Genomic DNA, 72089 nt, shown 5'->3' with positions numbered 1-72089 from the left:
GCTGGATTCGTGGAGAGATAATGTGTGAATTTGGTTTTGTCGTGGAATACTTTGGTTTCTCCATCTATGTTAATTGAGAGTTTGGCTGGGTATAGTAGCCTGGGCTGGAATTTGTGTTCTTTTAGTGTCTGTATAACATCCGTCCAGGATCTTCTGGCTTTCATAGTCTCTGGTGAAAAATCTGGTGTAATTCTGATAGGCTTGCCTTTATATATTACTTGGCCTTTTTCTCTTACTGCTTTTAGTATTCTATCTTTATTTAGAGCATTTGTTGTTCTGATTATTATGTGTCGGGAGGTATTTCTTTTCTGGTCCAGTCTATTTGGAGTTCTGTAGGCTTCTTGTATGTTCATGGGCATCTCTTTCTTTAGATTTGGGACGTTTTCTTCTATAATTTTGTTGAAGATGTTTGCTGGTCCTTTGAGTTGAAAATCTTCATTCTCATCCACTCCTATTATCCGTAGGTTTGGTCTTCTCATTGTGTCCTGTATTTCTTGGATGTTTTGAGTTAGGATCTTTTTGCATTTTACATTTTCCTTGATTGTTGTGCCGATGTTCTCTATGGAATCTTCTGCACCTGAGATTCTCTCTTCCATCTCTTGTATTCTGTTGCTGATGCTCGTATCTATGGTTCCAGATTTCTTTCCTAGGGTTTCTATCTCCAGTGTTGCCTCATTTTGGGTTTTCTTTATTGTGTCTACTTCCCTTTTTAGGTCTAGTATGGTTTTGTTCATTTCCATCATCTGTTTGAATGTGTTTTCCTGTTTTTCTGTAAGGACTTCTACCTGTTTGATTATGTTATCCTGTTTTTCTTTAAGGATTTGTAACTCTTTAGCAGTGTTCTCCTGCAATTCTTTAAGGGATTTTTGTGCTTCCTCTTTAGTGTCTTCTGCCTGTTTAGCATTGTTCTCCTGTATTTCTTTAAGTGTGTTATTAAAGTCCTTCTTGAAGTCCTCTACCATCATCAGGAGATATGCTTTTAGATCCGTGTCTAGCTTTTCCGGTGTGTTGGGGTGCCCTGGACTGGGCGAAGTGGGGGTGCTGGGTTCTGATGATGGTGAGTGGTCTTGGTTTCTGTTAGTAAGATTATTACGTTTACCTTTCGCCATCTGGTAATCTCTGGGGTTAGTTGTTATCGTTGTCACTGTTTAAAGATTGGAGCAGAAGCTGTGTTCCACTCACCAGCAGTCCCAAAATCCTGCGGCGGGGGTCGTGGGTAGCTGGTGGTTGTCAGGCAACCCTGCGCTCCAGCTACCCCGGTGCTGATCCGGCCGGATGAGGCCTGTGGCCCTACTCAGGGCGGTTTCTGCTTCCCTAACTAATGCAGTCTCAGGTCCCGCGCGCAATTGGATTGGAGCAGAAGCTGTGTTCCACTCTCCAGAAGTCTTAAGATCCTGTGGCGGGTGTTGTGGGTAGCTGGCGAGTGTCAGCCGACCCTGCGCCCCAGCTGCCCCGGTGCTTTTCTGACCGGAAGAGGCTTGTGGCCCTATGTAGGCCAGATTTCTCTCTCCCCAACCAGAGCAGTCTCAGGTCCCGCGTGATTGGACTGGAGCAGAAGCTGTGTTCCACTCACCAGCAGTCCCAAAATCCTGCAGAGGGGGTCGTGGGTAGCTGGCGGGTGTCAGGCAACCCTGCGCTCCAGCTACCCCGGCGCTGATCCGGCAGGATGAGGCCTGTGGCCCTACTCAGGCCGGTTTCTGCTTCCCTAACTAATGCAATCTCAGGTCCCGCGCGCAATTGGATTGGAGCAGAAGCTGTGTTCCACTCACCAGAAGTCTTAAGATCCTGTGGCGGGTGTTGTGGGTAGCTGGCGAGTGTCAGCCGACCCTGCGCCCCAGCTGCCCCGGTGCTTTTCTGACAGGATGAGGCTTGTGGCCCTATGTAGGCCGGATTTCTCTCTCCCCAACCAGAGCAGTCTCAGGTCCCGCGTGATTGGACTGGAGCAGAAGCTGTGTTCCACTCACCAGCAGTCCCAAAATCCTGCAGAGGGGGTCGTGGGTAGCTGGCGGGTGTCAGGCAACCCTGCACTCCAGCTACCCCGGCGCTGATCCGGCCGGATGAGGCCTGTGGCCCTACTCAGGGCGGTTTCTGCTTCCCTAACTAATGCAGTCTCAGGTCCCGCGTGCAATTGGATTGGAGCAGAAGCTGTGCTCCACTCACCAGAAGTCTTAAGATCCTGTGGCGGGTGTTGTGGGTAGCTGGCGAGTGTCAGCAGACCCTGCGCCCCAGCTGCCCCGGTGCTTTTCTGACCGGAAGAGCCAGAAATGTATTTTTCAATATCCTTCTAGGTCATTGAAGTTCCTATTTTGAAAATTGCCAAAAATATTTTTTGTTAGTTGATATTAATTTTTCCCAATATATGGTCATTTGTAGAGGTGGTCTCTCTAACAATCTATTTGAAAAGAGGGAAATGAGATGTTTTTGCTTATGTGTCTATAAACATACATCTTCATATTCATTTTTTCCTTAAGCAAGTAGAACATTCTCCTCTTTAGCCCTGCAGTTAGGGGATGGGAGAGTTGGGAAGATATACAATACTATTTCTGAAGAAGGGAGCCAGTGGAAGATAAAAAGTATCACAACTAGATTTGTAACACACATATTAACACTGTTTCTTGAGTTGTGGGCGTGTTTTTTTTTTTTTAAAGAGTATCTTCTATTTGGTGTAGTTTTACAGAGAAGAAATCTTTGATGATCAGGTTGGAGAATCAAATGTATATTGTGAGATCACAGGATACTTTAGGATTAGAAGACAAAGCCCATTCAAGAGAGATGTAGGAGACAGTCAGAAAGTAGATGGATGTGTAACACTCAGAAATTATCTGTCGGAGAACCTAGGAAAAGCAATGTGATGCTGAAGAAGGAAGAGGACCAAACCAAGTAGACTTGTGAGCAAACGGAGAAGGTTGCCAAGTGAATGAATGGCAGAGGATGGAAGAATACTCCAATACATCGGCTTAATATATGGCTTTGGGAACTTTCTCAAAAGCAGAACAACCTACAATCAGTGTGGTTTATACAGAATGGTCCTAGGAAAATTCAATGAATATTTTATGCTTTATTGTTGCTAGCATTCTACAGTATCATCAGCATGCTTGGTAGGCTAATCCAGAAGGAGTAGGTTCCATTCTTAAACTTAGCAAACTGGGAAAGGTGGACATTTAAAGATAAATCCAGATTTAGTATATAATCTTCATATGTTGGGTCACCAGTAAATCTCTGAATGTTAATATAACATGAACTGTCTCAAACAACTGGGCCTTAGATACTGCCTATTAAGGAATAAAGACTTCAGTGTGCAGAAAGACTTAAATGGAATATATGAATGGAATCATTGATTACAAGATCTGTAAACTGCAGGTGAGCTACACAAAAAGATGTCAAAAACTACTTAAGATAATACAGTATTATCTGGAAGGATTTTGGATTTGCAGGTTTTGCTTTTTGTTTTGTTTTGTTTTGTTTTGTTTTGTTTTGTTTTGTTTTGTTTTGTTTTGCAGAGTAGAAATTGAACCCAGGATTTTGTCCAGGTTAGGCAAGTGTGCTATCTCTGAGATTCATTTTTTTTTTTTTTTTTGGTTTTTCGAGACAGGGTTTCTCTGTGTAGCCTTGGCTGTCCTGGAACTCACTTTGTAGACCAGGCTGGCCTCGAACTCAGAAATCCGCCTGCCTCTGCCTCCTGAGTGCTGGGATTAAAGGCGTGCACCACCACGCCCGGCTCTTTTTTTTTTTTTTTTTTTTTTAGTTTAATGTATTTTAATAGCAAACCTACAGGAACAGCACAGAAGACAGAAAAACATTAAAAACATTTACTTGTATGCAGGACAACTCAGAAAAGTACAGTGAAAGGAGGAAATATACTGTATGATAGAAATGCTACAAAACACCATTTAGTTGCCCTTAATAAGAACTGCAAATCAAAACACCCTGAGATTCCACCTCACACCAGTCAGAATGGCTAAGATCAAAAATTCAGGTGACAGCAGATGCTGGTGAGGATGTGGAGAAAGAGGAACACTCCTCCATTGCTGGTGGGATTGCAAGCTGGTACAACCACCCTGGAAGTGAGTCTGGCAGTCCTCAGAAAAGTGGACATAGTACTACCAAAAGATCCAGTAATACCTCTCCTGGGCATATATCCAGAAGATGTCCCAACTGGTAAGAAGGACACATGCTCCACTATGTTCATAGCAGCCTTATTTATAATAGCCAGAAGCTGGAAAGAACCCAGATGTCCCTCAACAGAGGAATGGATACAGAAAATGTGGTACATTTACACAATGGAGTACTAATCAGCTATTAAAAAATGAATTTATGAAATTCTTAGGCAAATGGATAGAACTAGAAAATACCATCCTGGGTAAGGTAACCCAGACACAAAAGAACACACATAGTATGTGCTCACTGATAAGTGGATATTAGCCTAAAAGTTCGGGATACCCAAGATTGAATTCTCAGACCACATGAAGCCCAAGAAGAAAGAAGACCAACGTGTGGGTGCTTCGGTGCATCTTACAAGCAGGAACAAAATAGTCATGGGAGGTAGAGGATGGGAGGATCTTGGAAGGAAGGGAGGGGGGGAAGGGGGCAGGATCAGGTATGGAGGAAATGGGGATGATATACAGAGGGTCAGGAATTTGAACAGAGGTGTGTATTAATGGGGGATAGGGAACTGGGGATAGCCACCAGCAAGTCCCAGATGTCAGGAAAGCAAGAGGCTCCCAGGCACAACAGGGACGAGATTAGCTGAAATGCCCAACAAAGGGGAGGGAGAACCTGTAGAGACCATATCCAGAGGTTAGGCAAGGCCCCTGGTTGGAAGATGGGGCTACCCACTCATCTCCACATTTTTAACCCATAATTGCTCCTGTCTAAAGAAAATACAGGAGAAAGTGTGGAGCAGAGACTGAAGAAAAGGTTATCCAGAGACTGCCCCACCTGGGGATACATTACATATACAGACACCAAACCCAGACACTATTGCTGATGCCAAGAAGTACTTGCTGACAGGAGCCTGATATAGCTGTCTCCTGAGAGGCTCTGCCATAGCCTGACAAATACAGACGTGGATGCTCACAGCCATCCATTGGACTGAGCATGGGGTCCCCAGTGGAAGAGTTAGAAAAAGGACTGAAGGAGCAAAAGGGGTTTGCAGCCCCATAGGAGGAACAACAATATGAACCAACCAGATCCCCCAGAGCTCCCAGGGACTAAGCCACTAACCGAAGAGTACACATGGAGGGACCCATATGTAGCAGATGGTGTCCTAGTTGGTCATCAATGGGAGGAGAGGCCCTTGGCCTTGTGAAGGCTCGATGACCCAGTGTAGGGGAATGCCAGGACAGGGAAGCAGGAGTGGATGGGTTGGTGAGTAGGGGGAGGGGGATGGGATAGGGGGGTTGGGGGGCTATAGGGAAAGGAGATAAGATTTGAAATGTAAATAAAGAAAATGTCCAATTAAAAAATCGAAATGTCCAGAAATCTTAACAGGTTTATTTATAATTGTTATAAATTTGAACTGTTGAAACGTGAAACAGTTTGCCTGCATGGATGCTTTATGTCTTACATTTATATTAATGTCTTGCATTTGTATTAAAAGCACACACAAATGAACGGGAAGAAGCTGCCAATACCTGATTGTAGGAACCACGGTATGGGCACCGCCTTCCTTACCCCTTTGTCCTTTGGCTGCAGCTCAGCAAATAAGAGGTGGCATTGGCCTCAGAGAACAATGGTAACATGGCGACAGCTGCAAACACCACTGAGACTCAATTCTAAGTACCTCGAGTGATGTCCCCACGATTTCTGTTCTTCCTCCCAGCCCCCCCCCCGCCACTCTTCACACCTCTGATCCCCACCCCTTCCTCTTCCCACCCCTCTCCCACCCAGTTCCCTCTGTTATTCCACCTCCAGTGTCTCTTTTGTTTCCCCTTCTGAATGAGGTTCATACATCCTTCCTTGGGCCCTCCTTCTTACTTAGCTTCTTCGGATCTGTGTTTTGCAGCATGCTTATCCTGTACTTTATTACTAATTTCTGCTTATACATGAACACATATACTATGTGTGTCTTTCTGGGTCTAGGTTATCTCACTCAGGAAAATATTTTCTACTTCCATCCATTTGCTTGCTTGCAAATTCCATGTTTTCATTTTTAATAGCCGAATAGTCTTCCATTGTGTAAATGTATCACATTTTCTTCATCTATTTACTTGAGGGACATCTAGCTTTTTTTCTGCAGTTTTTGGCTATTTTGAATAAAGCTGCTATGGGCATAGTTGAGCAAGCAAGTGTCCTTGTAGGATGGTGGAGCATCTTTTTGCTATATGCCCAGGAGTGGTAGAGGTGGGTCTTGAGGTAGAACGATTCCCAATTTTTTTGAGAAACTGACAAATCAATCTCCAAAGTGGTTGTACAAGTTTGCACTCCCACCAGCAATGGAGTTAGTTGTTCCCCTTGCTCAGTGCAGGGGTTGGGGAGGGCATCTCTGGGATGAACTGGAGGCCTGCGATGGCCTTCCAGGAGTCTATGGGGGTGACCCTAGCTGAGACTCCCAGAAGCTGTGGATATAGAGACTGTTATGGCCACCTCCTGTAGTCAGGCAGGACTTCCAATAGAAGGAGGGGGACATCAACTAACCCACAAACCAAAAATTATCTCACCTGAAAGATATGCAAGGATAAAGATGAAGCAGAGATTGAGGGAACGACCAACCAATGACTGCCCCAATTTGAGACTCATCCCATGGGAGAGAGCCAACCCCTGACACTGTTAATGATATTCTGTTATGCTTTCAGATAGGAGTCTGGCATAACTGTCTCCTGAGAGGCTTCATCCAGCAGCTGAAGGAAGGAGATGCAGAGACCCACAGCCAAACACTAGGCAGAGCTTAGGGAATCTTGTGGAAGAGTGTGTTTGTGTGTGTGTGTGTGTGTGTTCCCACACACTTGAGGAGATTGATGGAGCCAGAGGGGTCAAGGATACCACAAGACCTACATAGTCAACTAGCCTGAGTCCATGGGGACTCACAGAGACTGACCACCAACCAAAAAGCATGTAGGGGCTGGATCTAGGCCCCCTATACATTTGTAGCAGATGAGTAGCTTGGTCTTCATGTGGGTTCCCTAACAATTGTAGCAGGGGCTGTCTCTAAATCTGCCCTTGGATCTCTTCCCTCTAGCTGGTCTGCCTTGTCTGGCCTCAGTGGAATAGGATGAACTTAGATGTGCCACTAGTATCCATGGGGATCTTCTCTGAGGAGAAGGGAAGGGAATAATGGGGTAGGGGTTGTGAGGGTGGGACTGGGAGGAAAGGAGGAGGGAGGACTTCTATTGGGATGTAAAGTGAATAAATAAATAAATAAATGAAAAAAAAAAGAGTTTTGTTTTGGTTTTCTGAGACAGGGTTTCTCTGTGTAGCCTTGGCTGTCCCAGAACTCACTTTGTAGACCAGGCTGGCCTCGAACTCAGAAATCCGCCTGCCTCTGCCTCCCAAGTGCTGGGATTAAAGGCGTGCGCCACTACTGCCCAGTGAGTAGTAACGTTTTTAGGAAGTTTCATTGAGGTAAGTCCAGAACTCTTTACCTGTGCAGAAAAAAATTGGGGATGAGTCAGCATGAAGAAAGTTGGGGTGCACTGAATAAAGATGACTTAATACATACCCATCTAGGCTTCTTAGGAGAGACAGTTGGTCACGTCTAATTGTCTTGAACAATAGATATAGAGTGTTTTTGAGTTGGGGTGTTTGAAATTATCTTAATCAAAGGATGCAATTGAAACTAACCATGCTCAATGATAAAGCAAAACAAAACAAAACAACAAAAAACCCAAAATGCTTAAAAATTAGGCAATGTTTTAAAATTAAGTAAAAATTATTAGATCATTTATTTCTTCCATAAAAATGTTCTTTTGGGGCTGGAGAGATGGCTCAGTGGTTAAGAGCACTGACTCCTCTTCTGAAGGTCCTGAGTTCAAATCTCAACAACCACATCGTGGCTCACAACCACCCGTAATGAGATCTGATGCCCTTGTCTGGTGTGTCTGAAGACAGCTACAGTGTCCTTACATATAACAATAAATAAATCTTAAAAAAAACATCCTTTTATAGATGAAATCCCGAGTTAGATTAGGAGGTACCTGTACATTATTAAGATTTATAGATGAGAGAGGAATGCTGATAAGGTCAAAACTCAAAGGTCACATATATTTTGCTCTAGCACAGCTTATTGTATGTTTTGATACTCTTGTTTTCCATATCACTCAGAAGGAGTATTGTGTCTGCAGGCAATCTTCATGGCAGTCTTACTTTGGTCACTTGTGTTGAAACTCTTTTTTTTATTTTATTAGATATTTTCTTTATTTACATTTCAAATGTTATCCCCTTTTCTGGTTTCCCCTCTGAAAACTCGCTATCCCCTCCCCACTCCCCCTGCTCACCAACACACCTACTCCTGCTTTCTTGTCCTGGCATTCCCCTACACTGGGGCATTAAGCCTTCACAAGGCCAAGGGCCTCTCCTCCCATTAATGACCAACTAGGACATCCTCTGCTACATATGCAGCTGGAGCCATGGGTTCCTCCATGTGTACTCTTTGGTTGGTGTCCCTAGGAACTCTAGGGGTACTGATTGGTTCATATTGTTGTTCCTCCTATGGGGCTGCAAACTCCTTCAGCTCCTTGGGTCCTTAATCTAGCTCCTCCATTGGGGACCCTGTGCTCAATTCAATGGATGATTGTGAACATCTACTTCTGTATTTGTCAGGCTCTGGCAGAGCTTCTCAGGAGACGGCTATATCAGGATCCTGTCAGCAAACAGTTATTGGCATCCACAATAGTGTCTGGATTTGGTAACTGTATATGGGATGGATTCCGAAGTGTTAAGAGACAGTCTCTGGATGGTCTTTCCTTCAGTCTCTGTTCTACACTTTGTCTCCATATTTCCTCCAGTGGGTATTTTGTTCCCTGTTCTAAGGAGTGAAGCATCCACAATTTAGTCTTCCTTCCTCTTGAGCTTCACATGGTCTGTGAATTGTATCTTCGGTATTCCAAGGTGTTGGGCTAATATCCACTTATCAGTGAGTAATGTGTATTCTTTTGTAATCGGGTTACCTCACTCAAGATGATATTTTCTAGTTCCATCCATTTCTCTAAGAATTTCATAAATTCATTGTTTTTAATAGCTGTGTAAACGTATCCATTCCTCTGTTGAGGGACATCTGGGTTCTTTCCAGCTTCTGGCTATTATAAACAAGGCTGCTACGAACATAGTGGAGAATGTGTCCTTATTACATGTTGGAGCATCTTCTCTGTATATGCCCAGTGGTACAGTTTAGTCCTCAGATAGTACTATGTACAATTTTCTGAGGAACTGCCAAAGTGATTTCCAGAGTGGTTGTACCAGCTTGCAATCCCACCAGCAATAGAGGAGTGTTCCTCTTTCTCCACATCTTCGCCAGCATCTGCTGTCACCTGAGTTTTTGATCTTAGCCATTTTGATTGGTGTGAAGTGGAATCTCAGGGTTTTTATTTGGATATCCCTGATGACTCAGAATTAGTATAGTAAAAATGACCATCTTGCTGAAAGCAATCTACAGATTCAATGCAGTCTCCATCAAAATTCCAACTCAATTCTTCACAGAGTTAGAAAAGGAAATTTGCAAATTCATCTGGAATAATAAAAAACCTAGAATAGCAAAAACTATTCTCAACAATAAAAGAATCTCTGGTGGAATCATCATCCCTGCCCTCAAGCTGTACTACAGAGCAATCGTGTTAAAAACAGCATGGTATTGGCACAGTGACAGGCAGGTAGATCAATGGAATAGAATTGAAGACCCAGAAATGAACCCACACACCTATGGTCCCTTGATCTTTAAAACCATCCAGTGGAAAAAAGACAGCATTTTCAACAAATGGTGCTGGCACAACTGGTGGTTATCATGTAGAAGAATGTGAATTGATCCATCCCTATCTCCTTGTGTTGAAACTCTTAACTCTACATCAGCAAGAAATACATCCTAGATCCCAAAGCAGAGGGCTTCTGTCTCCTTGTGCCTACTTTTTCTTTTTCTTCTTGTTTTTCTTTCTCTTTTTATATTTTCAATAGTCTTTTGTAGTTAACTCTCCAATAGTGGACTTCATTAGTATACTCTCATATGTACTACTTTATCTTGATTATATTCACCTCATTATCATCTCTAGCCATGCTACTTCTACCCACTGACTGCCTTTGTTTCCTCAATTCTCTCCTTTTGTACAAAAGATAGGTTCCACATATTAGTGAAAATGTGATATTTATCTTTCTTCCCTACATTCTTTTTTTTTTTTTTGAGACAGGGTTTCTCTGTGTATCCCTGGCTGTCCTGGAACTCACTCTGTAGACCAGGCTGGCCTCGAACTCAGAAATCTGCCTGCCTCTGCCTCCCGAGTGCTGGGATTAAAGGCGTGCACCACCAACGCCTGGCTCTCTTCCCTACTGTCTTAGTGAGCAATATTGTTGTTGTGATGAAACACCATGACTAAAAGCAACTTGAGGATAGAAGGGCTTATTTTGCTCAGTTTCATATCACTGTTCATCATTAAAATCAGTGAGGGACGAAACCTAGAGCAGAAGCCATGGAGTATTGCTTACTGGCTTGCTTTCCATGATTTGCTCAGCCTACTCTCCTGTAGAATCCAGTGGTTGTTTCACCCACAGGCACTACCAAGGTAAGTAACAGCCTGGGATCCCTTACATCAACCACTAATTAAGAAAATGCCCCCACGGGCTTACCTACAGCCTGATTTTATGGCTGTATTTTCTCAGTTTAGGCTCTCTCCTCTCAGATGACTCTAGCTTGTGTCAAGTTGACATAAAACAGCCAGCATACTACACTCTCCTATTCACTCCTTTTAAACCTCTTTCCTCCTCATAGTTTTCTTGCTTTTAGGTCATATAAGTATGTGCATACATACATAAATATTAAATCTCGATCATCTTTGGCTATCCTGCCTCACATGCTCAATGTGTCAATGCCAGTGGCCCGAAGGGGGAAGTGATCTTACTTTACCTTACTTGTGGTTATTGAATACAGCTATACTAAATCTGTAACATTCGAAAGAAGCCACAGGATTTGTATTTATAGAATAACCGAATTTACAGAAAAACAGGTTATTTTGATGGCTTAATTTTGCTGAACTTTAGACCTTTAGATATTGCTGGCACTTACTTCCAGGAAGGTAGGTAGTATTCGCAATGAAGCACAATTTAGGGGTGGAGAGCCCACATGTCCATCAAATGGAGGAAAGTATTTTTAAGTGCTTTTCAATGCACCAATAGCATTTACTAATAAATGTATGAGTATAAGTGGAAAGGAAACAAAGGTGCCTAATCTGTAAAAATAGTTTGGGATGGGAAAGAAAATTGGTAAGCAAAAACCTGGAGAGTAGAAGGATGTTTGGAGACACCAAGGAACATAGGGTACCAGGGTACATATTAAAGAGATGACACAGGCATCCTCCCTTCCTGTCCTTCCTCAATCCTTCCTGGGTCTAAAGAAATCAAAACATAAGAAGGTAATGTCACTGCGGGGACTACAGGTTCCAGGGTTGTGTGGTACCCAAGGGAGGCTTCCCCTTCTCTGAATAGGGAAGGGGTAGATGGGGGGCGGGGAGGGATTTGCCAGGGTGGGACTTGGAGGAGAGGAGGGACAGAGACTGTGTTTAGGATGTAAAGTGAATAAAAAATAAATTATTAAAAAAGAAAAAAGGTAATGTTTCAGCTTCGGGGAGCCTGTGGGCTTTAGGGGCTTCTCTCCTTTTCCACAACTTTCATTTTATTACTGAGAACTTTGTCTTTTTTTTAATTAGTATTTTCCTTATTTACATTTCAAATGTTATCCTCTTTCCTAGTTTCCCCTCTGAAAATCCCCTATCCCCTCTCCCCTGCTCCCCAACCCACCCACTCCTGCTTCCTGACCCTGGCATTCCCCTGTACTGGGGCACAGAGCCTTCACAGGACCAAGGGCTTCTGAGAGAACTTTCTAGGGAATCATATTTGGCCCTGGGAAACTCAATGGAGCCAGGAAGGATCCCAGAGGAGAGGAAGCAGAAACTGACAGCTTTGGATTTCCTGGAACAACTACAACTAGGACTGGCTTTCTTTAAAGATGGCCCAATCCAGTTCTCTAGGGAGAAAGCTATGCAGCCATTCTGGGTGGAAGAATTGGCTTAGAAAGGGAGCTTTTGCCTTTGGCTTAAGTGTATTGTGTCTCCTTTGAATCATAGACTGTTCAGTTGGACACAGAACTGTGTGGTTCAACACAGACCACCATTCCCTCTGGGGCTTAATTGGCCAAGAATTCTGAGTTTTCTCTATTACTCCATAGATCTGTTAGAATAAAGAAGATCAGGTCCAAGTAGATGGAGGTTTCCCATAATTTTATTTTATTGGGTTTAAGACAGGATCCATGTTACCCAGGCAAGCCTTAAACTCATGATCACCATGCTTCAGGATTCCTGAGTAACTGACATTATAGTTGTGTGCCAATGTGCTCGGCCTTTTTTTTTTTTATATGCTGTTTTCTACTTCATTTTTCTTGTTTTGAGAGGGAGGGAGGTTCTCATTATATTGTCCAAACTGACCAACTCAAAATCATCCGTGTAGTTGTAATGACAGTGCACTTGGAGTATCAGTTTTTTCTCTTTATTGGGACTTGAACCCAAGGCCTTGCACATGCTAGGTAACCAATCCATCACTCAACTCATTTTTTTCATTCTTTCCTTCCTTCTTTCCTTTCTTTGCTCCTTATGTTTTTTTTTTTTAAAATGCCTCATGAGTCCACCTTCATCAGACTCCTGAGCCATACAGGTAGGTGCAAGTTGTCCTCAGAGAGCCTCCACCCAGCAGCTAAGACAGACACTGACACCTACAGTTAAACAATGGACTGAGCTTGGGGACTCTTATGGAAGAATAGAAGGAAGGATTCCAGACCATGAAGGGGATAGGAACTCCAAAGGAAGACCAACAGAGTCAACTAACCTGGACCCTTGGGGCTCTCAGAGACTGAACCACCAACCAAAGAGCATACATGGGCTGCACCTAGGCCTCCTTGCACATATGTAGCAGATGTGCAGCTTGGTCTTCGTGTGGCTCCCAAACAACTGGAGCAGGCGCTATTCCAAAAGCTGTTGCCTGTACCTGTGATATGTTCTTCTAGCTGGACTACCTTGCCTGGCTTCAATGGGAGAGGAAGTGCCTAGCCTCCCAGATTTGAAGTGCTAGGGTGGGAGGATAACCAGGGGGCCCACACTCTCAGGGGAGAAGGGATGGGGGAAGGGTTGTAGGAGGGGGTGACTGGGAGAGGTGTAGTGTGTGGGATGTAAAGTGAATAAGTAAAATCAAAATTAAATTAACAAAAAAGAAAGAAAAGAAAAAGTCTCATGAATCTCACACTGGTCTTGAGCTAGTTATGTAATGGGGATGACAGCAAGCACTGTAACTAACTGAGCTACATCCCCATCCTCAGTTTTTTTTTTTTTTCAAGACAGGGTTTCTCTGTGTAGCCCTGGCTGTCCTGGAACTCACTCTGTAGACCAGGCTGGCCTCGAACTCAGAAATCCTCCTGCCTCTGCCTCCCAAGTGCTGGGATTAAAGGCGTGTGCCACCACACCCGGCCTCTCAGTTCATTTCTTAATTGTCTCCTTCTTGTGTCCTTTCCTCAGTGGTAAACTAGAAAGTGCATAAATGCCATTAATTGCACAACACAAAAATCAGCACCACAGAAAAGATAGAACACGTTACTGAAGTTCTTTCGCTGGGGCAAGTTTGGTTAATATCACACATTGGCCCAGTGAGTTTATCAGTTTTCCTATCATGCAGTTCATGCTGAGCTAAAGCTGTAGCTCAGTGGTAGAGTGCTTGCTTGGGCTTGCGAGACCTTGGGGTCTATCCTCAGCACCATACAACTGGCTAGTGATTTGGATTTCACCTTTACGCTATTTTTAAAAGTTTTTCTTTATACTTATTTAATTAGCGTGTGTATGGATTCTAGGGGTTAGATTTAGGTCATCATGCTTCAACCCTTCAGACATCTCCTCAGTTCCCTTTAAGCTATATTCTTGATAAACTACTCAATGAAAGTTTAAAAAAAGCTTAAATTAAAAAGCTCACCAAAAATATTAGCTGTGAGAGGGCAAGATAAGAAACATTCAAAACTACAGTTGGGGTGATCTGCACACAATACAGCAATGTTTTAGTACAAAGAAATTAGAGGCAGATTATTGAAAAATGTCTCAACCCTTAGCTGAGGAGCTGCTATTGGTGGAGGGGGAATGCTTTCTCTTTGGAGGTGTGGCTCTGTTATGTTACCCATGCCACAGTGGATGGCCCCAATCCATATACATACACACACAGGCAGTACGAATTGCACTCAAAGGGTTAGAGAAAAAAAATGAGGTAAGGTTCATAGTTAGAAGGGAAATGCAGGGGAGGTCCAGGAGTTGGAGGAGGGATAGGGTATGGGGTTGGATACACTGGATTCACCAACGGTTTTATCAAAGAATTTTTAAAATGCTTCAAAAAGAAACCCCCAATAAATGCAGAAGTGGGATAGCCAGAAAAGAAAGAAAAATGCTTCAAAGATAAGTCATTAATATAAACAAAGTTTCCCAGTGTTTTTTGTTTGATTTTGAACATGCCATCTATAGACAGGGTTTCAGAACATATTAGTCACATTAATCCATTTACACCTGCCTCATTGTCATAAGTGTAAAGGCTTGCTGCTAGGGTGCAGACCTGGTTTCATAAAGAACTGTTTTCATGTGTATTGACTTATTTAATCTTAGTAATGTTGAGGGTTGAATTGAGGCCCTGGCTCTACCACTGCCCCACATGCCCAGTTCTTTGTCATCAAAATATGTTACAGCCAATGGAAGAACAGGATACACACTACCATAGCTTCCTTTCCAGCACTACTGAGACCAGTTTGCTAATTTTGATCTTTCTGTGATAGTAGGAATGGAAACCAGGGTCTTTTGTATGCTAGGCAAAGCGTTCTGCCTGAGCCGTATCTTCCCCTCAACTCTGTGTGTGTGTGTGTATTTGAAACAAGATCTTACTGCATGGTCCAGGCTGGCCTTGAACTCACTCTGACACTGATGCAGTCCATGGACTTGCAACCTTCCTGCTCCAGCTTCCAAAGCAGTGAGGATGGCAGGGCTGCACAATTAAGCCCACTTTTTAGTTTTTGGCAGACAGCGACTACATTGTCTGGGTTGGCAGTGAGCTTGTAATCCCTGTGCTTCAGTCTCCCAGTAGCTGGGACAGTAGTCCTATACCAACAGGTCCATCCCAGCCAATTAATTGTTTTTCCAAGATAGAATACACTTTAGTAGACACAGACAACAGGAAATTTCTGTTTAATGAACATTTTTTTTCACAGAGACCATCTATATCACATTGCGATTACAACGTAGATGAGCTGAAACTATTTTTGTGCAGATTTAGAAGAAGGGAACCCTTTTAAAGAAATCAGGCATAGAGAGGTAGTTGAATAGTGTTGGTGGGGAGGGAGCGTTATCTTAATTTCCCTTCAACTCATGACCATGGAAAAGTAAAATGGCTGCTTAACAAACAAATGGAAACCAAACAATATACACACTTGCCACCTTTTATGTGGCTTGCTATTTTAGTCCTGGCATTACAAAGCACAGCATACACCAATGAAACTAGTTTAACAACAGCCAATGGTGCCATGCTGAACTATTTACTATCTTTTTATCTCACTGGTTGTCATCATTGCTTGAACAATAGATGAATGTCCACAGACTTTACGATAATGCATAAGGTACAGTGTTGCTTTGTAAACTTCTGTTAATCACATTTGTGGCTGCAAACAGGTTTTAAATGCTAGAGTCATGAAGCAAAAAGCTTTAAAGTGACACCAGGAACAGTGGTTCCAGGCACTTCTCTCTGGAGGTTATTTTAACATGTTTGGAAACACCCACTTGTAAGTGAAAAGTTCTTCATTTCATCACTGGATGTGCACAATCCAGACTATTAAGTAGTGAAGCAGTAGACTGAGTGGGACCTATCGTTCTAAAAGGAATTGAATGTGTACACTGTGCATGGCTCTTTTGCATTCCTGCCCGCTGAACATTAGGAATGCCAGAAAGCCAAGCATATGCTTTTCAGAGCTGTCTTCTATCCAGAATCTAAACCTCATTCCCTAGACCCAAGAATGGGCGTGCAGCCTGCTCATTTCTACCTTGAGGAGTTGAAACGGACACACAGTCCACAAGCTGGGAACTCAGGGATGAATCTATGGCTAAAATTCACATGCTGAAAATGGAGTTGGCACAGGGAATGCAGGCTCCAGGGGGTCGCAGTCTATCAACAGGACACAACTTGTTGACAGGGGTGCAGTGACCCAGCCATGGGAGTTCTGAGGCTTCTGTGGCTACTCACAGGGGATTATCTGAACCCAGGGCAGCTCTACAGGCAGAGGTGGCAGCACCAAGTGCGCCATCACAACTCAATCCCGCTCCTGAGGCAGCACGGAAGTCGAAGCACGTGGCCTTCAGAAAAGGCATGCTATTTGGAATACTTCTCTGCTCCCCTAAGTGAGGAACAAGCATCTTTTTTCTTAAAATTAGCCACTGCAAAGTACTTTCTTCAGTTTTCACTTTCTACATTTTGCTGGTTTTTAGCTAGCAGCAATAGTACGGTACAAAGCAGAAAGGCATAAGGTCTGCTTGCTACCTAGGGTCTCTTTGTGTGTGTGTACACACGAACAGACAGACAGACAGACAGACACACACACACACAGAGAGAGAGAGAGAGAGAGAGAGAGAGAGAGAGAGAGAGAGAGAGACAGAGACAGAGACAGAGACAGAGACAGAGAGAGAATGAGAGAATGAGAATAATCTACAAGGTCTGGGTCAGTCATGAATTCAAGATAGAAAGAAAGACTAACCCAAAAAAGTGGCACTGTCTACAAGGAGGACTCTTATCCTTTCAACTCAGATATAGTTTTTATCTCTGTACGTCTCATGTCTGAGCTTAGAAACAGAACCTATCCACAGGTGTTAAAAATGGTCAAGTTCGATGGATTAGCCCACTTATGTACATCCCAAAGAAAGTCAAAGCCTAGTACCCTGCTGTTACTATTATTGCTGGAGAACAACCCAATCTAGATCCAGGCTCAGAGGAAAGTGCTATTTAGCCCAGCAAAGATTTCCATGTGTTCTTGGGTATCCTCTTATCAAAGGAATTGTATCAAGAAGCCAAAAATCCACCTTCCCCCTAGATTAGTAAGTAAGAGATGTGTTGGACGGCTTCATTTGACTTCACCTGGAACTTCTCATTTTGAGCTCTTAGGGGTTTTGTGATTTGTTTGCCATGTCTACTGAGTAAAACATATATAACACAAAATTTTCAAAGATCTGTCACATTGTGGGTACAGAAACAAGCTTGGCCACTCACTGAACATGTTACATAGGCATATTCTTTAAAATTGTTCACTCTTGTGAATAAGAAATTGTTTTCTTATCTATATATCTAATGATGCTGTCTAAAAGGTTATTTCATGTGTTCAGGTAAGTGAGATCAAGATCACTCACTCAGTTTAGTACCTGGTACATGGTAGGTTTTCAGTACATCATTGTAGAGCCTGTTATTTGGGGCAGCAGAAAGAAATACTATTGGCTGTGTGCAAACTCCATAGATGGTGAAATCTAATTGTTCTGAAATCCAATTGTTCTAGTTGAGATTCTCAATATATGAAAAAGAGGGAGAGATGGTTTTGGTTATTCTTACGGAACCAGAACTTAAGGCTCCCATTCTATCGAGAATTCTAGATCTCCTCCAATATAACACTAATTTTTAGCCCTAATTAAAATGGGGACAGCTTTCTTGGCATAGAAATTAGTTCCTACAACTAACCCTCATTTTCTCTCCAGTCTTTTAATTTTCCCTACGTTTCTTTTATTTTTACAATACTGGAGAGAGAATCAGCGCCCCATGCCATGTCAGCAACTGAGATGTATCCCCAGCTCTACTTTGCTGGTCTTAACTCCAATAGGAGTCACTTGCAATCTATCAAGTTGTGGTCCAAGAATCAGTGGTTTGGATTTACAGTAGGGTACAAATGAGAATTACAAGTAAAAGCAATGACTCATGCAACTGTAGACCACTGATGATATTCTGCAACATGGCTGATAATAGTTATAGTTTACCAAATAGCTCCCAACATCAAGGTACTGTGCTAAGTAATTTCTTACATGTCCCATGTAATGTTCCTAACAAGCCTATATACTATTAATATCACTACAATTTCATCTTTTAGTAAAATATATAGAACACTACCCAAATTTGCCTACAATCCTTGTGAAGGGGCCATGCTAATCTTCTCTGTTTCATTCTAATTTTGGTATATGTGCTGCTGATGTGAGCACAAGTACCATTTCATATATATAAGAAAACTGGGACTCAACGGAAGCTAAATTACTTGCCAAAGTAACATATGTAGTAAGTGGAGAAGCTTCTGCTCTTCTTCGTTGTGCTTGCACTATAGACTAGGAAGCAGTCATACTACGACTTCGATATAATCACATGGCTGGCTGGGCATCAGGTGCCAGGGAAAATCCTCTTAATGTCCTGTTCTCTGAGCCCTCTAGACTTAACTTGGATAGTATCTACTTCTTTATTTACATTCCCTACACTTGCATCATTCTTCACCAGCCCAGATTATTCCAAACAGACCTGGCAATGCTCTGACAACACCGCCTCCATCAAGCAAGTTGTCAGTGATAAGTTGGTTTCTGCTTCCATGAGTCTCTTTTAGAGACCATCTCTCTCTCACACACAAGCCCCACCTCTTCCATGTTTCTGGTGGTTATAGAAGAACCTAGACTGATCCTTGAAGCAATCTCTCTCTTTCCTCCCTCCCTCCCTTCCTCCGCCCCTCTCTCTCTTGTTAACAGAATGGAGAGCCTACATGTGAATAACACGCCATAGTTGTCCAAAATCACCTGGGAGTAGTTTGCATGAGAAACAAAATCTGACAATTCACTTTTTCTAACTCTCACTTTCTCCTCTGCCACTATAACAGTCCCACACTCTATTTTTCAGGTTTCTCTGACACCGAAGGACTCAGACTAGCACTAAGCTCAGAAACTTACTCCCATCTCTTCACTGTCTTTTCTCCCCCTGCATTGAAATCTTTGGCCCATCTTTACCAGGAGGGAAGGCAGTGTTTACATAAAACCATGGATTCATTCTCTGGATCTTTTATCATAATTTAAAAGGGGTTCTAACCTATCCAGTTTCTTCACACTTTAAGAATAGTCTCTCAAGTATTCCAGCACATACTGGTACAGGTTTTAAACTTCAGAACTCAGAAGATAGGGGAGAGGCATGCCAAATTGAAAGCCACCCCCTCTGAAAATACAGGTAAATATTAATCTCTTCCCTAACTGCACTGGGGAGAAATGAATACTTTTCTAATCAGATTGCCTGAAATAAATACCTATAGTAGATTGTAATAAAAAGACACCTGTAATTCATCTCTCTGATCTTGAATACGTCTTTCAACCTTATTCTGCACTACACATGGAAAATGGATTCTTTTACTTTACTTTGGTATACCCCACAATTTATGCCAAATCAATTAAGCATTTTTCTATTCCTTAATTTAAACTGAAAATGTGGAATCTGTGAAGATGAATTACTTTAGAATTCTTCTGAAGTTCTTTTAAACTTAGTCCACTAGAATAGACCTGAACTATATAAAAACAAAGCCCAAGAACTGGGATTAATTCAACAAAAACTGAGTAAAGAAAGAACATTGCACATGGTTAGTACTGTTATCCTCCCTACAGAGTAAGTCACATCAATAAATAAAGCAACGAACTTTTCAGTAATGTACACTTAAATAGTTACAAACATATATGTAGAAAAACGTCGCAGTAGTGCAAAAAATAAATTATTAAAACAGAAAGAAGTATGAACATTATTTTTTACAATGCTTTATAAAACCTGAACCATTTGAAATGAGACCTCAAGTCAGTGAAAGAATGCAGTAACATTAGTATCTCTTCTTGACATTTCAACCACACACTCATTTAGCTATGAACAACAACTCACTTTTTTAACTTCAGAAAAATTGATGCTAAACATCAACTCTTTTTGACTTCTTCACACTTCTGCTATTTGTGTGTTAGCACGGTGTGTCAAGAAGCATTTGAAGACAGTAAGTCAAACAGGTCACATCCTTTTGGTCTTTCTACCTCATTTCTGTGTGGTCAAAAAGAGTAACAACATCTATCTAGGGTACTCTCTTCTATTAAGGTGTTATTGCAATTAGATATGTTTACAAGAACATTGCCTCGGGGCAGTTGAGAGGGTAGAAATTCCTCTTCCACAATCCAGTCCCTTTAATTTTGGTTTCTCGATATAAAGGCCAGGATACGCCGAATACCATTCAGTCTATCCTTTAAGGACCTCATTGCTAGGAAGGGAAGCTGAGCTCTGCTTTCCAGAGGAAGAACCGCCAGTGTCCACCAGCACCAGGCTGGACCATTCGGATTAACCTGCAACAGAGAAACACAGTTCATGGATCCCATGTAGTCCATGTATAGAAGTCCACATGCATACAGTAAAGTATCACACATGGAACTGCTTCTGTGTGTGGCAGAGATTTCTGAGAGTCTCCAGCATTTTTTTTCCTCTTTTATTTCAGCTAAGCACATATGGTGGCAGGGGGTGAGGAAAACTGTTAGTTCTCAGGCATCTTTGCAGCTAGGTGAGGTCATAAGGTCAAATTTTAGCTAAAACCAAAGAGAAGAGATACATCTAAGTTCCCATCATTTTATGGGAAAAGAACATGTAGTCTCTTCCTCTTTCTTCCAATTTTTTAAAATTTCTTTTAAATGTTTTTAATTATTTTATGTGTATGGTGGTTTGCCTGCATGTATGTCTGTGCACTACAGAAGTCAGAAAAGGGTGTCAGATTTCCATTAAGTGGTGGTTTTGAGCCACCATGTGGGTGTTGGGACTTGAATCTGGGTCCTCTGGAAGAGCAGTCAGTGCTCTTAACCTCTGAGCCATCTCTCCGTCTCTTCCCCATTTCTCTATCAAGACTGAAGACATGGTGATGATCAGTCTTGGTCAATCAAGAAAAAGTAACCCTCTAAAGATGGCAGAGCTTTGTGATGGAAGAGCTCTGGTTACTGAACGCTCTCTTGGAATAGAACTGCCTTAGCCCTCCAGGACTGAGGTCTTCTTTCTCATTTGAGCCACAATCATATTTGGTACTTGTTAAACCAAGGAAATCAACATTTTAACAGATTCACTATGCTCCATAGGCTGACAGGGTTTCTCTGTATAGTCCTGGCTATCCTGGAACTTACTCTGTAGACCAGGCTGGCCTCAAACTCAGAAATCTGCCTGCCTCTGCCTCCCAAGTGCTGGGATTAAAGGCGTGTGCCACCATGCCCGGCTAGGCTGTCTGATTTTAAGATGATTTTTAGAGTACCCACTACTTTGTCCCTTCCACTTCTCAGGGTCTGGTTAGGTCCCTTGGACTGATCCATTTAAAAACTGGGCCTTTAATCCTATGACTCTCTGGGCTTGATATGTCTTTTAGCTCCCATCAGTTTTTTATTTGGTGGAAGGCTGTAGTCTAAATATACCATGTCACTAATAGCTATAGCTATCTTCTCCCTTGTAACCAAGAGCTATGATTTCCAGTCTCAAAAAACAGCAAACATTCCAATTAGAAAACACATTTGTGTTAACCCTCAGGTTTTCCTTTTAAAAAGACATTTCACACTCCTTATCAATCCTTCACCAAAATTCTCTTTGTCATAAGCTTCCTGAGCACACGTTTTAGACATTTATTATTAAACCTCAAGTGAGTTTTCTTCCCACAACTTTCAAAGCAAGTCAGCTTTCAGCTTGTAGAGAAGCACATGTGGCTGATTTAACTCCTTCCACGTGGGGGTTTTTTACTCCAAATTGTTTCATGTGTTACTCCCTGAATGTCTGTGAACTCTTGGCTTTTCTGTATCTTTAGCTTCATGTGGACACTACCAGGTTGATCCTCTGAATTTCCCCAGGATCAGCAACAGAGATACTTAAGCTGATGTTAACACTGTGGCTGTTTCTAAGAAACCTCCCACTAAGGTACAACATCCTTATTCGCGGAACTGCTTGGGGCTACAGGGTTAGCTAGAGCAAGCTGGATGAGTTTTTGCTGCTGCTGCCACCACCAAGGCAACATGATAGCAAAACTAATAAGGAAGGAAATGATTTGAGCTTGCTATGTCATTAAGGCCTTATGAATCACACGGAGGCATCTGTGTTTTCTCCTGTGGAAGATGTGGTTAGCACTGCTGATCTTTATCTTTTGTCTGACTGGGAGAGAATGTTCCCCAGCAGGTGAAGGGGAACATTAAGCTTGAACATGACCTTGTTCAGAGTTATGCTGACTTCTTGAGTCACAACAGCCAAGAGCTGGATCACCAGAAAGCACTTGGTGACCTTGCTCTCTTTAGAACAACAGAGTGATGCCTCTGTATCAGGAAGGGGAAAAACCACTCTGTGCTCTGAGGGAAGCAAGACACCTAGGCCAATTAGGAAACAGAGAGGCATTTTGGAGTCTCAGAATGTAAGAGGAGGAAGAAATTTAGAGATTCTTAATGATCCTTTCTGATTTTAGAGAAAAATTGAAAGAGGGGAAGGGCTTTTCCCAAGGTCACATTTAGAAAGGTAGGCAATGCAATATATTTATCTATCTATCTATCTATACATATATACATATATAATGAATTTTCTATAGTGATAGAATCAGGAAGCATACATTAAAAAAGAAATCAAAGAAGTTACAGGAGTGATTCTATGGAATAGCCAGATTAGAATATGAAGAAAGGTAGCACTAAGAATATATATTTGCATAGGCCATCTAATCTCCAAACTGGAATTCCCCCACAAACATTGCCTGATTAAAAGCAGAGAGGCAAGGCTTGGGGAAGCCAAGATCTACAAGCTTTCCTAGGAGACTGTGGATCTGTAGCCTGAGTTCACAGAAAGCTGGTCCTCAAAGAAGACCATCCAGTAGAACCTAACAAACTATGTCCTTGGCGGTCAGTTTTCTTAGGACCTGGTCAGGTTAGGGAAAACAGCGAAGGTCTAGACTTGCAGGGCTAAGGACAGGAAGGTTTATGCAGCTGTGTTCTTATAGGATAGTCGACCCTACCTCCCAGCTCCTGCAACAGTGGGGACATGAAGCTGGCTGGAAGTAGTAACCTTTGCTATCACCTCTCTTAGTCCCTGGCCTTTGCATAGATTCTGTCACCCTAACATTCCTATGGTGTGGCTCTGGACTGCCACTGATGGTTTTGTTGGTGGTATCTGTGCTCCCTTCCTCTCGTCTCACTTATTTCTCAATATCTGTCTTAGGTCCAAGTTCCTACTATTTATCTTTGTTCACTCAATTCAGACTTGGGACCCTTTTGGCCTTACTCATGATGCTCACTCCCTAGCTACACAATACCATATTGAATCTGTCCTCTTTTCTGCACTTGACTTGCTGCATGACAACTACACACCCATCTAATCACAAACCCTGGACAGCCCCACGTGGTGGGCCAACCTATCATAAATAGATATTCTTATATACCTGGGGGTCTTCGTCCTTCTCTGGCATTGGACCAAAGTGATTTAGTATCCGATTCTTCAGAGATGCTTTGAGCGAGTGAAACCATGATGACGCTTGCTCGTACACACAGTTGTGTAACCCCATAAGTTCAGCACAATCATCTCCCTGAACCTGAAACCATCAGAATGAAAGTGAAGCAATCTCCATCTCCTGCATCTGTCTTAGAACTGTTTTCAACACCTGACTCTCTTCTGAGAATCTGACCTGCCTCCCCTTCACTCATCAGGCTTTCTCTTGTGTAAGATATGGAACACCCAGCACCTGGTGTACCAATATGGCAGAGAAAGCAGGAAGACAAAACTTTGAGAACGATGCCTCAAACAGCAAGCAGAGAGACAGAGGCTTGAGCTGGCACAGCTGAAGGTGCATCGTGCTGGTTTAAGGCATGCCTCTGTTCCTTCCATTTTTACATCCATTTCTTTCCTACTCACTGGGAAGGCAGATACGGACTATATGTGTGCCTCAGTATGTCTTCAAGGTCAAATGCATTTATCCAACTATCATATATTAATCCATTACATAAGGAATATAATTGAACATAGGGTTGGAATATAATTGAACATAGGGTTACTGATGTCTTTATCTACCCATTAGCTCAGAAAAGCAAGGATTAATTGGACATGTGACCATTTTTGCTTTAAGAGATGGCAAACAACTTTGATTTAGGATGAGTGCTCTTGGGCAGGTTGCACATTTTAAAGATGCAAATTTATATATATCATCAATAATCTCAAAAGAAATGAGTTGGACAATATAAATCAATCCATAGTTAAAATACTTACGTGTAGACCCCATGCTAAATTGAGCCCTTGGTGTTCCCAGCAGAGACCTAATATAGGCTGAATGGGTCCAGGGATTAGTCTAGACAAACATTAAGCATAACTACAATTTGGGTAAGCAGGGAGAATGACAGGGAAAGGGAGAACTATGGGTGCAATTGGGCAGCAGTCCAGCAACATTATCTCAGGAGCAATCTGATGAGAAACCCCAAGGTCTTATGGCAATTCTGAGAGACCACTTTGCAATCATCTTTGTATACCAAGCTACATTGATAATTTGGCTTCCAGGTTTCTTGGCACTGGCCACCCTCACCTTTTGATCTTCAATGTATTCAATGTCAGCAGTGTTGTAGCCATCCCGTTGACCCTGATGGAGCACTTTGAAGCGCCTCTTGCCTATGCTGTCTACCACCGATCGGCCATCAGAAAAGAATTGGACATTTCTGATCTCTAAGATGCAGCCATATTCTACAAACCTGTTTATTGAGAATCAAGTAAAAAAAGTAGATTGTTGGTGAGTTCTATTGTTCTTGGCCTGGACCCCAGCCATTCTTAACACATTGAGCTGATTACTACAGGATTTCTGTGCCCAGATCTACCACTGCAGCTACACAATAGGAAACATCAGTGAAAAAAAAGAGACCTGAACATAATGGTATAACTGCTACCATTTGCTAAGCACATACTATGTACCAGTGCGATGGCCTGAATGTTTATCCTCCTCAAAGCTTGTGTTGAAATTTAATTGTCATTTTAACACTGTTAGAAGGCTTTTAAGAAGTGATCAGGCTATGAGAACTCTGCTCACATGTGTGGAGATTTACATGTGTGGAATTACTGCAAGAGCACATTCATTGTTAAGAGGCAGGTTGGAGTCACTGTCTCTCACTTTGTCTTTCTACCATGTTAGGACACAAGAAGGCCTTATCACATCCTGAACATGACAGTACACAGTTATAGTCCTAGATACAAAAGAGGCTATTAACAGGAGAATCTCAAATTTGAGGCTTGCTCGGGCAAGTTAGTGGTACCTGGTCTCAAAATAAAATGAAACCAGTTTGGAATATAGCTTAATGGTAGAATGCCTGCCTAGCATGTGCAAGGCTCTGGATTTAATCCTCCATACAAACAATGACTATTATCAGATGCCAGAATCTTAGTAGTAGACTTCATAGTCTCAATAAATGTAGGGACAAATTTCTATTGATTAAAGCTTCATGTGTTAGTTCACACCTATAATCCTAACATTGGGGAGGCTGAAATAAGATTGCAATGAGTTTGCAGTCAGCCTGGACTATATCATGAGCCCCAAGCCAACTTGGAAAATACTATGAAACCAGTGCTTACTATACAGCTTTATGTTACAATATCCAAAATGGATTCATTCTGACAGGAACTGTACTAGTACTTGGCTTGCACCAGTAGCTCAGCAGTTCTCTCAATAAGCAAGAACAGTTAGGTAGGTATACCATCATGCTCACTTAACAAAGAAACAAGACAGAACTGTCAAATCATTTGTCCAACATCAAAAGGGGTTCCAAGGCCATTGCTCACACGTAAAAGTGGGTAGCTTAACTCTAGGACTTAACACTCTTAACAAGACAACATGTTTCATCTGTGTTGTTTGTTTCTGAGACAGGCTTTCATGTGTTCCAAACTGTCCTTGAACCTCATAGGTAATCAAGAATGACCTTAAAACTTGTATTCTCTTGCCTCTACTTCCCTATAGTTGGGATTGTAGGAGTGCAATACCCTTCTGCTTTATGTAGTGCTGAACATTGATCTCAGGGCATTGTGACTGGTAGGCAGGCTGAGCTACAGCCATAGCCTACAAGACAAGTTTTTTAATACATGTCACCTGCTGGATGAAAGGCTCCCTCTAGGGTTCTCTAGAATAGGGAGATTCTCATACTGTAAAGCAGGCACTTTCATCCTCACAGATGCTTGGTGTTTTGAGCTTGCCTCATGGACTTGTTGATCCCACCTCTAGGAGCTTTCCAAAGTAAAGCATAAATACCTTTCCACCCAACTTCCCTGCTGTCTAGGTCTCTTCACTTACCCTTTGACAGGATCTCCAAGGCACATGCCAAACTGTCTTGTGCCTGTCTCAATACATCTCCGAATCATCAGGCGGTAACAAGGCTCAAAGATGTGCAAGGGACAAGGAACGGTGGGATAGGCCATGGTGCACACGAAAATAGGGACATTCTTATTTAAGCTGTCAAGAATAGAAGATGAGATGTATCTCAATCACCCAAGGGGGCAGAACACAGAAAGACTGGTCAAACGTCATGATATGTTTCCCTTGGAGAAAGACAAGGAGTCATCGAAGATTTAATGGACGATAGAAAAACACTAAAATGCACCTCATCTTGTAGGCCAAGTCCTATGATTGAGTGCTGGAAGCCTAAACTGTCATCACACAGTCTAAATTTGTTGATTAGTTCTCTATAAACTTACTGTGCATGACAGCTCTGCTACTTCTTCCTTCCTTCGCTCCCTCTGTTAACCCCTCACCTCCTTTCTCTGGCCAAATGGACAGATTCAGGTGAGGCACTTTGCTTGAGGAATAAAGGGCACTGATGGTATACCTGTGCCAGCTTTCAGAGGAGCAGTAGAAAACCTCCTGCAAAGTCCTTATATGCAGCTCTAATTTGCAAAGCCTTTAGAGATCATTCAGAGCAGACTCAGCCAGGAGGAGTAGCCAGCAATAGACTGCCAAGAATAATGTATTCCAGTGATGCTCAAATGCTTTTGGACATTAGAATAATGGGGAACCAACCCTTAAACCTAGTTGACTGGGCCTCCAGAGTTACTGATGCATTCACTCTGGAACTGGGATACAGGAATCTGCTTTTCAATGGATACCCTTGAAAATTCATGCACATGGCCCACTGGGAATCCCCTACTGGACCAGCTTTTCATAGATCCTGGTCCTCTGAATTATGTAGTAAATCCAGTACAGGGACACTACATCTAAATGGGCCAAGAAATGTATAGCCAGCTGCCAGCTGCCTCCATCTTAAAAGGGGATAGGTCGCCGGGCGTGGTGGCGCACGCCTTTAATCCCAGCACTCGGGAGGCAGAGGCAGGCGGATTTCTGAGTTCGAGGCCAGCCTGGTCTACAAAATGAGTGCCAGGACAGCCAGGGCTACACAGAGAAACCCTGTCTCGACAAAATGAGTGCCAGGACAGCCAGGGCTACACAGAGAAACCCTGTCTCGAAAAAACCAAAAAAAAAAAAAAAAAAAAAAAAGGGGATAGGTCTGAGATGCCTTTATGACAGAAGACCCCTCACAATGCTCCAGTAGTACAACCTTAAGTGATAGCTGAGAAAAAGACTGAGAAAGGTTAAAGATTAAGTAAAGAATCTGGGCAAAAAAAAGCTACAAATGCACCGGGTAGTTTCACTATAAAAGTCAATGATCCAGGTGTAGTGGCGCACGCCTTTAATCCCAGCACTTGGGAGGTAGAGGCAGGCGGATTTCTGAGTACGAGGCCAGCCTACAAAGTGAGTTCCAGGACAGCCAGAGCTATACAGAGAAACCCTGTCTCGAAAACCAAAAAAAAAAAAAAAAAAAAAAAAAGCCAATGAGAAACAAAGATTTCTAGTCTCTGAGGCAAACATTATATGAGCCAAAAGGCACATCCAAACCAACTGGGTGCACAGTTCAAACATGGTCTCTTCCCAGGGGGCATATAAGCAGAAGAGGTCCCCCCCCCTCAGGAAACAGTTCACCTTCAGAATGCCGTGAGGATCCACCCTTGTGGAGAGCAGGGAGGTTGGCTATTATTTTCTGCTTTTTCTGCTAAGTGCACAAGAGGCAGAGCCCTTGAAGATGTAATTATGTCTTCATCCCGACCTTTTGCCTCTCACACTGTGTGCGGCAGAGGAAACACACACAGGTGCTATTGCCACATATTCAGTACTTGCTATGTACAAACTCTTTGGGTCTTCAGAACAAGTCTATGATGTAAGAGCTATCTTCTTCAAGTTCCTCCCCGAGAGGTGAAAGAGCATTTTATCTAGGTCTACAAAGCATACTCAGTGAAGCAGCTGGGTCTTAACCCCAGGCGTGCACCTGCATCACACTACTCTTTAACCACCCCATCACCTGCTTAAGGACTCCAAGGAATCTTCTAATTGTTTCATGTGGTCTCCTAATTAAGCTGCTCCTCAAGTCACTTCTCATACTATGCGCTCACTGGTGCTGAGATGCAGCAGGTGATTCTGTGGTGTGGCTGATGAGCATCTTTGGAAGCATGCTGGGAAAAGTTTAACTGCTTCTGAGGGGGATGGGAGGGGTGGTCTACAGCAGTTGTTGACTTCGTACTGTAAATACTCTCACCATGGTTATTTCAGACTATTCACATGGTATCATTTGAGTAAGGAGCTCAAATGAGGTAAGAAACGTGACAGTTTTCCTGAGCTGGTGTGCATGAAATGGAAGATACAGGCAAGTATATACATACTTAGAAAGCTCTTCCATTTCCTCTTCATAAAGCCTCTTTCGTTCCTTGAATTCTTCTGGCAGGAACGTAGCTATGAGTTCTTCCAGGATTACATTTTTGCTATATTTTCTTGATGGCAAGCACTAGAAGAGGAACAAGGTAATGAACTATTATATAGCTCACAGAGAAACACAGAATACTTCGGACGTAGCCCAGATAAGTAGTCGAATCACTAATTTGGACCCACAATTTGCAAGCTAATACAGCCACAATGTGTGTGTCTTTTGGCTGTTAAGAGTTTTGATTTTCTTTAAAACTATACAATTGATCCTTTATAATTAGAAAAAAGTATTTTAACAAAGAAAATAATGGCATTAAACTTTTGAAAATCTCATAGATGAGCTAGAGCTTTGGATTTGAGATCATGTTCATGTTTGAACTAAAGAGGGGTGGAACATGTTTCCTTTTTGCTTTCTTTATTGTTATGTTTACAAGCTCTCTCTGGATAGTGCTGAAAGACTCTGGTCAAAGGATTCAGGGAACCAAAAGGCAATGTTCATATATCCTTTCATGTCCTGCCCCCCACCTCCATCCCAATCGAATGCCTGGATCCTAGATATTTCCAAGTCTTTATGTCTTAATTTTAGTTAAAATAAATAGCACACACACGCTAACAGCCATGTACAGGTTTTGTGAAAATGCAGAGAGCAATTCACTGTGTGGTGCTCATCCCCAGTTGATTCAACTACAACACAACCCCTGCTTGTAAAGCTCAGGACATTCTAGAAAAGTGGGCAGAAAGATCGAAAGAGCCAGGGGACCAAGGTGTGTGCTTCGAGATGGCTTTCTTTGTAAATGACAGGAACCTTGTACCCATGAAATCCTCAATAAGACCTTAACAAGTGACAACACCAGAAAACTTTTCAAGGAGGATGGAGGAAATCTCCTGAGGCCCTACTCCTAGCTGAATAGCTACAGGCAACTAGTGACTACTGAGAGAGGAAGAATCAGTCCTCTCCAGGGAGAAGCCCCCTAATTGGTTATCCAATATCAAGTGGTGAGCCTTAAGAACATATGTATATGAGCAACACTAAAGGAACTCAGGAAGTTGTATTTATATATTTATACATGAAACAACAGTTAAAGAATAAAAAGTCTCAAAATTTGTAGGGAGTGGAGAAACATAAGCAGCGTTGGATGGAAAGTGGGACGGGAAAAGGAAGTAAATACAGTATTCATATGTACTCCTCAAATAATAATAAATAAATAATAAATATCTGCAGAGACTTGATTGCTGTGGGGCCCAGTAGAGGGAGCTCCTGAGTATCAAATTGTTGCCTTTAAGACCATTTTCTTCCCCAGGAGTCTATTCTGCAATGAACATGATTGGAATATTTATCTCTTTGTTAAAGTACGGCCCTGAATGAATACAGAGATAGATGAGAATATCTTCTAGCCTCTGAGTCTCCTCTGACTCCACAGCATCTGCCTAAAGGATGCCTTATCAGCTACTGCCATTGACTGGCAACAGGGGCAAAAAAAAAAAAAAAAAAAAAAAAAAAGTGCCTAGTCCCAGACTTTAGAAGCAGTAACTCAGTAAGGAGGAAAGTGACCCCTCTGGTGATGGTAAAATACAGAGATAAAGTTTGGAGCTGTGAAGAAAGGATGGACCATCTAAAGACTGCCATAGCCAGGGATCCATCCCATAATCAGCTTCCAAACGCTGACACCATTGCATACACTAGCAAGATTTTGCTGAAAGGACCCAGATATAGCTGTCTCTTGTGAGACAATGCCGGGGCCTAGCAAACACAGAAGTGGATGCTCACAGTCAGCTATTGGATGGATCACAGGGCCCCCAATGGAGGAGCTAGAGAAAGTACCCAAGGAGCTAAAGGGAACTGCAACCCCATAGGTGGAACATTATTATGAACTAACCAGTACCCCAGAGCTCTTGACTCTAGCTGCATTTGTATCAAAAGATGGCCTAGTCGGCCATCACTGGAAAGAGAGGCCCATTGGACTTGCCAACTTTATATGCCCCAGTACAGGGGAATGCCAGGGCCAAGGGGTGGGGGTGGGTGGGTGGGGGACTGGGGGGGGAGTGTATTGGGGACTTTTTGGATAGCATTGGAAATGTAATTGAGGAAAATACCTAAAAAAAAAAAAAAAAAAAAAAACAACTCCAGGAAGCAGAAACTCAGAAACTCTAAAATGGTAACAGTGCTTTTCTCTAGACTCCAGAGGCTGAGCATATGGTACTTTTTTCCTTCTGTTGGTCTGAACTTTGTCATGTTAACACAACATAGATGTTTCATTTAAATAGGACCACAGAGTTTTTTGTTTTAATCTACAATCAGGTTGCAAATCCCACCTCTTTAATCAAAGGAAAGCTGTGACTTCAGCAGTTTCCCAATCCCAATACACATCCTCAAGGCTACCCTGGATGATGGGCTCATTCCATCTTCTTATTGTCAAGAGTTAACGTCTTAACATATACTTCTATGGACCCAATAGGAACCTGTATATAGTTCCTTGTATTCATGAGACAAGGTCTTTCTATGTGTCTTAGGTAGACCCTGAACTCACAGAGCTCCTATCTCAGCTTTCCAAATCGTGAGACAGCATGCATCACTATTCTCTAGAGCTAATGTGGCATTATTTATTATTCTGCTACCTCTCTTCAAGTATTTTGGTGCAAAGCAATATTAATACTGGTTGGAAGCTGAGATTGATAAGTCTCTGAAGGAAGGAAAGCAATAATCCTGTCTTTCGCCACAGGAAACTCCATAAGACCCACTTGAAGATGTAAGCTGGTGGGGTTCATTTTAAAGAATCTGAAGTCCTCAGAGCTTTACAAGCAGTCATGTATCTGCTAGTAAGAACAGTGGCTCCTGAGCAGCTATAAAAAAGAAGACCACCTTGAAGATCTGAGAGGGTTCTTTGAGGGTGTGGTGGCAGGGGCCTGTAGCAGCTGACCTCTTTGAAGCACAAATAAACATTATATGCAGAAGTCAGAGCTATCTAGTTCAAGGATAGTGGAAGCAAAAATTCACTCAAGATTATTGTTTACGAGGTTCCACAATGGGATAAGAACCAAGCCTTGTGTTTATCATCTATTGCATGTTTTTGCTTCTAACACAAATGAACTTCATTACTGACAGTTATTGAAAAGATAGATGTTGCCTCATTTTCCTGAAGGACTTCGTGGAGAGAGGAAGGATGTCTAGGAGACAGCAGAAATAAACAGACGGTGGGGGTGGCATATTTTGGTCAAGCACAGTACAGTGCCTTTGGATACAGCTGAGCACAGTGTTAATACAAAATACGCTAACACAACCAAAGAAGAAAGAGGGTTTACCTGTAAAAGAACGTCTTTGCACAGTGGACACTTTGCATTATGATCTAGGCATCTCTCAAGACATTTCAAGCAAAAGGTGTGTCCACAAGGTGTTGTGACTGGCTCATAGAATAATCTGAAATTTAGGAAATGAATATGAGAAACCTATAATAAGATAAAAAAAAAAAAACAGACAGGGACATTGGCAGTTAAGTTCTCAGGGACATTGGCAGTTAAGTTCTCACAGTACTGTTTGTCAAAGCCTGTGGGAGGGGCACTCCTTTTGTGTTGTCACACATCAGAAAAGCATTTTCTTTTTATTCCTGAGCTACATATAGAAAGAAGCATTGCTTAATTTGTTTGTGGCATAACCAAATCATGTTGTAACATTAATTCTAGCCTTTTCCTGTCTGGTCCAAGAAAATTCAGATTAGTGCTCAGTGTCTGAATAGATTCCATTACATATAAAAAAATTGTTTAGCCAACCTGTTTACCTGATTATGTTGTAAGCACACAGATACACACAGATTCTGTACATAATGTTACTATGGAGAAAAACTTTGTGTTTGCTAACCTTGAACCTTCTATTTATTTAAGTAACAGTTGGTGTCTGCCTTTTGTGTGGATGGATAACTTCCCCAGGAGTAATAATTAATATTGTTAATTCAGTCACTATCAATAGTTAAATATGTTCATACATCTACCTACATATAAAAATATGTACCATACTTCCATTAGATCTTATTTTAGTTGCTTTGGGAAAGGAAGATGTTTTTAAAGCAATCTGGGGACCCTTAATGAAAGACGTTCTGTACATTCAGATATGCATAGATTTACTTTGTATAAAGAGAAGCTCATCAGAAACAGCTTCAGGAGTTAGGGGTCAGCTAATGATGACTTAAGAAGTAGGGCTCACATTTAACAAGATTGTGAGCATAGACAAAAGGGAGACAAATCTTGATCAGCTTATTTTGAGTTCCCAAGAGTGTTCAGTTGAGAGGAAGAAACTGTCAGCCTCATATTATATGATATCATATATTTAATTAAAAAAGAGATCAAAAGAAGAAGAAGAAGTCAATGATTCAAGGAAGAGGAGGAAGGGACACAGTTATGAGTTGGAGGGAGAAAGGTGAAAATTATGTAAATACAGTACTGAGATATGAAATTCTCAAAAAATCAATTTAAAAAACTATAAACATCTGGTGAATCTCAATACATTGCAATGTGTTATTTTATTTGTTGATTTGTTTGGGGGAAAACTTGGCAAGCTGATTTCTAAATGCAATAAGGAAATGCAAAGGGCTGAGTGCCAAGACACATCTGAAGAACAAGGATGTGGGAGGACTTGCTCCGCCAAGCATCAGAAGTTATTATAAAGCCACGGTGATTAAAACAGGGTGTACTAACACAAGGACAAATAGATCCATGGAACAGAATAGAAAGCTCAGGAATAGACCCAGACATGGATTCTTGACTTATGACAAATGCAGCATTTTAAAACAGGGCCATGGGAGTATTTTTAATGCACAAATAGCATTTTCTATAAATGCTATAATGGCTATCTGTATGAGGAAATAAAAGTGGACCATCTTTTACATCATACACAACAATCAATTCCAGGTGATCTGGAAAATAAGCCTAAAATAAAATCTAAAGTAATACAGCTTTCAGAACATAGAATAAGAGAACATACTTATGACACAGAGATAAAGATAAAGAAAACTCAAAGAAACACTATAAATGAAAAGATTGTTAGTTTTGACTGGGATAAGATGAAGAACGTTTCATTTAATCTAAAAGCATCACTGAAAGGGCAAACAGGCAAGTTATGGAGTAGGAGGGAATTTTTGCAATATGCAGGTAAGAAAAGGCTTGTATTTAAAACATACCTAGAGCTTCTAAGAAAAGAAATATCTAAAGCAGTAAGAGAAACAAAATGTCTAGTAGAAAAACAGGCATACAGTGGCACATGCAGAAACAGTGGCCATTCATGATATTCCAAACTAGAGCTAACTCAAGCATCCCTCTACAATAGACTAAAGAGACTGCAATACTCACACAATGGGATGCTATATGCTAATGAAAATGAACAAACTTTGCTTACATGTTCACGTAAATAAAAACAACAAAACAAAACAAAACCAACCACTGGATTCTACCTGAGTTTTAGGACTTAGGCCAAACCAGCTGATACCATTTACAGCTGCATATTTACATGGTAAAACTATGAGGAACAAAATCAAACTCAAGATAGAAGTTTTGGGGTTGTATTATTTACTTTTATATTGCTGTGAGAGAGCATCCTGACCAAGACAATTTTATAGGAGACAGTTTATCTGAGGCTTTACAGTTCCAGAGGGTTAAGGTCCTGCAAGGATAGTAGGTGACAAAGTGGATGGAGCTTGAAGCTGAGAGCTCACTTCTCAAACCTCAAGCAAGCAACAGAGAAAGTGATCTGGGGATCATAGAAGGCTTTGAAACCTCAAAGCCTGCAGCCAGAGATGCACTTCCTCTACCCAGACCATACCTCTTATGCCTCTCCAAACAGTGCCACAAACTCAGACAATGGGGGACATTTCACTGAAATCACCACAGGAGTACTGGTCCTGATTGCAAAAAGGCACGTGGACAACTGCTGGGGTCCTGCTGATGTCTCACTTTCGAAACCAAGTGGAAAGGTGGCTTTTCACAATATTTTATACAGAACATATATATTTTACAATAAGAATGTGTTTCTAAAGTATGATTTCAGAGCTGATTCAGGAACCACTGAGGTGATCAAAGATCACAAAGGCCAATCCAGAACAATTATTTTTTTACTACTTGAATTCTGTGCATCTATTTTGCTTCTCTTTCTCTCTCTCTCTTCCCCCCCCCTTTTTGTGTGTGTGTGTGTGTAAATCAAACCCAAAGCCTTACACATGTGAAAAGTATTCTATTACTGAACCCATTTTTCTTTAAAGATAAGGTCTTGCTATGCAGCAAGCCAGATTAGCCTCATACCCCTGGCAATCTTCTTGCCTCAGTTTCTCAAGTACTAGAAATAGAAGAATGTATCACCTCCCCTAGATTCCTTGATCTGGGTGTTTTTCAGGGGCAAGTTCTTACTCTGTAGCTCAGGCTGGCCTGTGACTCCTAATTAACCTGTTTTAAACTTCTGAGTATTAGTGTTACAGACATATACTATTCAGCTTATTATCTGAATGCTTTAACATATTATTTGGTTATACATATAAGGATGATGATTAATCTGTTATCTACTACTAATATACAAAACACTTTTTCTTGAGAACTTCATAATTGAGCATATTGTACCTTTAACTATATATGTATATGTATGAATACATGTTTCCCTGATTTTTACATCCTGTACCTCCTAACTACTATACACACACACACACACACACACACACGTTTCCCTGTTTTTACATTCCTGTACCTCCTAACTATCACCAAGATACTGGAGGGTAGGTAGATAGGATGATGTGCCTTGCTATTCCCTAGCAGGGTTGAAGTACAAAAACTGCTTTTCTCCTGGCTGTGCCTGTCTTTAACCCTCTCCCTCCAGTGTTCCCTGTGCACAGGCAGGAATTTGGAGCAGCAGCCGCAGCACTCCCAGGTGCACATTCATTTGTACACAATCTTTTCTTCCCTGCAACTGGGATCCCAGACTCCTTAATCCACCCAATATAATGTTTTTGTGGAGAAGTCCTGCCACCCCTTCCAGAGGTTGCCTTCCTAACGCAGAGCTATGTGCCCTTTGGTTTTTGCTCCCATCTAAGGTATATATATATATATATATATATATACATACATATATATACATATATATATTACTGTATTTCTGGTTGTATGAAATGCTATTTTTCATTAAAATTAACTTTATATATTAATAAATGGTAATTGTGATTAACTCTATTTTACTGCTAAGGAAATTAAAACTCAAACAGATGAGATAACATGCCCAAGATTACACTACTAGCTAGTAGGCAGAAAGTTTGGAATATATAATCAAGTCTGACTTTCCAGCTAATCTTCCTCCTTTACTCTACAAGATAGCCAGGACAATATTGTATCTACACATTCAAATACATTCCAGCCAGCCAGTGATCCATCTGTAGATGTACACACTTCCACATACACTTTTCTCCTTCCATTTCTGACACTCTCCCTTCTTTCTGACTCTAGAAAGATAAACAAAAAGACTCTTACCTATGATGATAGAGGTATAAACTAGAATGTCTGTCCTTTACCCATTTAAGATAGGGATTTTGAAAACACTTTGGGGAGACATTTTTAAATCAGAGCAGGGCCAGCTTGTCTCACAAGAAAGCATTTCACATTATCAGAGTGATGGGGTAAACAATAGTAAGAATAAATGCCTTCAGTTAGATGTCAGTCCAGATAAAATGCCTGCCTTATCTAGAAAGAGCTATCTTTCTCCACCAGTGACATCCTTGCATTGTGTTGTTTTGCAATCAGATTATAGCAAAGGGGGAGAAAGAAGGGGGAGGGAAAGAGAGAAAGAAAGGAAAGTAAACTGCCTTAATACCCAGTGACTTAGGGAGCTATAGCTAGATTATATATAAAGTTGATCCTTTTACTTGTCACCAATGTCACTGGGCCATTGGATAACAAGCTCAGGTAGCAAATATTCTCACTTCTAATTTCAAAAGATCTTATTATCCCAAAGGTATTCTTTCCATTGATGAGCCCCAGTGGCTCTGGTGATGTATACCAGGTAAAACTAAAGGATGATTTCCTGCCTCCAGTGACTGCAGGGCAGGGTTCTAAGGTGTTGAGATTAAGGGAAGACTTCCTTGAATGGAATTCTTCCAATTTAGCAATGGGAACTTGGAGACTGAAAAAAAAAATCATAGGTGTATTCTCCAATTACTCCTCCATTAAAAAAAAAAAAAAAAGGGGCCGCAGGTAGCCCAAGATGACCTTGAACTCTTTGTGTAGCCAAGGATGACCTTGAACTCCTAATCTTCCTACATCTCCATCCCTAGTGCTAGGATTACAATGTGAGCCACTACACCTGGTTCCAGTCACATTTTTTACCCTTTCTCTGTGAAACTTACAAACCAATCAATTTGCTCTCTAGAATCAAAATATATACATTCATGGTCTAACTTCTCTCTTCCAGGACACCACCACAGGCTTAGATTTCAGTCTAGAAACTTGTACAGGTGGTATAAATGTCTAATTTCATGGCCAGGAGGCTTGAAATTACCTGAAGTCTTAGCCTCTGTGATGATTAATATCAATTGTCAATTTGACACCTGTGTTAGTCAGGGTTTCTATTCCTGCACAAACATCATGACCAAGAAGCAAGTTGGGGAGGAAAGGGTTTATTCGGCTTACACTCCCATACTGCTGTTTATCACCAAGGAAGTTAGGACAGGAACTCAAGCAGGGCAGGAAGCAGGAGCTGATGCAGAAGAGGCCATGGAGGGATGTTCTTTACTGGCTTGCTTCTCCTGGCTTGCTCAGCCTGCTCCCTTATAGAACCAGGACTACCAGCCCAGGGATGGTCCCACCCACAAGGGAATCTCCCCCCTTGATTACTAAATTAGAAAATGCCTTACAGCTGGATCTCGTGGAGGCATTTCCTCAACTGAAGTTCCTTTCTCTGTGATAACTCCAGGTGTGTCAAGTTGACACAAAACTAGCCAGTACAACACCTAAGAGACAACCCCCCCCCAAGACACTTGGGAGAGATTATCTAGATTAGGTTAGCCTCTGAGTACCCAGAAAGACATTACCTAGATTAATTTGAAGTGCAAAGACACACCTTAACTGTGGGCCGCACCATGTCATGCATGGGCTGGGATCTGATACGGACTCAAAAGAGGAGAGTGTGAGTTGAGCGCCAACATTCACCACTCTGTGTTTCCTGTATGTTGTGAAATCATTGCGAGCAGCAGGACCCCGGAGCTCACAGCCTCATTTCCTCCCACCTGCTGCAATGTCTTGCTCACCATGAGACAATGATCCCCTCCGATGGTAAGCCAGAACAAACATTTCTTCCTTTAAATTGGTTCTGGTCAAATATTTAGTCACAGCAATAAGAAAAGTAACCAAGTACAAAACCTCTCTTCTAAAGACACAGGAGGGCCAAAACAAAACCTAAGGACAACCACAGAGAAAACAGCAATAGCTCCAAGTGGGAAAAGAAACTTTCAAGACAAGAAAAATACAGGCAAACAAATTCACTCCTTCAAGAACTGATGTGTAACTTAACAGACAAATCCTGTTGGAAGGGAAGCTACATGTTTCTTCTCAAGGACTGAAATGCAAAGAGCTTTAGATCAGGTTTCTTACACCAGAAGGCAGTGAAAGTCTAGCTATAATTTAGTAGCCTCCATAACATCTACTCTGGCCAAATATGGAACAAGGGGCCACAATGGTTTTTAAGCTCGGAGGGTGCAAACTAGAAGGGGTGCTTATCCTCTGTGTGTTGATTTCTTGGAGCAAATTCCTAACTCTTCTACAAAGTCCCTTGTGATTAGGGACAAAGAAGATGAAAGAGGAAAAGAAAAGGAAGAGGAACAAAGGAATTTCAACCTCAGTATTTTTATTCCACAGAGAAAATACAAACAGGATGTTTGATTTTGTGTCGCCTGGATTTTGGCAGGAGTGTTAAGGAGGGTTAAGCAGAACAAAGACCTGCTCTTTCTGAGTAAGCTAAATTAAATCGAATTCACAGCGCCTATCACAGGCTTTAGAGACACAGCGCTGGTGTGGTGCCTGCAGGGCCCATTCTCTGCTTGAAAGCAGGTTTTTGCTATCTCATACCTTGGCTTTAGCATGATGCGCTTGCCACTTTGTAGTGAGGGACTGGGTGAGGTAGTAAAAAGGATCTGCTACTGTTGTTCATTCCATTCTTGTCCACACCACTTAAACAGACTACTGACAGGATGTGTGAAGCTTAATTTGACTGCATCTATGCTGTGTCTTCTGAGTTGTATGAGACTTGTATATGCTTGTCAACAAATTTTGCTACTACAGATTTTTTAATATACTATTATTTTACTATTGTTGTTGTTGTGATAATAATGGTTAATGAATCCAGAATCTCATGAATAGTAGCCAAGTACTGTGCCACTGAACTATTCCCCTAGACCCAAGAATATGTGTGTATGTATATATGTATGCATGTGTATATATATGTATGTATATACACACGTGAACATATATACATATATTTTTCCTAAGAAGAGTCTATATCGCATAATAGTTGCCTTGTTCTTATTCACATGACAAAAAAAGTCATTCAGAATATAATGACTTACACATGACAGATAACAGAAGAGTAAGTGCTCTCAAAAGGCAGGCAAACATTTGTTCAAGTATTTAAGTTCCTTCTTAATGCTTTTGGAGAAAAATCAACACATTTGAGAATCTAATGCAAGCCGTATGCTTCTATCTTAGAAACACATCCACCCATACATATACACACTTTAAATATTGCTTCAATGAATTCATGCATCTATTTGAATGTATACATAGTGTTTCTTCTGAGGTCCCTGGATCTAACATTAAAGACCAATGAGTAGGAAGAAAAAAAGTTAATTTTTTTTTGAGTACTTACTGTTTTCCGGGCACTACTCTAAACATTAAATAGTTTTTCTTATTTAACCGTCACAACTGATGGAGTTGATTCCCCCGTCCTTTACTAAAAAACCAAATAGTGGTAGCAAATGTTACTTGCTCTAGGACCAAAGTCTGTAGGTCAAAAGAGCTAGGGTTCAAACATTGACTTCAGAGCCTCTTCTCTTAGCCACTAAATCACAGCTATGAAATGAAAGAAACTTTTATTTGTTTTTGAAATGGGATATATGGATAAACTGCTCTTCAGAGACCCAAGAAAGTAGAGATCACATACTAGCTGCAAGGAAAAGACCTGACCAAATATCTGTTACATGTACTATTCATCAGATAGCATAAACACAAATAAATTTAGGCTTCTATTTGGCTTTCAAAGAAAATGCTTGTGGGATCTACATTAACCCTTGAGCATTGAGTTCTTAACTTAGTAGTTTAGATTCAGGGTTACAAGTTCAAAAAACTCTAAGGCTCAAACAATAATGTAAGACAGGCTGGTATAAAACAATGGCATTATGGGAAGCTGGAAAATATATGTCTTGTTTCAGTACAGTCATATATAACAAAATCAAATCTAATGAAGACCAAATAGTAGGCATATTCAACACGTGGTCCATCCATTTTTGACCTTTGAAAGGTGTCTTGCTTTGCCACTTTCCATGTCTCTTTAAATTAAGATCTAAGGCTGTAAAGAACACAGTTTGTAAGCTTGGACACCAGCTCTCTCATGTGACAACGTGGTTTGCATTTCATCAGTGCCATGATTTTACATACTAACCAACTCAGTAGTTAAGTCACCAGCAGAAAGGTCCAGGTACTAAAGAGGAGGAAATACTAGGCAGTCAAGTGCTGGCCCACATCACATACCTCATACACAGTGAGCATTCAAGGTCAGATGCATCAAAGGATCCAAGTGGATTACTGAGATCTGGTTTGGCTCCCTGCTCAGCAGGAAGATCTGTGATTTAGGAAATAGTAAATCAGGGATGGAGCAACTCGTTTTTTGTTTGTTTGTTTGTTTTTTACAGACAGTACTTCTGTGGAAAAAAATGTCTTTCTGGTTTTCAATCTCAAACTCCCCCAGAGTTTAATTTAGTGGCTGCCTGAGCAATTGCCAGTGGGGTTCCCTGAAGTGTGCTCCCAGAGGCATTTTAGCAGGGCCCATAGACAGAGAAGTCCAAGACTAGGAGCTCCTGGCTGAGGTCATTCAAATCCAGTAGGCACCTCAGCAGCAGCAGCAGCAGCAGCAGCAGCAGCAGCAGCGGCGTTGGTAACTCCCTGGACTGAGCCAGGTCTTCAAAGTTGAGATGAGTCTTGGCACTGCCAACCTCTCTTGGAATGAAGCTGTAGCTGCTGCTTCTCAGGGTACAACCGAACGAGACCTGAGCACACCCCTGCCATCCTACATTCCCAGAACAGGGATGAGGGCAGGAAGTGGTTATCCTGGAGGAAAGTTACATGATGGAAAAGCATGGGATGTCATCCCTTGATCGATCGGGTGCTTGACCAGATGTCCTGACTGTGGATGATCTATATCACACTATAACAGATCTATATCACATTATATCACACAGTACTTTCAGTATGATAGTTACCAATACACTCTCAAAGAACCGTCACAGCAACCCCTGGGATTTCATAGTTGGTTAATGCCAGAGCTAGGCCATACACTCTGAGCTAGAGGGGTCCCCAGAGAGAGTGTAACTACATAGGTCAGCGAACCCAGTCATCTGCATTATGATACTTTCTCCCTGGGTAGAATTAGTACCTTGTCTGGAGACTTTATTAGGCAATTCTGTGTCTTCTTGGGTTTCGATTTGGCAACGATTTCTCTTCTTTTCCTGGCATTTGCCGGTCCTGACGGAGGCAGCATCCCGGTCCTCTCCTTTCTGATCTTTCTCTCTGTCTTCTTTACTACTCACCTTTCCTTGAGCTGAATTTGCTAGGCTGCTGCTCTCTTCTGCAGCTGCTGCTCCCTCCTGATTAGAACAATGGGGAAGCTCCAGATTCTCCTAGGTGAAGCAAAAACCCAGAGATCAGAAGCTGCTTGGGACCAAGATTGGTCCTCCAATATTCTTACCCTGAGGGGACAAAGAGAAAGAAGCATAGCTCTGATCCTCACTCCTGAATACACAATGGCTACGCAACTCAACGGAGGGAAAGCCTTGAGGCTTATCTGTGACATCTTATCTATGTCAAAGACATGCCTAGCTTCAGTAGAGTTAGGAGAACTTCTCTAAACAAGGACAACAGGCACATGGAAGGACAAGTTGGCTGAGCAGGGGTGAAGGGGGAACTACAAGGGAAGCATCACTCTTCCCTCCTAGCCAAAGCATTCCCCAGTGGTCTGTAAGGAAGGCAAAGCACTCAGTGAGGGGATATCCTGTTACTGGTTACTTCCCTCACCCTGACTGTCATCCATAGACATCTTTCAGAGGACTTTAGGCCAACTCTGTACAAGCCTGCCGAAGCAACTCATGCTCCAGAGCTATATGTTTTTTTTTTTTCATAAAAAGATTATTTAGTCTGTTTACTCCATTTTGTGTGAAAAGTCTAAAGAGAAGAAAAAAATAATTTGACCTAATAGTCTGTCTCTAACCTTTTACAGAATTTCATCTAGGAAAAGGATATTTGAAAATGCAACCTGAAATAATCCCGAAAATGTGTTTATTCCCATTGCTCTGGAGAACCTTCTCTATAATCCACATTCATATTTTGACAGCAAAAGGTTGTTTCCCCTCTAAGCCCTGCCAAAAGTTGCAGTGGACACAGGTGAGAGGAAACAATGAAGAGCAGAGGAAAGGATGCGGGTTTTCTTAGCCTGTATCCCTGGGTGTTCAGGTAGTTTCAAAAACTAAAAAAAAAAAAAAAAAAATCCCCAATACTACAGTTTTGATTTTCCGTGAGCCCAGAGTACTGTCCGCACAGGACAAGGCCTTGCCAAGCAAAGTTTTGGTGGAAATGCATTTGCTGTTGCCTGGTCTGTTCACAGTGGAAAGGCAGAGGTTCTATTTCCTTCATTTCAGACTGAGTTGCAAGTAGAAGTCCCCACTCCAGGTCCTCTGGTCTAGTGTTCGCTGTCTTAGTCCTATACTAATGACCACTGGGGACTCTCTGATTTCAAGAGATATGCCGAGTTCTGCCATCACCAAGAAAAGTCAGCTACCTTGCATTTTATTCCTTCTCTAGAGCAGGGACAGAGACTGGGAAGATGTGAGCATCCAGGGCTTATATACAAGTGAGGAACTTCAGGCACAAATGGAGAAGAAACAACTCCCCAAAGGTGCCCAGGTATTCAGTGTTAAACTTTGCTTCAAGTCTGGTCTTCTGAACCCCAACTTCTGCCCACTTACCCTGTGCTAGAAAGGCCAGCACCTGAAGCCCATCTCTCTGTTCCTTTTTTTTTTTTTTGTCATCCTTCTCAACTCAGCTCTCGTGCCTCTACTTTGCTATAGATGTGCATAAGAAGCCTACTCATGTGTAAGGTATAGTGCAAGAGCAAGAAATTCTCTCCATTTGGTCCCCAAATGGAATCAACGTTGCACAAGGATCTCACTGGTACTCAAAGGCCATCAGCATCTTCCTCAAAGCTAAAGTCCCAGTTAAAGGCTTTCAGAAGTAGGCCAATCTCTTTATAGTTGTATCAAATCTATTTTCTGGATTGGACCAAGACAGAGTCAATAAGCACACCCCAGTTATAGGGTTTTAGGGGAAGTGGGCCAATCTCTTTATATTTCTATCAAATTTCTCTATTTTCTCAATCTGACCAAGACTACAAATACAATAAATTCATAAACTTTTGGACCATGCCTGAAATTCCCAGTTGTAGTTTTTAAGCAAAGGACACAGCCATTATCAACTCCATCTTTCTTTTTCCCTCAGGAACCAAAGTAGGAGAGGTAGGGCTCACTTGTGGTGTGCCCACAAAAGAGCCAAATGAAGCATCATGAGCGAGCTGGGTGAGTTGAGTTTTACCTGTGACAACTTTGGTAGATTATGGCTGGTGCCTTCAGTAGCCATTGACTCTACGTGTTCCTTTAATCTAGGGTGAGGTGCCAACAGCTTCAGGATATCGGGAGAATGTTCCTGAGACTCCCCCGGGACTGATGGTGAAAAGAAACTAAAGAGAAGCTGTGACATAAAACAGAAGACTTCACTACTCAAGTTTCTACAGGTGCTAGACTAAGGTGCAGGGGGAGGGATGGGGAACCAGAGAGCACAGCTTGCAAGGCAAAACTCTAATGAGGAAGCCTTGGAGCCATGTCCCTAGACACACTAAGGAGAGGTTGTTGCATAAACACACAGACTCATTTAGGAACAGGGGGAAAGAAAGATTGCTTAGTCATTAAGAGCACATACTGTTCTTGCAGAGGAGCCGAGTTTGATTCCCAGCACACATGTAGGGTGTCTCACATCCACCTGTCATTCCAGCTCCAGCATATCTGATACCTCTGATGTCCAGGGGTACCAGTACTCATGTACAGATACCCAATACACAGACTCAAACATATACACATATTGAAAAAGTAAAATACATCTTTTTCAAAAAGAATCACTCAGGAGCTTATGAAAATGTCAGGTCCCTGGGTCTAGCTTCAATCTCCCCAGGTCTGAAGTATGAGCCAGGAATCTGGGTTTTGAGAAGGCATGACAGATGCCAACATTATTCATAGTCACCTCTATGGTGCCACCATTCTGCAGAAATGTCTGCAATGGGGCTTTAAAGTGTATCTTAATTGAAGGAAACATAGAGGTGAAGTCAGAATAGATACCTCATGTATTAGGTTTTTTATTTATTTATTTATTTATTTGTTAAACTAGGTCATCCTGGGGAAAGGGTACATAAGAAAAATGCCTGTATCAGATTGGCCTGTAGGCAAATATGTTTGGGTATTTTCGTGATTAATGATTAATGTAGGAAGTACCAGCACAGTGTGGGTGGTGCCAACCCTGGGCAGGTGGTGCCAGTGTGTACAAGAAAGGTGACTGATTGTGATGCTGAGACACAAGCCAGTAAGCAGATTCCTCTGTTTGAGTTCCTGTCTCCAGGCTCCTGCTTTGAGTTCCTGCCCTGACTTCAATCAGTGATAGACTGTGACCTGGGATGTGTAAGGAAAATTAACTCTGTTTCCCAAGTTGCTTTTGGTAATGGTGTTTATCACAGCAGAGGAAAAGCAAACTAGGACTCCTCCGTGGAAGAATAGAGAGTCAAATCCGTAACAACTCAATGGGCTGAGAAGTCAACCAATCTACATTGTTTGCTGCTGCTTTTCTGTTTATCCATTTTGCTTTCCTCATCCACATTGTCACCCCTGGACCTTTAATTCCTTCAGAGTTGGGGACCTGAGCAATGAAGTGTTAAGAAAGCAGAGCTCAAACTTCCTCTCCCTCTTCTAGCCTCTTCCTCATCCCAGTCATCTCTTCAGAGATTTCTAGATTTTAAGTTCAAGTACCTAGGGTCAGGCAGGTTTCCTTGCAATTGGATACACTGGCAAGGGAGAAGAGAGAACAAAAGGGTCTAGGGTTCAGAGATGAGCATTTGGGTGCAGGTTGCATCATTAGCTGTTTACATTCTTGTTTCCACTCTCCCCTAAGCCATTAGGGGTTAGAGATTTTATGTAAGTATGTATGTATGCATGCATGCATGCATCCATCCATCCATCCATAGATCTATCCTGTGTGCATGCGTGTGTGTGTAATACAACAAGAAAGAGATCACTGAACTTCCAAAACATACTCAAATGTTTATCACTTAGAAGACCCTGCCATGTTTGGAAAGCCACTAAAAAAGCTCCACACTGTTATTCAGTCTCCATGGTCCGAAGTGTTCATTTATCAAGAGACTTTGCAAGAATGCTAAATTCAAAGGTGGATTTACTCTTCTGCTTGTCCTCTGAGGTTTCTTCATGATGTTCCTTTCTGTATCTATCAGCACTTTCCATACATCCAAGCCCTACTCACTATTCAAAGTTCTGCTCAAGTGCTGCCTTGCCCCAGTACTCCCATCTCTCTGATCTCATCTGCCTTTTCATGTCTCTACAGAAGAGAATACCAAACCTTAAACTATACCATCTTACTTTGCACGAGAAGTGTGTCACAGAATAAGTCTTTCTCTCCAGCCAGCGTTAAGTGCTTAGCAAATATACAACATATTCATGGAAATGATGTTGGCATCCAAGGGATCAAGAAGAAGCCTAGCCCTCAGGTGCCTCACATCCTCAGTGAGATGTTTATGTCCCCTTGCAGTGCTAAAACCCTACTTTTCAGATATAAACTGACAAAGGTTGGAAGACACACCTAGTGCACAGGGTCATACATATAATCTTTTAGTGCACACCACTCCCCAGGAGTTGAACTTGATTATCAGAAATTCTACTCAAGGACCAAAAAGGATATATCCACTTCTGAGACAGTCTCCCTGGAGGGGGCCATATAGCACCCAAGTACAAGGTCGAAAAGACACAAGGTAATATGAAGAAAAGGAGGCCAGGAGCCAAAATCAAAGGAAACAAGGCAGAAATAATATAGCAGTTCTCTTCTTAGCTTTACTGCCTAAGATCTCTCTGTAGGCCTTTTCAATGTCTTTGGAAAACAAAACTTAGGGTCAACTTTCAGGGAGAATAATCATTCCATATGAATGAAAAGTCAATTCTGCTGGAACTTTAGCCAAAGAAAGGCCCAACTGGGTTAAGAAAGAGAATCTGTAGTTTAAAATAAATCATAGGGCTGTGGGTTATGAGGAGGCTTATTAATACCCAGCGCATGTGGACTAGTTTTCAAATGTTTAGCCCTAAAACTAGAATAATCCAGTGAATACACACAGTCGAAGCCTCTCAGTATATTTAAATGGCTGCTATAGCTTCATCACATTCAGCAGAAATATGCCTCCAAATTGTTACATTAATTTCAGAATTTTGTAATACTTCTTTTAAGCACACATTCACTTGTATTGCCTGGCATTCATCTTCACCACACACACACACACACAAAAGCTTGTAAGTTCTAATAGGCACTTAGGCTTTCTTGGGTCTCCAGAGTTTCACACAATGCCTTGCCTTTCATCATGTAGGTATAGAAATGACAACAGCCTATCTATAAAAGCAAACTGGAGTGAGGTTAGTTCAACTGATGATGCCAGAACCTCTGGGGCCACCTGAAGGCAAAATAAAAGCAAAGAAGCAGGTGGCCTCAAGAAAGTCCCTGAGCCTCAGATTCCTCATCTAGAGAAATAACAGTGAGTTATGGGAACTAAGTGGAATGCTCAGCTAATGTTATACTATGGACCGACTACACTTAAGTTTTAAGAAAGGTCATGGCTAAAAATTCTGCTTGATCCATACCCCTTTCAATAAAACCTTACTCCCCACCCCCCACCCCCACACACAAATCAGGTCATTTTTTTTCCAGACAGGAAATTTCTTGCCAGAGTCCAGCCTCTGTCAACTTTATTAGTTTTGCTAAATATTCCTTTCTAGAGTCTTCAGAGACAAATCCTGTCTCTTGTCTACTTTTTTCCACCCCTCCCCAGGCAAAGCATTACAAAGGGTGGTGGTGGATGGAAGGGCTTGTAGCCTGGTGTTGAGTAGAGTATGGCGGCAGGAAACCAAAAACAATCACTGAGTGTCAGCATCCAACTTTCAGGCCAATTATTCAGACACCAGAAGAATAAATGTACAAAAAGCAATAAAAGTCAAAGCCCATCCAATGAGGATGCTTGACCTTTTAATCAAGTTCCTGGCATTTCTCATGATATTTATTTTACAATCACAATCTCCTGAAACCGAAGAGTTGGAAGGGCTAATTATATTCTTTCATAATGATCTCTGACTTGCATTTGCCAGATAGTAGGTTTAACTTTCTAGCAGAAGAGGTGAAGGTTTGTTTAAGTTCTGTACGTGGCAAGCCACATCAGTGACCCTTCCCAGGAGCTGTCCTCCATGTGTGACTAGCGAAACGTGTGATTCAGCCAAAGAAAAGTTATACAGTTCTAAGCAGCTCCCACTATCAGGCCCTCATCCACAAAGAGACTCTTCAGTGAGCCTTTATCTCCAGGTTAGCTTACTTGGTTTAGTTTTGTTTTATATCCTACTGATTCTGAGTCAAAGCATTCATTACTGACTCCTACAAAAAAAAAAAAAACCTGCCAATTTGATAGTACATACCAGAACGACGGGGCTTCTGGGCAATCAGTTGGCATCTCTCTCATGCCCCTTAAACCCAGAGAAGCACCCACTCAGGACCACAAATACTGAGGAGGGTAGCATCTTCATCCTTCTCCCTAAAGAAGACAGAGTGACGGGGGTCTACTAGACACCTAACCCTAGGACACTCAACTCACCCTTTGAGCTTCAGATCTGGCGCTCTTGTTCTTTCCATCAAGGGATACACAGTAGAGAAATTCTTTGAGTGCTTCTTTCACCTTGCCTAGAGTGGCTAAAGCTTGTGCTTTTCTGAAGTGTGCCTGGAAGAAAACAGTAGCAGTCAGTCCCATCTAATTCACCTTCTTAATGTAGCTACAATTAACAGCAATTGCTGAGTACCTACTGAGCAGTCACTATCAGGCAGAGTCTTGTCAAAAGACTTATATTTTCATCTCTGTCCTAATGGTAAACTATTTTAAATCCCATTTCAAAGACAACCAAAGGGAGATCCAGAGAGAGAGAGAACTTGACCAAAGTACAACAAACAACTGGGAAGCCTCAGAGGAAGTCAGAGTTAAAACCTGGGACTGACAATATTCCAAGCCCACACTCTTAGCTACTGTGTTTACTGCCTCTTCTCCACCCCACAACTGTATGAGGATCACAAACATGCCAAAGCATCCATTTAACCACAAACTATAATAGCTCTGTTTTCAATGTTCATCCCGAGAAGACTTGCCTCTCTTTTGCACCGGTCTGTAAAAAACAGCCATGGCTTGAGTGAGACAATCATTTCTACAGAGGCTCAAGAAAAGGAGCAGGGACCCTCCAGGTTTTCAAAGATCGCTAGAAGCAATCTAGAACTAGAATCGTGATCCCAGAACTTCTAGAGGACTTTTCCCCACAAAGGCAGACCACCTTCCAGGAGGCTGACCAGCGAATGAGCCAATGCTTTTGCTTATAGAAACTTAGCTGTTTTTTCCTATGGCCTCCAGATTCAAACCCAAGTGCTGATGGGCTAAACTCCTTAGAAGGGCTTAAGCAGCATCCTGAGGGGCAAGGAAGAAAAAAGAGCATAAAGGGCGGCCTTCTCTTGTGCCTAATATGAATGAAAAGGCCTATGTTTCACCTGGTGGGTATTTCTCTACCTCCTCTTCTAACATGTGTCTGCATGGTGTCAGGACTTGGTTAGGAGCCACAGCCACAAACCTCTTGGGGACCTCTTTCCACACCCTCACTTCTTTCTCGAGCCTAATCTTGGCTGCCACACTCCCTTGTTGTTTCTGCCAACAGTGGCCTTCAGGAGAAAGGCTAGCACTATGCTTCAGAACAGCTATAGGGGGCTAAGTCCTAGAAAACTGGAGAGGCCTCTGGGGTCCCAGTAATCAACAGAGTAGCAACTCACACGCCTCACTTTCTCAGGGTGGCCAGCTTACCCCACTGACACCTATACTACCAGCAAGGTGTGGTGATGACATTAAGCCCTAGATGAAATTGGGCTGCCTACTGGACTGGCTCCCTTATGGCATCTCATATAGAAATGTTGGGAAATACAAAACTCAGAGTATGGAGGTGTATGCATTAGAAGCTTTCAGCCCCCAAGACAGCAGAGTCCTCGAATGCTCCCTTTCCCTTTTCCCCCAGCTATAGGGAAATGGCACCCCTGCCAAGTACTTGCACCAATTCCTCCTTCATGGTGGAAATCCCTTTTCTCACTGCATCTAGAACATAAGTCTCAGTGCTCTTCCCATCATGGTATCCAGATTTAGTTTTCCAGTAGAAATGGCTGCAAGCCCCTCTTATCCCAAGACAGCTACCTAACTCACATGTTAGCCCATCTCAGTGGCAACTTAAGGTATTGGAGACTTGTATTGAGCTGTAAATATGTTTCTTGGGAAAGAAAACACACTGGTCAATCACCTCCACGAAAACTCTCTCATTACAGACCAATGAGATTCACTCTAATAGTATAGACAACGTTTACCAGTCCACATGTGGTTTTTTCCCCAGAAGGGCTCACTGTAATAGCGCAGGCTGAGCTCAACCATGATCCTCCTGGAATCCCAATGCAGGGTCATGCCACCACACCCAACTTCACAAGGCCTTATCGGAAATTCTTAGATATGTAAAACTTCTGATTATCCAATATTTTCATAGGTTTAACATCATCACTAGGCACCAACATCTGAAGGAAACCGTTATAAACTGTTGTATAGTATTTATACTATTCTGTGTGATTTTGCATGTAAATTGCTGCAGAGTGTGTTTAATTAGACACATAGGGAGGTTGCCTGGAGATTATTGGAGGTATTGCCTAATCTATGGTCTTTCTACCATCAGAACATTCTGGATTCAGAGAACACCTGACCCATGAGATTCAGATAAATCACAGTGGCCCTGGTCTTGGAGACACTGCTTTTGCTACCTTGGGTTGTACAAGAACCTATAATGGTTACAGCTTGCAGGATGTTCTAGTTGTCATTCTCACTGTTGATCCTTATACATACCTGTGAAACAATCATGGCAGACAGCAATAGCATCATTTAACAAGTAAGGGTGCTTGAGTTTCAGAGAATGTAGCCACTTTCCCGTGGTCACACTTTGCAAAGATTCATATCCAGACCCAATTCTACTAAACAGACTACAGATATGTGGAAGAGATTGGTCCTGATGCCAGGCAGAGACACAGAAAGTGATGCTTTGTATTCAGGTATTCCCCTCTCTTGATGTCTACTGTCTTTCTTCCCACCTCTCCCATGTGACCGAGATTGGGGGGTATACTGGCATGTCAAATGACTGTATTAATGATTCAAAATGGCACAGCCATTGTGCAAATATGAAGATCTTGCTTTAAAAACCCAAAAGCTGTTTGAGCTCTCAAAAAGCATGGCTATCAGTAGTTATCCTGAAGGATCAGAGCAGGAATATCTTTCTTATATTCCTCTCCTTATTATCCCTAGAAATTTATGAGTGATGGTGGTGGTGGTGGTGGTGGTAGCAAATGCTTATATAATGCTCCATGCATTGTTCCAAGCATCTCCCCTCCATGACCTTATGTAATCTCCACAACAGTCCTATTTAGAAGGTGCTTTGGATATAAGCATGTTATAGGTGAGGGCATCAAACATAGAGAAATGAAGTAATTTTCCCAAGGCTGTACAGTTAAGAAAAGTAGAAGAGCTGAGACATGAAGTCAAGTTGTACTACTGATTCCATATTTGAAAAAAAAAATAAAGACAAGGCTATCCTGAAGGTTATCAACTGAATGTAGATTTATTGAGATCCCTTGCAGACTTAGACCTCCCTTTATCAAGGGATGCCCTGCACTGTCCAGCTCATTAGAAAGTTTTCTCTCCTATTCTGCAGAAGCTCTAGCATCTCCTGCCCCAGGGAGACAGCTGTTCTTGCCAGTCTCTCTATAGCATAGCCCCTTTCCATCCCTCTTGTCCCACACTCACCTTAAAACCCATTGGCCGTAGTTTACATGCTATTTCTGCATCATGCAGTGCATCCTCATGAGACTCCAAGGTGAAATAAATTTGGGACCGATTGCTATAAAGCAAATGGTCATTTGGAGCTGCCGAAATGAGAAAAAAAAAAAAAGCCCTCATTAATGGCCCCCAGCAGAAGCACATGGTAAATCCTGTATGAGGATGGAGCTTGAGGAAAGAAAAGTTATCTAAGCTCTTTCTACTGAACCCGAAGAGTTAAGTGTCATTTCCAGTCCTAATATTGTCCTGACCAACACCATAGCTTGTCCATGCAAAGCAGTAATGTTGCCCTCCTTTTTCAAGCAGTTCCTAAGAGGTGAAGTGTCCACAATACATTAGAAATTTTCACCTAAGGAAACCCTGGCACTGTTCTGCAGATGTACACTGCTAGTGCTCAACAACCTGGCTTCTAAATGAGCTACCATCCAAAAAGAATGAGGCCAGGGAAGAGAGAGAGGAAGCCAGTTGGAACCCCTACCTTGACCCCAACCAAGGCAAGTCCATGCTAGTCACCTAGTCGGGATGACCTGTAGCCTAACAATAACTCCAGCATACCAATACCTCCCCCAAGCTGGGCAGTGATGGTACACACCTTTAATCCCAGCACCTGAGAGGCAGAGGCAGGAGGATTTCTGAGTTCGAGGCCAGCCTGGTCTACAGAGTGAGTTCCAGGACAGCCAGGGAGAAACCCAGTCTCGAAAAACCAAACAAACAAACAAAAAAATCCAAAGCAAAAAACAAAAACAAAAACCAACCCCCAAAACCCAAAAACAAGACAAAAACCCCCCAAAACAAAAAGAAAACAAACAAAAACCCCCAAAACAACAAAAACAACAACAAAAAACAAACAAAAAAACCTCCCTCTCTCCCTAATGGCCAGTGCTTATGGTATAAACGTTTCCTGGAGAAACAGCTATGCATTTACAAGGTCCATCTTCTATGCATTTACAAGGTCCATCTACTGATGGCAAAATGAGAAAGTACCTTCTTGACATAACTTTTAGGAGTCTTATTGTCACCATCACTGAATCATTAGAATTCAGGCCTGAGTAAGTCTTCAACCCACCCATTCTTCAGATAGGAAAACTAAGGCCAATGAGGTGAAGTGATAGGTTACATAGCTGGTTAGAGTCACTGTTGGTTAATGTTCAAGTTTTGAGGCTTGGGTGGAGAAAAGTTCCTTTTACTGAGTGTGGGTACAGCTTTTAGAATAGAACATTAGCCGGTTCCAGGATAAATATAGTTCGTGGAAGGGGCCCATTTCCCCTTAGAATGGTGAAGATGGATGGTATTGGCTTTTTTTTCCCCCTGACTGCTCCAAGGAGATTATTATTATTATTTTTTGTTGTTGTTGGTTTTTCGAGACAGGGTTTCTCTGTGTAGCCCTGGCTGTCCTGGAACTCACTCTGTAGACCAGGCTGGCCTTGAACTCAGAAATCCGCCTGACTCTGCCTCCCGAGTGCTGGGATTAAAGGCGTGCGCCACCACGCCCGGCTCCAAGGAGATTATTAACAAAGGTACAGGAAAGATTCTTCCTGGGGAAGTGATAGCAGTGACAGAGAGGAAGGTGGGAAGAGGCTTTGCTGGCTAGCCCTTGGATGAAAGTATTCAGCCTCCCTTAGAATTCCATACTTAAGTGGCCCCTACCTATTTCATTCATATGGCTGCGCCCTTTCACAAGCTCTAGGCTACAGCTTCCACTGCCAGAAACAGGCTTTGATGTCTGCCTCTATGCCATTCCCTGAAGGATGTATGCTCTGGGCTGACCTGGGTGCCCATTACTTGCTCTTGATTTTAGCAAAGAGTTTACAGTACTCTCTGACACTTTTCTGAAACACACACCCACTAGCCCATTGGCAGCTCACAGCCTGCTTTGTTTAGACACAAGCAGGGTATGTGTTGTGAGGATATCTGTGTTCCTCAGTTCTCATAGCCACTGGTTTTGCTCCTTTCTGCATTACCTGTTGCTGGCTTGGGTGGGACTGAAATGTGGAGAGACTCCATCCCATCCCTCCTCTATCCACCAGAGATTGCCTAGGAGGTCTTAGGACCCCACAGCCAACTCCCTCCACACCAGCACCTTCTGTTGGACACATTGCCCTGCCTTGCCTGCCTGCAGAGGTGCTGGCTGGCACTAGCCAGTAGTTCCAAGGCCACTTCCTGGGTTGGAGTGGGAGGAGGCAGAAGGTGCAAACAGGTCTCTGGGAAAACTCTGGTACTCCAGTCCAGCAGAGATGTGGGACTGCCCGGTTTGCCCTTGAAGCTACAGAGCCCACTCTTGGGCAACTCTTGGAGCAGGTGAAACAGAGGCATGCCCCCTTTATGATCAGTCCCTTGTTTCCTTGGGGGGGGGGATCCCGACCAGTTGCCTAGTCCTGCCATTCATTGGGTTAGAGGGGTCAAAGGGTTCGATGTCGGGGCACTGGCCATCTAAATGCAGCGGGTGGAGGGGGCGGGGCAAGTGCATCTATTTCAGCCAGGGAATCGTGTGATAGGAAACGGTGACAATGAGTCACAGGGCAGCGGGGAGCGAGCCCCCCCTCCGCCCCCCGCACACGCTCGCGGGATGGTTTCTGAGGCGAGCGTGGCCCACTTCAGTTACCTCAGCGTTACACAATCCCCGCCTGCCCGCCCGCCCGCTTGCCCGCCCGCCCGCGCGGGGGAGGGGCCGCCGGCCCGGGCGGCTCGAGGGCCTTATGCAACCAGTGCTCTCCTGACCTAATTCCAGGCGGGACCCACCCCACAGGGAGCCTCGGCCCCGGAAGGGACAACTCCCAGAGGCGGGAGCCACGGACTCAGGCGCCGGCAAGCCACCTCCGGTTGGTAAAAGCCAGGAGGACCGCGCGGGAGTTTGGAAAATAGTGCCAAGTTCCTCTGCTGAGAGGGGAGGTACCGGCAGGTGTTAAGAGTGAGCTCCAAAGTGTCCAGGAAAGACCGAGAAATAGAGACAGTGACACTGAGCAAGACCGAAACAGGGACAAAACTGAGAAAAAAATGCGCAAAAAAAGACGAACGGGATAAACTAAGAAACTGGAACCAGGAGGTATAGGAGCAGGAAAGCAAGCAGGAGAGAGGGAAAGAGCACGAGAAAAAAAAAAAAAAAAGCTATAGGACCAATCAGAAGCCCGAGACACAGCTTTAAAAAAAAGCTAAAGTAGGGAAGACAAACTCCTTGCAATGCCCCCTCCCTCCTCCTCGTGGGCCACGGGCTCTTCCCTCGCCACCCCCCCCCCAGCCCGCGCGCGCGCGAAACCAAATCAGTCCGGTCTGTCCCCCCGCCCCCGCCTCCCAGCAGGGATCGCTCCCCCGCCCCCCTCGCGTGGCGAGCAAGCCCGCATGGCCCCTGTGGCGGCGCAGGGGGGGGGGGACTCACCTAGACGAACAGCCTCGTTGTACTTGAGCAGAGCTGCCTCCACCTGGTGCTCGCGGAACAGCCGGTTGCCCTCGTGCCGGAGTTGCGACGCCCGCGCGGGGCCCGGGAACAACTTGCCCAGGAGGCCGCTGAGTACCACGTTAACTCGCAGTTGCAGGGGCGCCGGCTGCCCCGCGCGCCGCGGCCCGCGTGCCCTCCCACTGGCCGCCATCAGAGCGGAGAGCTTGACCCCGCACAGAGCGCAGCGCCGATCGGCGGCTCGCCCGCGCTCCAGGCACAGTTTACAAAAGGTGTGGCCACACCACAGGGACACCGGGTCTGAGAGAAACCCGTGACACTTCTTGCACTTAAAGCCATCCCATACCTCGGGGGCCACGGCCGCGGCCTCCCCTGCCTCTTTCAGCGCCGCGGCGCAGCAGCTCGAAGTGCCGCTCGAGTCGGAGGCCAGCTCCTCTTGCGGGACACTGTCGGCCAAGCAGCGCACTAGCTGCTCCAGCTGCTCCGCTACGAGCTGCTGCCTCTCGGAGAGCTGTCGGTACACCTCGAGGGCTTCCCGAAGGTGCCCCTCAGATGCCAAGGCATCCGCCTGCGTGAGCAGGACTTTGCACTCCAGCGGTGTCGGGACCGCCAGAGGCAGGCTTAGCTCGGGCTCTTGAGCCCCGAGAGCTTGGGAGCCCTCGGGTGTCACCTCCTCCGGGTGGGCGGCTGACTGCCCTGCGGCCGCTGATGTCCCCGGCTCCTCCGGCTCCGCCAGCTCCAAGTTGTTGCTGCGGAGCTCGGCGGACAAGCTCACCATCTGTGCGGTCTGAAGGGAATCCATTGAGAGAGGGAACTGCGGAGGTTGGAGTGAGGAGAGGCGTCTAGGAACAGGGAACTAGCAGGAAAGAGCGGCGGCTGGGAGCGGGCTGCGCGAGCGAGAAGGCGGGATCGCCGCGCGCGCGAGTCTGCCTCGCCTCCCGAGCTCCATGCCGGCTGCCCCGCGCTGCCTAATAACTGTCTGTCTCAGCGAAGCGTTATATAAAACGCAACCACGTGACTCCTACCACGCTGCTCATTGGCCGGCAGCGAGGAAATTGTTACAAAACCAGACAGTTTTGTAACAGCTTTGCGCTTGCTTCTTTTGGCTTGGCTTTTCTTGGCTTGTTTTTTGAGGTTGTTTGCATTTACTCTTTCTTTCTCACTTGCGATTTTGGGTCCTTTCTGGACTGGGGAGAGGTACACAACCTCTTCTTCCACGCTTTTCCAGCTCTAAACTCTTTGCCATCCCACCTCAAAAGTAGTCTGCAAACAGGTCCGCTCTGCCAGCCGCTTGTTGGAGTCCCCCGCCCGAGAGAGGCCGGTCCCTATCGGCTCCAGTCACAGAAGTTGCTGGAATGCCAGGCTCCCCTCCAGGGGGCGATGGCTGATGTCTGCAAAGGCACCTAGGGACACCTAAGAACTCCTCATTTGTTCCCTAGAAGAGCTTTAAGTGTCCCTGCTGAAGCTCCTGGGTTTCCTGAGGGATTCCCCCCAAAAGTGACTTAGGGCAGTTTTAGGAGAGTTCTTTGTTTCTTACTGAGACAGAGAATCACGAGCAAAGGGTCCAGCGGATAAAACAAGTTAGGCAGTCCGTGCTGGGCAGCAAGGGAAGAACGCAGGTCGTATATCCTATACTGGATTGCTCATTGGGACCCCAGAGAGGCGCCCTCCGGCTCTCCTCCTCTTCCCTCCCTCCCCCAACTCAGGGACCAGTGCTGGAGCGGGCACCCCCCCTGGAGATTCACTGGCTCCAGGACCCAGAGACCAGATGGGCACCACCTTGAGAGCTGAGTTTGCTGAGTTCGCTGTAAACTCGGGGGGGGGGGGGGGCGTGTGGGAAGCAGAGGGAAGATACAAGCCCAAGACTGAGCAAATCCAGAAAAAAAAATCAGAGAATTCCGTCACAGCCCAGCTGCTAAACAGCCTCCAGGTTCACAGAAGCTGACTTCTGGCAGCCCATGCCTAACCTTAGGGTTTGTACCCTTGCGCTAGGTTGAACACAAGTTGTACTGCCTGGCTTGGGCTGAGGAGTGGGGCGGGAAGTTCCCAACCAGGCACCCCTTAAAAAAATGTCAGACTGCTCACAAACTACACAAGGATTTGTTTACTGCTGGCCTTTGCATTTCAGACAAGAGCCATGAACAAAATGAACAGGCAGGGTTCTGGAATACCCCACTTCAGGATAGACTGCTTCAAGAAGGAAGGCTGAGTTCAGTCAGGCTTGCTCTTGTCTTCCTCCTCCCTCCCGCGCCTACAGGTCCTGGAGAGTGCTCAAATTAAGATTCCAAGCTGAGTGTCTCCAAGTTGCCTCCTGCTGTGGCCATTTAGCTGGGGGGTCTTGGGCAATATCATCTAAACCTATTATTTTCACTTCTAAACAAATGTCTGGGATGGTTTTAGCTGGGATTAAGTCTTGTTTCAGAGCTGGGATGATAGACTCTTTGCCAGCATTGAGGTCCTTAATCCAGTCTTAAGCCAACAAACACCAAGATCCTGGAGAATAAGTATAGACAATGTGCAGCACACTTCAGAGCAGCCCCCCTCTGGTCAGACAGGACACCGAGGGACAGAGTAGAGAAGGGAAGCAGTTCATAGACTAGAAAGAGAGCAAGGAAAGAAAGGCTCAGGATTCAATCAGAAAAGCAGGAAAACAACAGAGGAAAACTTGGTCTAGTTTTGGCTTTGTTGAACAAATGCTTGGGGTCCTAAAGTTTCCTCCAGCCCTAACCTTGAGTATTCTTGATCCTAAAACCAGATTTCAGGCGTTAACTACTGAATCTCAAATAACTATTCCATATTCCATGGCAGGTTTGGGGAGGTGGGGCATGCTTGGGACTAAAGACTGAATTCAGCAGCAGCTACAGAGGAGCACAGGGCTCCAAAGGCTGTCCTTTATCATGATTCTGAAGCTAGGGAGCCCATCAGGAGACTGACCAGGAGATGGAGGAGGTGGAGAAAAGTCAGTAGAGAAGAAGCTGCAGTTTCTGGTGGCTTGCTATCTGGAACTGGGACAATCATTTCACTCCTTAGTTTACTCTGCTATCAAATGGAATTCCCAGAACTAGTTATATGTCTACACCTTCTGACACCTATAAGGAAGGACAATCTGCAGGGCATGAAAAATTCATTTGAAAGGACCATGACACCGGTAACAAGAAACCTCTTAATTTAAAAGCATTATCCCTTTCACATCTCCAAAACATTATCCCAAACTGTCTTCCAAATGCAGTGGTGAGGATGTGCCTTGCTTCTTAAACCACTCTGTTTAGTACACTCCTTGAATTTATCCTTCTGTAATCTACTGGTGATGGGGAAACAAGGATGTCAGGCCAGGCTGGGCAGATGGTCACAGTCCTGCCTGTACGAGGAAGGATGTGCTTTCCAGGCCTCTTCTGGACACCTGCATGTACAGGGTGCTGGCCATGAATTTGGTTAGGAATGGTTCTGATTATTAGGGTAATAGAGAGGCCTCTGGTGCAAAAGGCAGTTGCACCTAGCTAGCTGCTGACCAGACCAGATTCTATAGAAGAACTTTACATTGTGAGCCAATGTAGTAGACTACATCCAACGAGCATTCCACAGAATGCTGGGGAAACTACCACAGTGTTTTTCTTTCCTTCTTTATGTAAGTTAAACAAACACTAATTTCATATATGTTTGTGAATCAAGGTGGAAGTCTCCTACTGAAAATAACCTCTTCCATGCTTCCCCAGTAATAACTGGAGGATTCCCGGAGTAAGAATAGGTGGAGAGAGTTGCCAGCCTTTTCTTTTCAGATGCACATATTCCCCTACTGAAAGATTCTATTCTATTTTTTTTTAAGATTGCACATAGTCAAAGTGAACTGGGGAGAAAGCAATAATTGAAACAGTTCTCATTTTTACCAGCTACAAGAAAAGTTTTTCAGTTGGGCTCTGTAGAACCTCCCTGTGTCCCAGAGGGGAGTCTAAGCAGAACTGGACACTCCCCCCATCTCCTCTCCTCAACCAAGACAGCTTCATACCCACCTCATTTGAGATATAATTTCATTAAGGATTTCTCTTTAAAATAAAAATTTGAGAGTCATGGGCATTTTCATACATTTATATTTAGTAGTGCCTATGTAGCAGACTGTATTCCAGGGACTGAAGCTTTTGTTAAGCAACCCTTAGCTCTCAGGTGTTTTCTTTTTGGATAGTAGTACATCTTGTCTCCCATGTTTGTGTATTGACTTTCTGAGCAAACTAGAAACCCATGAAGACAAAAAAACCAACAGCAATCCTCCTCACAATACATTTCTGGAACAGGTTTTATTACACATAATAATGGAAATCCTAGTACAAGCTGGAAACATTCAGAGGGTCAAGCAGACATCCAGCTGCGCTCACTGTACCTCTGCCCTGATCTATTCATAAAAAGAAGGGAGCAGGTGTAGAGATAATATTTTACATTCCTGGGATGAACGGGTTCAAAGTCAAGGATATGGGTGGGAAGTAAATAACATTCTCCTCCACACACACACAAAGCAGAGGAGCTTGGCAACTCACAGACTTTAGCCAAGTTTCTCATTTCAGAACCCAGGATTGATTTATACCCTTTAAAGACCTTCACACCTTGACATTAAAAAAGACTGCCCATAGCTATGCAGAAGAGCCCAAGTCTTAGTACTAACATGAAGCTAACTTATCAGTGCTGGTTTTACAAATGAAGAAACGATGTGCCAGGGAACACTAGTGACTTACTACACGTCACAATGGAAGTTCAGGACACAGCTAGGATCGGAAGCCAGGGCTTGTCTCTATGTGAGCTTTCCCATGTGATCATTTTGCTTCCAAAGGACAAAATGCATCTGTCCAAATAAGAAATTATATCAGCTTTCCCATCTTTAAGACTTCCACCAGTTCAACCAATGTGCACTGAATATGTGCTGTGTGCTAATCAAGTTGGCATTTTTGAAGCAATAATATAAGGATGTGATATACACACTCCCTACTCTCCAGGAGTTTCTTGAAGAAATGAGAAGCAAAGCTCTAAAACTATCAGGTGACAACAATAGGCAGTATGGAAGAAGTGTCAAGGCTGGGGGACCAGTGTGTTCATGGGGAGTGCTCAAAGACAACAGAAGGAAGCACTTCCAATCTCACAAAGAAGGTGCCTATGAGTTAGGTGGCAGAGGATGTGAACAGCTTCTCAACTCAAAGGGGACTCTTTGACATTGGAGCTGTGTTCCCTGAGAAAGGTGTAACATTCAAAGTTGAGCTGGTCAAGCCCCAGGGTACCTTTTTTTTTTTTTTTTTTTTTTTTTTTTTTTTTGGTGCTGAGGGTTTAATCCAGGGCCTCACACAGGTTCAGCAGGTGCTCTACCATTCCATTGTCCTCCTAGCCCAAGCATTTGTATTAAAACTTCCCAGGCAAATGTGATGCTCTATGTGGTCTAGTGTTCACCTGTGGAAAGGATGGGGCAGATCTTACTTTCCCCACTTCATACTTGGTATCCCCAAAGGACCCCAGGGATATCAAGAGTTCTTTGCTACATTTGAGTGGAGGGCAAACTGAAGGGCTAGGGATTTTCAATGGTAAGGTATCCTGCCAAGCAGGAAGCAAAGCAAGATCATAAAATACTAAACTGAGGATGGTTTTCTTTATTTATCCCCAAGACAATCCAGACCTGCTTCCATAGCTAGCGAATCTGTTGTCTAATGAAAAAAAAAAAAAGGAGCAAAGTTGTGGAGCTGGTGGCCTAGTGGCCACATAGGAAAGCCATGGCAAGGCCTGTGCTGGCAGCAGGCTCTTTTGACTTCACTGTGTGACTTGGCCCAAACCACCTTCCCCTTCTAAAGAGTAAGATGTATGTTCTTCACCTATTAATAATGATGTCCAATGTCACTGTCACGATTAGCTCCCAGTGATGGAAAAGGCACAGTCCTGCTATCATTCCTGGGAACAGAAGGGATCCACAGCCATCTGCCAATGATTATGAGGAAAATGTGTGTGTGCCACCTTTAGAATAAGCATCTTCTCTCCAGGAGAAGAATAAACTGGACTGGATTCTGACTTAGGACACAGTGGAACAGTGGATAATGTGTAAGATCTAGAGGCTCTGTCTGGGAGCATTATAGCCTTAGGAGAGAAGAAATAAAAGGCAGATTAAAAGATTGCCCCCAGCACAGGCACATATGTAGCAGAGGACTGCCTTGTCTGGCCTCAGTGGGAGAGGATGTGCCTAATTCTGTAGACACTTGATGTCCCAGGGAAGGGGAATGCTGGGAGGTGGAATGAGGGTGTGTGAGTGAGAGGGGGTGGGGGAGCACCCTCTCAGAGTCAAAGAGGAAGGGACAGGGGTTGAAGAACTCTATGAGGGATGACTGGGAAGGGGGACAACATTTGGAATGTAAATAAATTAAATAATTTAATAAAAATAACATAATCAGGTATTGGGGGAAGAGAAGCCCCAAGGAAAGCAGAATGAATGGAAATCTGCCACCTCCAGAGGTGGGAGGTGGGAGAACCCTCTAGAATGTACCAGGGAATGTACTGGGAAGTGAGAGACCATCAGGACTCAAAGGGAGGGACCTTAGATGAAATGCACTACAGTAGGGAGAAGGAACTTGTAGAGCCCACCTCCAGCAGAAAGACAGGACATCAAGTGGAGGGATGGGGTTGCCATCTCACAGTCAAAAATTCTGACCCAGAATTGTTCCTGTATAAAAGATCTGCAGGGACAAAAATGGAGAAGAGACTTAAGACAGTAGTCTATCATGGCTGTCCTCTGAAAGGCTCTACCAGCAGTTGACTGAAATATACACAAATACTTACACCCAACCGTTGGACTGAAGTCAGGGACCTCTATGGTTGAATTAGGGGAAGGATTGAAGAAGCTGAAGGGGAGAGTGACTCCATAGGAAGACCAGCACTCTCAACTAACTTGGACCCCTGGGAGCTCCCAGAGACTGAGATACCAACCAGGAGCATACACAGGGCAGTCTGAGATCCCTGGCACAAATATAGCAGAGGTCTGAGTGGCCTGGCCTCAGTGGGAGAAGATGTGCCTAATCCTAAAGAGATTTGAGGCCCCAGGGAAGGGGGAGGTCTGGTGAGGGAGAGCACCTTCTTGGAGGCAAGGGGGAGGAAGAGTGGAATAAGAAACTGTGGGAAGGGGACTTGGAGGTAGGGCAATGGCTAGAATGTAAATAAATAAAATTAGAATTAATTATACATTAAACTTATTTCACCATTTAAAAAAGTAAAAATAAACAAAAAAGGATTGATCAAGAGTGAATTTCCTGACATTGGAAAGACAAGGAGATGGTTAGAGTTAGCAGTTAATTTTCCAATTGTACTCAACACTAAAAGGATGAATGATATTGACACTCTACACATTTATCTATTCCTCTATTAATAGACACTTAGACTGCATCACCTTTGTGCTAATTGTATATAGTACATCTTTAAACTGTGGTAAACAAATATCCCTTTGAACTCCTGTGATTAACACTGTAAGGTATATCCTAGAAGTGGAATTGCTGGATCATGTGGTAGTTACTTCTCTCTTTTTTTTTTTTTTTAAGGAAACTCCATAGCACTTTTCACAACAACTGAACCATTTTATATCTCCAGTAGCAATGCACAAGGGCTCTAACTTCTTAATTTCGTGAAATGTTATCTCATTGTAGTTTCAATTAGCATTTTTGATGAGCAATGACTTCATACACTTTTCAGACATTTGTATATATTCTTTACAGAAATATATATTTGGGTTTCTGTACTGATTTTTAATATCATGTTGGAATTGTTTCCAATTATTGAATTCCAGGAGTTCTGCAGCCCATCAATACCTCAGCAAATTCATAATCGACACATTTTTTTCTGATCCTGTGAATTATCTTTTTTTTTTTTTTTGGTTTTTCGAGACAGGGTTTCTCTGTATAGCCCTGGCTGTCCTGGAACTCACTTTGTAGACCAGGCTGGCCTCGAACTCAGAAATCCGCCTGCCTCTGCCTCCCGAGTGCTGGGATTAAAGGCGTGCGCCACCACGCCCGGCTCCTGTGAATTATCATTTTCCTCTGTTGATAATTACCTTATTTTGAAAGCTTGTCAGGCCTAGGATTTTGAATCATCTAGATCCAAAATCTGGCTATGAAGCTAGGCATGGTGGAATGTGCCTATAAGCAGAACCTGGGAGATTGGGCACAAGGACCACTGCCAGTTCAAAACCAGCCTGGAGTTCAGGGTAAGTTCCAGAGTAGCCTAACCTGCAGGTTTAGGCCTTGTTTCAAAAACAGCAACAACAAATGTAGCTAGACATTAGGTAAGATTTTCAATGATGTTGAACCTACATTTGTGAGCTTAGAGTTTTTTTTTTATCTGAAAAATTGGAATAATACTTATAGGAGAGCCTAGTTTATAAATGACATCATCACATCAAATCTTACCTCAGACTAGTCCACTTTAAATGTTCAATAACTTGACGACCTTATTTAGTATCAGCTTTAAGAAAGGAGCAGAATGACTATAACTGTGATAATAGTTAATATCAAAACTATTAAATAACTAAGTTGAACACAATAATATTATGCAATGCTTAATACTAGTATAGCAGGTTGTACTTTTAAAAACACTTAAACATGCATCATTCATTCAACAGATTCTTCTGAGAACATAATCATGAGTAAGACACAGTTCTGCAGAACTGAGTGGGTGAAAGAAACCAGGAAAAGGGCAGTTTCAATCAGGTTGATGAGTGCTAAGAAGACAGAAGCACGAAGGGGAGGGAAAGCACAGAAGAAAATCAGTTCAGATTGGGGGAGGACCTCCTGGGAGGATAATAAGGGCACAGAATTCTGCACAATTCAATAGCTAAAGGAAAGGAAGGGCAACTTGGAAGGACTGAGTGTTCTAGGTACAGCAAGAAAGTAGCACAAAGGCTAGAGGTGAAAGAAGCTGCCTTGGGAGAGAACTGTTAGTTTGCTATGACTGCAGTCTAAAAATTAAGAATGGTGTGGGAGAACCTAAAAAGTGAAGCACTTGTCAGTCATGAGAAGTTATTTTAGATCAGAGTAAGGGGTTGCAATATTTTCTTTTACCTTAAAACATGAGTGGCTCACTTATGTAGCTCAGGCTGGTCCTCCAACTTGTGGCCATTCTCTAAGAGCTACTACATTCAGCTTTGGGAGTTGGAATCTTTATCTTGGAGATAACAGAGTAGGCCAGGGACTAGAAATAAAGGAGAGATGTGTTCTTTTGTTTTCTTTTAAAAAGATAACATTGATCACAGTGGAGAGACTAGAATATATCTGAGAAGAAAGAAGCACAGTATTTGAGAGATATTTCAAAAAAAAAAATGAGCAGAGCAGAGCTGGGGACTGAGTGGATGACCTCGGTTGACACTTTGGGAGTTAGATACTTCTCGCAGTTTCATTCAAGCTGAGCAGTTGGGGCCGAGGAAGGCTAAGTAGCTTGTACAATGTCCATTCTGTCAGAAAGGATTCTGGCATCCCATGCTGACACCTTTCACTTACTTCATGAGATGATGATGCTGGTACAAAAGTTCTTAGATCTGCTTGTGAAAAATCTCCTAAGCCCTGTTTCCCCAGTGGCTCCTGTGCAGCAATGTCATTTCAGAAGGGATTTATCAGAGTTTTCGATGGCCCATCAATGCACTGTGTCTTTGAATCCTTAACCTTCAGAACATTCTTTTACCTTCCACTCAATTGAGTGTTAAGTGAGTAAGAAACTTACAGTATGAACATTTCCAATCCAGGGAGGCTCAGATAAATAGGCTGGGAAAAGCCAGAAAGAGTGAAATAATGTCATCCCCAGGAAGATAGAAACAACTAGAAATAAATATATTAAGTGAAATCAGACATAGACATCGAATGTTTTCACCAATTTGTGTATCCTGGATTTTAGATAGATACATACAATCACACATGTATATAGAACCCTAGAACAGAAATGAGATTGTCTAAAGGAAATGAATAAGAATAATACAAAGGAGAGGGGAAAGGAAAGGGGGGAGAGTAGAATATAGTCAAAGTATGAAAAATCGTTATGAAATTCATCATTATGTACAATAAATAGATGCCAACACAAAAGATCACTTGATTGTAGCCAAAAGGCCAAGAAGTGATAATAAAAAATTTATATTAAAAATGTCAGCATCAGCCACAAATAGCTGTGAGATATAGCTAGTCATATTTGTCTCATAAATTCCTATCTGAAAACCAAAGGAGAATAGACAAAAAATACACTGAAATTCAATAAGTTTATGAATGCCTCTTAAAAATAAATGTGCTTTCAAACTGAGTAAACACTTGCCTATCAGTCTGCTCAGCAAATAGGTTTCTTGATCTAATGCCCTTGGAGTTAGGGATTTTCTCCGAAATTCTACTCTTTGCTCACTTGGGAATATGTCCCTGTCCTGGAATTGCTGAGCCTGGTGTTATCAAACCTAAACTGTCAACCAAGATACATAGGTATGTTTCTATCTAGGACACTTGTATTAAGAAGATTTTTATTTTGTCGAAGATGGAAAACTCACTGAGAGAAGAAAAATGAACAAGGAGGCAAAAGTTCCAGCTTACAGAACATCCACTTAATGTACCTACCCTGAGGCATCAAGATGATGGAATGTTGTCTGAGTGAATGGCAAGGCACTGCCTATGCAGAGGGCGATGATGGCAGCATTATTCTTTCATAGCTAGGAAAGTCTTTAAGCAAGGAGATTTTGGTGATACAAACCACACAGGGCTACAAACTGCTCGGGTAGCAATTCATACTCAATAGGAAGGATGGAGCAGTCTGATGCAGCTACACTCCCAGCAGTTGAGATGTATAGGTCACAGAGCCTTTGAAGGTGATGTCCTTGGAATATGAGAGTCAAAGTTGAGTCTTGTGAGAAGCCAGTGTTTCTTATGATCTGCTGCCTTTCCAAGGCTTTCATGAGCAGCAGGAGAGGCTGTGTTTGAGAAGCCTGGGCTTTTTTACTCCTCTTCTATGGAGGAGGCACCCCTGTACAGGTGTTTCTGTTTGAAGAGCATCTACAGCATTCTTCCGCTGCAGTGTGGTAACTAGGAAGTCAGCAAGAGGCCAAATGACTTGCTGCCACCTGTGTGGAGAGGAGGCAGGATCAAGAAACATTCATGATACCCTCTCATTGTCTCAGCATCCCAGGGCAATCATCCCTATCCATGAGGGCAAGGCCAGTCATCTCACTTAATATCCCGCAAGGCATCTAAAGAAATAAATGGCATAGGAAGGTCTGTGTGCACAGTTAAGCCCTGTGCAGATGGAAGAGAAAGAACAGTAAGAGCAACAGATTTATTCACGCCACATTTTTCACATACTCATCCTTGTGCAGAGTACCATGGCAGGTGCCACAGGTGATAACAGAGCCTTGACAAAGTCTTGGGCATGACTTTTCATAGGGCTGTACCTTCCCAGAGAAGCTAAATATTAATTTAAGCACAGCTTTCATCTTTCTCAGTTCAACAAAATGTGGAGGAGTGAGCACGTGCAGAAAAGGGAGTCTGCCAAACACGGCCAGTTTTCAAGCAGGCTATAAAGGAGGGGCTTGATATGGTATTCCAGGGCTTCTCCCTGTCTGTCTGACACTATATTGAAAGTTCTCCAGGGTGTATGCTATGGGGTTTCTCCCCTGCTCCACCCTGACCTGAAGTTAGGTCTACATCTGGCCACTTCTGTGAGTGGCAGAGGGAGTGGGGTGGGAAAGACGATCCGTCCCTAAGAAACTGTGTGCATCTTGCTCTGTCTGTTGAGACTGTAAACTAAAGCAAGGTGTAGGTCTTCGACACCAGTGACTCAGCCCACAGCAAAACTCCAGGAATACAGTAAGTAATCAATGCATGTTCACCACATGATTGAATTTCTACTGTCTGAAACAAATGCCCCACTTCTTTAAGAGGACAATCAAGCTTTTGCTGACCTGCAAAGAATCTTGCTTTCTATATATAATGAAAGTAATATCCCAAGGAGGAGTCAATTGTGTGGTAGGTTAAAAGGGTTCGCCATTCTTCACTCTTTTCATCACCACAAAACTCCCATCAAATACTCTGCTTATCCTTTATCTAGGAAAACATCTCCCTCCTTCTCCTACAACCAAGGACCGTAGGAGGATCTGCGTGTACCTTACCATGGGCCTGCAGAGATGGTGTCTTGCCTTACCGCCCCCTCAAGGAACACTGTTTTTTTTCCTTCAAAGCCCCAGTGGCTTCCTACTCTGAGGAGCCATTCCTGAGAAAAGCCTACAGGCAGTGACCCCTTCTGGCTCCCCCAGCTGCACAGTCGGGTGACTCATGATAGTACAGACATATATGCTCGAGTCATTTGAGTCACAGATATGGTTTCACACATTGTTTTCTTCAAATAGACTCAAAGGCCCTGCCTGCCATAGATGGTGCCACCTACTCAGGAACATTGTCACATAGGTGAGCAGATTGGGATTCCAGGGGAACTGATCAGAACCTTTCAAGAACTCTCAACTCAAAGGCATTTACTTAGTATAATCCTGATTGACTTAACCTTTCTGCAACCAATTTGCCCCAGAAGACACTATAAAGATAAGAAGTAACTTGAGGGCTAGTGAGGTAGCTCAGCTAGTAAAGACACTTGCCACCAATCCTGATGGCCTGAGCTTCAAAGCCCAGAACCTCACATAGTGAGAGGGAAGACCTACTCCTGTAAGTTGTCATCTGACTTCCACATGTGTGCAGTGGCATGTGAGTAACCCCCCTCCCAACACAGTATGTATATGCATGCACAAGCACACATGAAAACAAATGTAATCAATTATTGCCTTTTTAAAAAGGAAGACTTTTGTTTCAGTTTCAAACTAGAAATGAGCAATCTTAGCTACTCTCCTGAGTTTGTCAACAACGTGTGCAGGTTCTTTTTAAAGTTAACTGCTGTTGGTGTCAATTTCTTCAGTTTTAAAAATCATGGAAACTTCTATGTCTGGCTAAGAGGTAGTAACAGGGTGTGTGTCCACCTTCCTTCATGAAAATAAACAAACAAGTAAAATAAATAAAAAAAGAAATGATACAAATAAAGAATTTTCAACACACTGTTGAAGCAAGAGGATTGTGACTCAGTCTAGCCTGAGCTATATGGTGATTTTTTTTGTCTCAAAATCAGTAAATACTATATAAATAGATAGAAATAATGAACTGTTTTCAACTATAGCCACCAAATGTGATGTGGACCCAAGTAGGCTGTACCCTCTCCTCATTATCTTCCATTACGGTTGCCCAAGTACTTAGGGTGCTTGCCAGGGATAGCCACCTCCTTTCTGCTCATCTCTCTTCCTTTTGGACTCATCTGATTCCAACAAACTTGCTATTGCAGGGGTGGGTTGGTGGTGGTGCTTGTAGCCACAGCTCATAAGGAGGACCCAAGTATGTATGCTTCCTATGCTCTTCCTCTTGGTTTACCATCATTTGAGTCACCCAAGTCCCTCAGCTCCTTGCCAGGGACAGCCACCCTCCTCTTCTCAGCCTGTCTCCCTTCCTCTAGGACTCACCAGATCCAACCTATGATGTCCACCAAGGACCTTTCAGCCATCACATATTACCTAGACTCCCAGAACCATGCTACATCCTGACTGACACACTTCAGTTGCCCTGTTGAGCCCTGAGTCAGTACTGTCAGGTGAAACTAGCTCTAGGATCATTAATCAAATTTCTGAAGACACCCAATTGTAGCAGAAAAACAGAAGCCCCAAACAGAGGTGATATTCTCAAATACTAGAAAAACAGAAAATTGATATCCCAATCCTGCTATGAATTTATGAATTAGCTTCACCCTGAACACTGTAAACACCTCTGCTGAAGGGAAAAATCATGCATGAAAAAGCAAAAACTACAAATCTAATAGTAATACCCCCAAAGGAAAATGATCTGGAGGAATTTACAAAGAATTGGAAAGAATGATTATAACTGTGGTCAAACAAATCAGAGAAGTAATTCTCCACAACATGTCATAGTTAAATCATCAAAAACACAGAATAAAGAAAAAGTATTGAAAGCTGCAGGGCAAAAAGGTCAAGTCACTTATAAAAAGGGACCTAACAGAATAATACCTGATGTTTGAACAGAAATCTTTAAAATCAGAAGGGCCTGGAAAGATACACTCCAAGACCCTAGAGACCACAAGTATCAAACTAGGCTATTAACCCCAGATAAAATATCTATTAAACTTGAAGGAGAAATAAAAACTTTCCATGATAAAAACAGATTAAAGAAATTTATGACTAAAAAGTTAGCTCTCTTAAACAGAAATGGAACAATGAAGACACCAATAGCCATGTTATTGTGGAAAGGGGAAATCTCAGAGGACTTCATTCCTAAGCAAAGAACTGTAAGTAACTAAGGAATGCTGAGAGCAAGAGAAAGTGCTCTTCTCCAGGGAAAATCACACCAGTTGGATGTTCAGTACCAAGTGGTCAGACCTGAAATCATATACATACGATCAACATAAAACGGACTCATCAGGTCATATTTATACATTTATCCATATATGTGACAATAACAATTAAAGAAAAAGAGACCATGAATTTGAGAGGGAGTGGAGGAGTACATAGAAGGAGCCTGGAGAAAGAAAATAGAAGAGGGGAAGTGATAAAATTATATTCTAATTAAAAATAATAGCCACTATGATCAAAGTAGGTTCATCCCAGAGATGCAATGATGGTTTAACATATGTAAGTCAATAAATATAACTCACCACGTAAAAAAGACTTAAGGACACGAACCATCATTAGATGCAGGAACGACCTTCATCTCTTCATAATAAAAGTCTTGGAGGGACTAGGGATATAAGTGACATACCTCAACATAATAAAGGTGGTTTACAGCAAACCCACAGCCAACATCTACCTAAATGGAGAGATACTAAAAGCATTTCCATTCTAATCAGGAACAACACAAGGATATCCACTCTCTTCTTACCTAGTCAGTGTAGCTAGAGCACTAAGCCTTCTGAAGGAGATCAAGAAGATACAAACAAGAAAGGAAGAAGTTAGAGAAGCTTTATTTTCAGATGATATAATTGTATACACAAAAGATCCTAAATATCCTATCAGAAAACTCCCACAGATGATGAATGTTTTCGGCAAAGTAGCAGGATACAAAGTCAATACACATAAAATCAGTAGCCTTCCTATATACAAATAGCAAACGGACCGAGAAAGAAATTAGGGGAATAATTCTATTTACAATAGCTTCAAAAATAATCTTGAAATAAATCTAGCTAAGGAATTGAAAGACATGTGTTATGGAAACTTTAAGGCATCAAAAAAGGAAATTGAAGAATATAGAAATATATCCCACATTCATGGATTGGCAGGATAAATATTGTGAAAATGGAACCCTACCAAAAGCAATCTACATACTCATCTCCAAAAAAAAATCCAAACAGAAATTTTCACAGGAATTGGAAACTAATTTTAAATTTCATATGAAAACACAGATTTGCGATATCAAAAAAAATCCTAAAAAATAAAAAAGCAGCTGATAGTATTCCAGATTTTGTTATATTAGAAAGTTACAGTAATAAAAAGCAGCATGTTAGTGACATAAAAACATACTCATAGAGCAATGGAATAGAAATGAAATATGTTTAAACTCATTGGCATAGAAAAGGACTTCCTGGTTTTTGTTTTGTTTTGTTTTGGTTTGGTTTTGGTTTTTGAGACAGGGTTTCTCTGTGTAGCCTTGGCTGTCCTGGAACTCACTCTGTAGACCAGGCTGGCCTCAAACTCAGAAATCCACCTGCCTCTGCCTCCCAAGTGCTGGGATTAATGGTGTGCGCCACCACGCCTGGCGGACTTCCTGGTTTAAAAAAAATACTTTAAATAATTTTCACAGTCCAGTCGTTATCCCCCTCCTGTTCTGCCCTCCACCAGTTCCTCATCCCATTCCTCCTCCCCTGTCTCCAAGAGGATGTCCCTACTCCTCACTTCCACCCCACCAGACCTCCCCACTCCCTGGGGCCTCAAGTCTCTTGAAGGTTAGCTGCATCTTCTCTCACTGAGTCCAGACCCAGCTGTCCTCTGCTGTATATGTGTCTGGGGCATTGGACCAGCCAGTGTATGCCATATGGTTGGTGGCTCAGTGTCTGAGAGATCTCAGGAGTCCAGGATAGTTGAGACTACTGGTCTTCCTATGGGGTTGCCCTCCTCCTCAGCTTCTTCCTGTCTTTCCCTAATTCAAGCACAGGAGTCTCCGGCTTCTGTACATTTGTTGGGTGTAAGTATCTGCATCTGTCTCAGTCAGCTACTTGTTGGGCTTCTCAGAGGGCAACCATGCTAGGCTCCTGTCTGTAAGCACACCACAGCATCAGTAATAGTGTCAGGCCCTGGAGCCACCCCTGAGATGGGTCCCAATTTGGGCCTGTCACTGGACTGACCGCCTTCCCTCTGTCTAGAAAAGGACTTTCTGAACAGGTCCCCAATAGTGCAGCCATTAAGACCAAAAATAAATATGTGAGATCTCATGAAACCAAAAGTTTCTGTACAGCAAAGGATACTATAATTTGAGTGAAGAGAAAGACAGCCTATAGAATAGGAAAAAAAAACTCTACTAACTATACAGAGGGTTACTTAGACTATATAAAGAACTAAAATAAAACAAAAAAGAAACAAAAACCCCTAAATATCAAGAAAAAAATCCCAATTAAAAAATGGAACCAAACAAGTTTCTAAGAGAAAAAATACAAATGGCTAAGAAATGGTTGTTGTCTTTTTAAAAATGCTCAAGGTCTCTAGCAATCAGAGAAATGCAAATGAAAACTACTGTGAGATTTCATCTTACCCCAGTCAGAATGGCTGAGATCCAAAAAAACAAATGACGACAAATGCTGGCATGGATGTGGAGAAAGAGGAACACTTACTCACTGCTGGTGGGAGTGCAAACTGGTGCAGCCACTATGGAAATCAGTGTGGAGGTTCCTCAACAAAACTAGAAATAGATCTGCCACGTGATCCAGCTCCATCACCCTCAGGCGCATACGCAAAGGATTCTGTATCCTACTATAGAGATGCTTGCACCCCCAATCTACTGCTCATCTCCTCTCTGTCTCCATAGTTTTTCCACCCATGGACATTGCAAATTAGTGGAACAGTATAGTATATGGTCTTCATACACAATATAATATTTGCAAGGTTGATCCATGTTGTGGTATGTATTTATTCCTTCTTT

The 72089-nt window shown here is 42.8% G+C and overlaps 1 protein-coding gene and 1 non-coding gene across 3 annotated transcripts; both read right to left on the bottom strand.

Moving 5' to 3' along the window:
• Window positions 1-15386: 15386 nt before the first annotated feature.
• Window positions 15387-55850, bottom strand: Lonrf3 (LON peptidase N-terminal domain and ring finger 3). 2 transcript variants are annotated; one of them, XM_021153854.3, is made up of 12 exons: window positions 54880-55850; window positions 51474-51592; window positions 48213-48335; window positions 43850-44005; window positions 41643-41886; window positions 40742-40832; window positions 32285-32399; window positions 28945-29066; window positions 26531-26689; window positions 24785-24947; window positions 23654-23803; window positions 15387-20564 (listed from the first exon to the last, which is right to left on the bottom strand). In XM_021153854.3, the coding sequence occupies exons 1-12, from the start codon at window positions 55697-55699 to the stop codon at window positions 20409-20411; spliced, it is 2418 nt and encodes an 805-aa protein (XP_021009513.1). In that variant the 5' UTR covers window positions 55700-55850; the 3' UTR covers window positions 15387-20408. The 2 variants fall into 2 exon arrangements, with proteins under 2 accessions (XP_021009513.1, XP_021009514.1); XM_021153855.3 differs by lacking the exon at window positions 43850-44005.
• Window positions 18322-18428, bottom strand: LOC115030122 (U6 spliceosomal RNA). Its single transcript, XR_003835750.1, has one exon. It is a non-coding gene; the product is annotated as a U6 spliceosomal RNA (small nuclear RNA).
• Window positions 55851-72089: the final 16239 nt, after the last annotated feature.

The sequence above is a fragment of the Mus caroli genome, unplaced genomic scaffold, assembly GCF_978045245.1.
Source record: "Mus caroli unplaced genomic scaffold, Mus_caroli_1 scaffold_5, whole genome shotgun sequence".
NCBI lineage: Eukaryota > Metazoa > Chordata > Mammalia > Rodentia > Muridae > Mus > Mus caroli.
Note: the sequence above shows the minus strand (reverse complement) of the source record. Positions and strands in the feature narration are given on the sequence as shown.

Excerpts from the sequence above, each read along its gene's own strand:
- Lonrf3 (XM_021153854.3), bottom strand. The coding sequence starts at position 55,699 with ATGGATTCCCTTCAGACCGCACAGATGGTGAGCTTGTCCGCCGAGCTC. Across the intron at positions 23,804-24,784 it reads AATACATTGAAGATCAAAAG|GTTCAGGGAGATGATTGTGC; the intron begins GTGAGGGTGGCC and ends TGATGGTTTCAG. Across the intron at positions 20,565-23,653 it reads AGAAGGACGAAGACCCCCAG|GTTAATCCGAATGGTCCAGC; the intron begins GTATATAAGAAT and ends TCTCTGTTGCAG.